Raw genomic sequence first — 60,948 nt, forward strand, 5'->3', positions numbered from 1 at the left:
ATGGATTGTCCCTGTCCTCAAAATAAATTCCAGGAAGTCTGTTTCAGTCTTGTGAATGTCCTCGGTAAGGAGGTCTGGTTTATTCTTAATGCCGGTGTCTCCACCCAAGGTATACCATTTCCATGTGAGCAGCTTTGGATCAATTTGGATACCTGTCAGTTCCCCAGGGCTCAGTTTTATCCTGTGAAGGAGAAGCATATGGCATCTAATTGTAATGTTGTTGTTGCCAGTCAGAGGCTCAGTGTTTTGAGGGTTTCATATGTAAGCCATATGTATTTTTGAAACGAGCTGTATTTGTTGTTAGAGTATGGGAATTTTGTTGTCCAAATCTGACCGGTAGAAAGGATATAGAATCTGGTTTCCTTGTCTGTAATGACTATGTTCCATATTCATCACTCATCAGAATTCCTGACTTAAGTAGTGAATCTGGAGATGGGTGATGCCATGTTTGGAATGTGGCGATGTAGTCTTTGAGAGTTTCAAGTGCTTGTGTCTGTTTGCTTCCCCATGTGAAGTCCCAGGATGTCCTGGTTATCTTATAATTGGTTTCAGGATGATGTTTAAGTAAGATGTACACTGCCTCCAGGACCCAAATAAACCTGTTCATCTTCGTGCTTCCTGTGTGTTGTTTGGCACCTTAAGGGCTTTTATTTTATTTTTGAGACAGGACCTGACTCTGTCGCCCAGGCTGGAGGGCAGTGGCGCGATCTCGGCTCACCTCCTCAACCTCTGCCTCCCGAGTTCAAGTGATTTTCCCACCTCAGCCTCCCAAGTAGCTGAGATTACAGACATGCACCTGCACAGCTGGCTAATTTTTTTGTGTTTTTTGTTTAGATGGGATTTGGCCATGTTGCCCAGACTGGTCTCAAACTCCTGGGCCCAAGCGACCTGCCCACTTTGACCTCCTAAAGTGTTAGGAATGCAGGTGTGAGCCATTGCACCCAGCTAAGGACTTTTATTTTATCTGTCACTGTGATCAGGATTTTTCTCCCTTCTGGTGACCACTGTGCTGCTAAAAAATTTGCAATTGGTGTCTGGGCCTATGGTTTTATCTGTATGAATAGTCTATCCCAGTGATCTTAAGTGTGTTATTACTTGGGAATTTTTTTGCTTAAGTTTTTCCTGGTCATTGTTTACCATTATAATGTCACCTATGTATGATATTTTTAGTGAAATATATTTTAATTGATGTCTGTGTGATGATGAAATGAAGTGAGCTATTACTGAACTATTTAATTATCTTTGCAGTAATCTTTTAAATTGGGTATTTTTTGCCTTCCCAAGTAAAGGAGCTATTTTCCTGACTTTTTTTGCTTATTGGTATGGCAAAGAACGTGTGTGACTGTTTATGGTTACACAGTATTTGCCACTGGAGTTAGTGATCTTATTAATGACATCTTCTACATCTGGAAATGCTTCAGGCATTTTGGGTGAGAATATATTTAAATTTCCATAATAAATAGTCTATAACTCCTGTTTTGTTTTAGGACAGACCATACTGGCCTATTAAAGTTATTTGAAATGCCAATTGTAATCACATCTTTCTTGTTTCCTTGAGGAATTCTAGAATCTTTGTTTTTGTTTGTTTGTTTGTCTTCGAGACTGAGTCTCGCTCTGTCGCCCAGGCTGGAGTGTGGTGGTGTGATCTCGACTCACTGCAACCTCCACCTCCCTGGTTCAAGTGATTCTCAGCCTCCTGAGTAGCTGTGAGCACTATGGTGCTTGCTCCATTATCCCACAGATAGAGCGGAGACAGTTTGCATCTGTGGTCTGTCTTTAACGAAAGAAATACACCTGTTTTCCTAACACTTTAGGAGATCAAAGTGGGCAAGTCGCTTGGGCCCAGGAGTTTGAGACCAGCCTGGGCAACATGGCCAAATCCCATCTCAACAAAAAATACAAAAAAATTAGCCGGATGTGGTGGTGTACGTCTGTAATCTCAGCTACTTGGGAGGCTGAGGTGGGAGAATCGCTTTGTCTGACTGTGAAGGACAGCTGCTAACTATGCTAATTGTTGCGAGCCGTGCAAGGTCAGACATAACCAGGTCCACACACATTTGTGCCTTTCCCAAGGTCAGACTTTTATTGATGCTTATTCAATCATAAAAGCCATGAGCTACAAGGAGTTCCCAAGGAGGCAATTCTTAGTATTACCCACTCACTCAGTAGTCAGAGCCACGGGCACATAGGTCCAAGCCAATCCACACGTCAGTCAATATTGCAAACCATCATAGCAGTATACGCAATTAGTATGTAAATATTATAGATTAAACATTTCACATCAAAAATTTAACACCAAGGGAAAGGGGATAGGAAAAGGGGTTAATGAATCATTCCAAGAAGAGTTGGACTGGTTCATTGATGTGAACATGGAGAGTGTTCTGGGCTGATCCTGACGGTCATCAGTGTCTTGCAAGGAAGAGTCCTTGATTTGGGTGGAGTCTTCAGTGGCAGATGCCGGGTGCCGACCATGAGTGACAGCAAGACAGTGTCTAGTGAGGTGTCTGAGTGGAACTGCTACAGTCCTGCTTTTTTTAAAAATTGTCCTTGAGTCTTCTGGTGAAAGCTGATAGTAAAAAGTGTGTGTGGCCATACCCTTGCTTGGTTGGGTGCAGTTTCTATTGATGAGGCAGACATCTTGTCCCTGTTGGCATGATGCCTTTTGAAATGTACGATGGAATCTTTCTAACATGCAGTTACTTATGACAAGGGCTCTGTATATAGGCAGTGAGGTAGTGAGAAGTGTATTCTAGATTCCGCATATTCTAGATCCATTCCAAAGTAAAAGCTGACAGGACTTGCTGATGGGTTAGAAGTGGGATGTGAGGCCGAGGACAGTGGCTCACACGTGTAATCCCAGCCCTTTGGGAGGCCGAGGTGGGTGGATCGCTTAAGCTCAGGAGTTTGATACCAGCCTGAGCCAACAAAGTGGGACACTGTCTCTTTCCAAAAAAATACGAAAATTAGCCGGGCGTGGCAGTGAGTGCCTGTGGTCCCAGCTACTTGGAAGGCTGAAGTGGAAGTATGACTTGAGCCTGGGAGGCAGAGGTTGCAGTGAGCCGAGATCGTGCCACTGCACTCCAACCTGGGTGACAGAGTCAGACCCTGTTTCAAAAAAAAAAGAAAAAAGTGGGATGTAAGAGAAAGAAGTCAAGGATGACTCCACGGTTCTTGGCCAAAGCACATGGATGGAAGAGCTGTGGGAAGAGCAGGTTTAGGGGTGGGGCCCCAGAGATGAAAGAACCCAGGGCTCTGTGGAAGGTCCAAGGCTGGTCCAGAACGTGGCAGCGTGTTGTGCATCCTGGCTCCCTGTTATCAGCTACTTGGGGAGCCCCTGAAAGAGGAAAGGGGCAGCAGTGCAGAGGCGTGGTAGAGGGACTGAGTCTCCCACCCCAGGCTGCTGGGATGCTCAGCATCCTCCCGTGGTCAGCAGGAGGGAGGCTTGGAAGGCATTGGAGATGAACCAGCAGAACTATGTTGGCTTTGGACACCCGGGTTCCAGCAAGGTTCTAAAGTGGCCAGATCCCGCCCCCTGGTGGCTGATACGGCTCCTTACAACCCTCACTGACCTGCTGGACAGCCCACAAGCTGGAACTGGAGGGGGCTCATCCCCAACTGTGAGCAAGGTCGGGGTTCATTTGAGGCTACGAGTTGGGGCAAACGGACTCCCCTGGGCATGAGGTTTTTGAGCCTGTCAAGTGCCTCCCTTATCGCAGAAGAGCAAACAGAGGTGCACGAAGGGGAAACAACTCTGGAGAAAGGGGTGGCTTGGGGACGCCATCCCCAGTTTTGCTTTCCACTGATTTTTCAGTCTTCTCCTATTTTCCTTTTCTTTAATTTTTTTGATTTAGATATTTTTGAGAAAAATACATGTGGAGGAAAAAAGCAATTCAAATCATAGGAAAAGAGCCTACATTGTGGAAAGTCAGTCTCCTCACCACTCCAGTTCCTCTCCCCAGAGGTGCCCGCTGTTACAGTTGGTGTTTCCTTCCAGGGACTCAACATGCATCCTGTCACCTGAATTTCTGAAGGGTTTACTATGTGCCATGCACACGTGGCATTTCTGACCTCCATGTTTCTTCCCAATCCAGCAGCCAGAGGTCACATCCTGTCCCTCCCCTACTCAGCACTTCCCACTTCCCCTGGCTCCCACCTCACTCACAGTAAAGGCCGAAGTCCGTTCGATGGCTGTGACCTCCCCTTACCCTTGAGCTCTCAGACCTGATTTCCCATAACTCTCTCCCTCACTTCCTCTGCTCCAGCCACACTGGCCTCATTACTGAGGAGAGCAAAGATCACCTGGTGGCCACAAAGCAGACCATCTAGAGGCGACACTCCTTATCTGAGGAATTCAGAAGTAATTCGACTTCCCTATGATCTAAAGCCGGCATCTAGTACCAGGCTTCCTTCCCCAAAATGTGTAAGAAACCAGAGTTTCTGTACATCTCCGAATACATGCATGTCAAAACTCATTGTGCAACCCTTGCTGACATCAAGGCACCAAAATATCTACAAGTGTAACTTTTTTTTTTTTTTTTGAGACACAGTTTTGCTCTTGTCGCCCAGGCTGGAGTGCAATGGTGCGATCTTGGCTCACTGCAACCTCTGCCTCCCAGGTTCAAGTGATTCTCCTGCCTCAGCCTCCATTTATTATGACTGATGTGGCTAATATGGTCCAAATTACCCTTAAGCTCCTGCTTTAAGGTCCATAAATGCCCCTAAGGAAAGTCCACTGTGGTTCGCACAGTCCTCTCTTGCTGAGGCGTTGGCCGCACTCTGATGCAGGGTTCTTTCTATCTCATAAAACTTTCCCTTTCAATCCTATACTGTTGTGGGCAAACTCTTCTTAACTACCTGAGAGCCAATCTCTTTCCATTCCCAGGGCTCTGACACCTCACCCAGCAATTACTTTGCTTATTGTGGTAAAACATACACAACACAGTATTTATCATTTTAATCATTTGTAAGTGCGCAATTCAGTGGCATTAAATACAGTCACAATGTTGTGTAACCAGCTCCACTATCTATTATGAAAACTTTTCATCATCCCTTATAAAAACTCTGTACCCTTTAAACAATGACTCTCCCTCCCCTCACCCCTGGTAGCCTTTATTTTATTGTCTGTCTCTATGAATTTGACTATTCTGGATATCTCACCATAAGTGGAATCGTATAGTGTTTGTCCTTTCGTGTCTGACTTATTTCACTAAATGTAATGAAAAAGACCATCCGTGTTGTATCAGATATCAAAATTAATTTCCTTTTTATGGTTGAATAATATTTTATTGTAAGTATAGACCATGTTTTGTTTATTCATTCATCTGTTTGGGAAAGAAAACCTTTTTCTGAGAAATGCTAACCCCTTTAAATTACCAGGCCCAGAAAAGCATTTAAAATGTAACAGCAGGCTGGGTGTGGTGGCTCACGCCTGTAATCCCAGCACTTTGGGAGGCTGAGGCGGACGGATCACTTGAGGTCAGGAGCTCAAGACCAGCCTGGCCAGTATGGTGAAACCCCGTCTCTACTAAAAATACAAAAATTAGTTGGGCATGGTGCTGCACACCTGTGATCCCAGCTACTCAGGAGACTGAGGCATGAGAATCACTTGAACCTGGGAGGTGGAGGTTGCAGTGAGCTGAGATTGTGCCACTGCACTCCAGCCTGGGCAACAGAGTGAGAGTCCGTCTCAAAAAAAAAAAAAAAAAAAAAAAAAAATTAAATGTAATAGCAGACTGGGTTCGGTGGCTCACGCCTGTAATCCTAGCACTTTGGGAGGCTGAGGTGGGCAGATTGCTTGAGTTCAGGAGTTCGAGACCAACAGGGCAACATGGTGAAACACCATCTCTACAAAAAATAGAAAAACTAGCCAGACATGGTGGCAGGCGCCTGTAGTCCCAGCTACTCGGGAGGCTGAGGTGGGAAGATCACCTGAGCCCAGGATGTTGAGGCTTCAGTGAACCATGATCATGCCACTGCACTCCAGCCTGGGCAACAGAGTGAGACCCTGTCTCAAATAAACAAATAAAAATTTAAAAATAAAATGTAGCAGCAGTCGCATCTCACTCTTCCTTAAGCTAAATAATTACCTCTTGAACCCACTTGCTGTGCCAACTCTGACACCAAGTAGCCATCAAATGCCCTACACCCTATAGTTCAACAATGTAGAGCCAATCATTAACCAATGTTATTTCTGTTAACCAATGATAATTCCTGATGAACAACTTCTGTAATTGCAAGCTCTCCAGATTTGTCCTTTTTTTCTCTCTCTCTTTTTTGAGACAGGATCTCAGTCTGTTGCCCAGGCTGGACTGAGGTAGCACGATCATAGCTCGCTGTAACCTCAAACACCTGGGCTTGGCCGGGTGCGGTGGTTCATGCCTGTAATCCCAACACTTTGGGAGGCTGAGATGGGAGGATCACCTGAGGTCGAGAGTTCAAGACCAACCTGACCAATATGGTGAAACCTCGTCTCTACTAAAAATACAAAAAATTAGCTGGGTGTGGTGGCACATGCATGTAATCCCACCTACTCAGGAGGCTGAGGCAGGAGAATTGCTTGAACCTGGGAGGCAGAGGTTGCAGTGAGCTGAGATCATGCCATTGCATTCCAGCCTGGGCAACAAGAGCGAAAACTCCGTCTCTAATAATAATAATAATAATAATAATAATAATAATAATAAACATTTGGGCTCAAGTGATCCTCCTCCCTCAGCCTCCAAAGTAGCTGGGACTACAGGTACACACCTCCATGCCCAGCTAATTTTCTTTTTTTTTTTTTTTTTGAGACAGAGTCTTGACTGTGTTGCCCAGGCTGGAGTGCAGTGGTGTGATCTCGGCTCACTGCAGCCTCTGCCTCCCAGGTTCAAACGAGTCTCCTGCCTCAGCCTCCCCAGTAGCTGGGATTACAGGCATGAGCCACCACGCCTGGCTAATTTTTATATGTTAGTAGAGACGGGGTTTCGCCATGTTGGCCAGGCTGGTCTCGAACTCCTGACCTCAGGTGATCCACCCATCTCAGCCTCCCAAAGTGCTGGGATTATAGCCATGAGCCACCATGCCGAGCCCCAGCTAATTTTCTAACTTAATTTTCTTATTTATTTATTTATTTATTTTTATTTTTTATTTATTATATTTTTTTGAGACGGAGTCTCACTCTGTCGCCCAGGCTGGAGTGCAATGGCCGGATCTTGGTTCACTGCAAGCTCTGCCTCCCGGGTTTACGCCATTCTCCTGCCTCAGCCTCCCCAGTAGCTGGGACTACAGGCACACGCCACCTCGCCCGGCTAGTTTTATTTTTTTTGTATTTTTTAGTAGAGACGGGGTTTCACCGGGTTAGCCAGGATGGTCTCGATCTCCTGACCTCATGATCTGCCCATCTCGGCCTCCCAAAGTGCTGGGATTACAGGCTTGAGCCACCGCACCCAGCCTTCTAACTTAATTTTCTTTCTTTTCCTTTTTTTTTTTTTTTTTTTTTTTTTAGAAATGGGGTTTCACTATGTTGCCAAGGCTGGTCTCAAACTCCTGGCCTCAAGCAATCTTTCTGCCTCAGTCTCCCAAGTAGTTGGGATTACAGGCATGAGCCACTGTGCCCAGCCTCATCCTTTTCCTCATTAAAATCTCGAGCCTCTTGTTTGTTCTCGAGAGCACTTTCCAAGACAGCTTGGAAGTGTGCAGTCCCAGGGTGCAGTCCTCAACCTTTGCATTTGAATAAATTCTCTTTAAACTACATTCTGAGCTAGTGACATAGCAAGACCCCACCTCTAAAACTTTTTCTTCATTAGCTAGGTGTAGAGGTGCATATCTGTAGTCCCAGCTACTCAGGAGGCTAAGGTGGGATGATTGCACCACTGTACTCTAGCCTGAGTGACAGAGTGAGACCCTGTCTCTAAAAACAAACAAACAAACAACAACAAAAAGACTGCATGCTGACTCTTTTGATTATTCTATGTTGACATGTTGATGGACATTTGAAGTGTCTCTATCTTTTGGCTATTGCGAATAAGATTGCTATGAACATGGGTGTTGGCCTCATTACTTTTTCTTCAACCTGCCCTGTGCACTTCCACATGAGGACTTCACAGTGGCTGTTCCCTCTGCCTGGAATGCTGTTCTCCAAGGGATCCACATGGCTCACTTTCTTCAAGTCTTTGCTCAAATGGTGCCTTCTCAATGAGGCCTACCCTGACCACACTATAAGTTCTGCAACCTGGCACTCCTTGTTCTCTTTACTCTGTTTTTTTCTACAGCACTTACTACTTTCTAATGTGCTATATAATATTATTTAGTATATTAATTGTTTAGGATCTGTGTCTCTCCATGAGAATGTCAACTCCCTGAGGGCAAGGATCAATGTCTATTTTGTTTATCTCAGGCACTCATGTAGGTAGGTGCTTAATACATAGTTTGTTGAATGAACCTAAAATCACAAGCCTAAGTCATTTGCTGAGTTATAGATTTTAAAGTGGAGTCATGAGATGAATGTGTTAGATGCTGTAACATGCCAAACTCTCTTAAATCCCTCAAATACTTAAAATACCATATACACACAGATTGTTTCAAATCTGGGTTAAAATTGAGCTTAACTTCTAAACTGGCTGAAAGTGCATATCTCTGAAGATGTAGGTCAGGGAATAAGATCTGAAGCTGCAGACAACCAGCGTGACTTTTTCTCATGACCTGAGGACCATGCTGTGCTCTTGATTCTCCTTCTCCCTGCACGTAGGGCCACCGTGCAGGTTGTGTGCAGCACAGTTGGGAGTGGGGTGGGGTGGGGGTAAGTGGATGCTGAAATCCAGTCTGTGCCCCACTTGCCAAATGCAGGGCTCGAGTGCCAGCACAGGGTTGTGTCCGTTGGAGAGAAGGGAGTGGCACCTCTTTCGCATTTGCCATAGGCCCCGATGGGCTGGGAGTGGTCCTGCTTTGTCAAAGAGGATGCCAGCCCACTATCTGCAAATTGGTTGGCTTTGCAGCTCACATCTCCCAAGTCAATTCCATGTTTCCTGATTTTCAGGTTTGTTGAGGCTGTTCCCCCACCCACTATTGGATTTAATGAATCCAGTTGCTATGTGATTCTATTCTGAGTTCTTTTTGTAGACATCCCATCTGGCAAGGCCATGACTCTCAAAGCTATTTCTATGACACCAGATTGGATCCTCATACCCTCATGCTATTGTCTGACTCAGTATGACACAACAGCCAAGGCATCTGAATCACACCGCTCTTCCTCTTTCTTTATTTAACAAACATTTACATAGTCCTTCCCCTGTGCCAGGCACTGTCCTAACACTTTCCAAATATTAAGCTATTTAACCTACCAATCTAAGAGGTGGGTACTATAATTATCTCATTTTACAGATGAGGAAACCAAAGCTCAGAGAATTTAAGTGACCCGCCCAGGGTTCACGTGGCCATAGGTGGCAGGGCTGGGATTCAAACCCAGGTCGACTTTTGCTCCATCTTGGCTTTTTTCTTGTCATTCTTTCCCTCCCTTTTCCTCTTCCTTTCTCCCTTCGTTTTCTCTTCCCTTTCTTCTTTCCTCATTCCCTGCTTCCTTCCTGATAGGGCCACAGCAACTGCCACCTGCTTCCCTCAGACACTGCCCAGCCCAGCACACCCTCCCCCCCATCCTCCAGGCAAGGCTCTGCCAGGCTGTCCGTCATCACCCTCATTTCCCTGTGCCAGCAGACAGGGTGTGCCAACCTCAACCCTGTCAACCCGCTGGCTCAGACCACAGCAGCTGGCAGAGGCCTGGGAGCTGGGGCCAGGCCAGCTTGGAGGGCATTTGGCGCTTCGGGAAGTTACACGATGTGCCCAGACCTTCCCCAATGACGTTTATGTTACCCATATCATAATTCATTTTCTTGCCCAGGGATTTTAATGTGGGCAAGATGGCTTGTGCTGCTTGGGATAAACTTAGACAAATAAGGGGCCAAAAGAAAGTGAGAAGTGAGATAGAGGGATAGAGAGACAGAAAGAAATAGAGAACCCTAAGGCAGGGGGCAAGCGTGAAGAGACCCAGGTGTCCAAGATTCTCTCACTAGAAGTGGCTGCCTACAGTTTTGGGAACAAGGAGGAGTGGCTTGATATTATCCCTCTATGTGTGAATGAACTTCTCTCTGAGTTTCTCAAAGGACTCATGTTCTTCTCCATAACTATGTCTTTGCATATGCAATTCCCCTGGCCTGGAAGGCCCTTCCTAATCGTTTCTACCCGAGGACCATGCTCACGTGCTGCCCGCTTATGGGGACCCTTTCCTGAATTCCTGCAGGGGACTCTGCTGGTCTCTCCTCTGACACCATAGCATCTGTGTGCACATGCACACTTCTGTTTTGAACTAATTGGCTTACATCCTCTCTCTCTGCCCAGTACAGGAGTGGTGGCTGGAGGAGGCTGAGGAGGTACAGGAAGTCTATCAGCACTTCACAGAGGAAGGAAAAGTGGGGATTATGAAAGCCTCAAGGCAAGGTGACTCTGGGCTCAAGGCTTACCAACTGGTGACCTTGGGCAAGTCACCTAACCTCTCTGTGCCTCAGCTTCCCTTCTATAAAATGGGAATAATACTACATTTTGTACAGTTTGTACATCATTGAGTTGTGTGAGAATGAAATAAGATATGGAAAGCACATAGAACAGTGTCTGGCGTGTACAAATCCCTCAGTAAATATTAGTCATTATTATTATCAAACTGGAAATAGTCATAGAGTTGCCTAAAGGATTAAAGAAAGTACTTTTGATGAAGTGTGAAGCATATAGGAAAGTCTTTGTGATTATCATTAACAATATCAAGAGCAGTGCTCAATTCATTGTGATTTCCAGAATTAACTTACAAGGTGAGCCCACATTGCTATTGCTTTTTTGAGCAAATGAAATGATGAATATGATGTTTTTTTCTTTTCTTTTCTTTATTTCTTTTTTTTTTTTTTTTTTTTTTGAGGCGGAGTTTCGCTTTGTCACCCAGGTTGGAGTGCAGTGGTATGATCTCAGCTCCCTGCAATCTCCGCCTCCCAGGTTCAAGCGATTCTCCTGCCTCAACCTCCTGAGTAGCTGGGATTACAGGCATGCGACACCATACCCGGCTAATGTTTTATATTTTCGGTAGAGACGGGGTTTCACCATGTTGGCCAGGCTGGTCTTGAACTCTTGACCTCAAGTTATCTGCCCACCTCGGCCTCCCAAAGTGCTGGGATTACAGGCGTGAGCCACCGTGCCCAACCAAATATGATGTTTTTCTGTAAATCATAAAATGACAAGCAAAAATCATGATGGTTTAATAAACGTTCATTGCCCGACCCAAAACGTAGTCCTGCCTGTAAGTGTGGCTCATTCTGGGACCTCTGTGGCCTCAGACTTTCAAAAGGGTGGTTTTACTCCCAAAGTCCTCGTTTTGGGGACCTAAGGCAGAAGCTAGTGATGGACACGGGAGTTGGGCATGTTGCTTTGCTTCTGTCAGGTTAGGAAACCTCTTCCTTGTCTGTATCAGTAAACAAAGGGAAGTCATTATTCACTTCTGCCGACATTGTAAGGTTAAAAAAAAAAAAATTGACCATCAGATTGAGAGAAAAGGCTAAGTTACTGGCGCCAATTTCTTCTGTACAGATGGGAGAACTCAGGCCAAGAAAGGGGAAAGGACCTGTTCAAAGCCACAAAGTAAGGTACAGCCAGGGCTAGAACCTAGATCTCTAGACCCCTAGTTCCCTGCCCTTTCACTGGTGATTACCTTCCAAAAACTCAAAGCTTTCCCAATCCGGAGCCCCATGTCCTTAAATGGAAGGTGATGAAGGCGCAGTGCTCCTGTCCAGAGACCAGGTGGGTAAGACTCTTTGGAGGCAGGGAAGGTGAGACGGGCAAAGCCAGTATGCAGGACACCCCCTACCGTGCAATTAACTCAATCTTCACAACCCTGTGAGGCGGAGACTATCATTATTATCCCCATTTTACTTCTGTAAAAGAGGGCCAGTAACACTGCAGGGATGTAAACGGAGGCCCAGGATCGTCCAATCGTCCCATCGTTCTCTGCAGCTCTTCCTCCTGGAGCCTGGCCATTGCTAAGGTCCAGAACGTGTACAGGGCACAAAGCAAATAGGTCTCCGGTACTGGGATGAGGTTTTGACTCTCTATACCCCATGGTACCTAGCACAGCGTAGGCACGGGGTAGGTCCTGGCTGATCAATCGTCCTGCCTTTTGAAAATGCCATCTTTTCCACAGGTTTGGCCATGCTGTAAACCCCCAGGATACACCTTCTCATACCAAGTCTCCAGTCTCATGTGGTTCTATTCTTGGACTTTCCATCGCCTCCACGTCCCCTGAATATTTTTTCTGTCTCCAGCTCTCAGGAACTTTGACTCCTTGGCTGCCTTTGTGCATATTGGTCAAGAGCCAAAGATCTACCGGCCTCAGCTTTCCCAGCTGTACAATGGGGTGCAGAGCCAGTGGCTGGCTTTAACGCGCTGCTAGATTGGAATCCGAGACATAAGAACCGCACAAAATTACCAAGTCCCACCTCCTCTCCCCGCACGTGTCCCCGCCCTCTTTCGGAAAGCGCCTGCGCAGAAGCGGCCAGACCGCCCTCCACGATTCGAATCCGTATCAGCCCTTTTTGCTGCCTCGAAGACTCGGCGCTCGACAGGCGTCTACTAGCCTGTCTTCCGGTTTCGTCGCCGCCGCAGGCGCTCCTGCTGAGTTCCGAGCGACCGATGGAGATGGCGGCCGCGGCTGTGTGAGGGACGGTGGAGGCCCGGGCCCGAGGACGGGACAGGCCTGCGTGTTCGCAGGAGCCCGGCCGGGTACAGAGGGTCAGGCCTAGTCTGGGGGACGGGGACATCACTCCTCCAGAACGGAGATGGGCGGGTCCTGTGGGTGTGGACCGCGTGTGGTTGTGGTGGGTGTGACGTGAGAGGTGGGAGATGCGGCTTTCAGGCCGTGCGTTTCGCTTGTGTGTGCTTGTGATGATTGGGCTCTGTGCGGTTACGCGGGGCGTATACACTTGGGTTTGGTTGTGCAGCTGTGGGGGGAGTGGGTGGGTGCTTGTCTCCCGAGCGGTTGTGTTTGATTCTCTGGTTGTGTAAAGCTGAAGCGTTTGTGTTCTGAGTTCGTGTAGAGATGTTTGGAGTGTTTTGTGTGGTGTCTGTACGATGTGTGACGTTGTCGTGTCTGCTCCACGGGGTTGAGTCGTTCGTGTTGTGTGTGGTCATGCGACATGTGTATAATCGTGTTAGTTACGTGGGTTGTGGTTGTGTGCGGTCGTGAGGGCGGGTTGAGTGCGGCTGTGGGATATGTCGTCGATGCGGCATGTGTCGGGGTGACATTAATGCTGGATGTACGGTTGCAGAACATGCAGTTTTTTTTTGTTTGTTTTTGATTTTTTACGTGATTTAAGAGTGCGAGGGGCTTGCGTATGTGTTCAGTTACGGTTGTGGGGTCCGATTCGGTGGTTTCTTTATGGTATATGCTTAGTTATATGATTTTGGAGTTCATTCATTTGTTTGTTCTTTAATGGAGCTTTATTGTGCTTCTTCATTGTGTGTGCCAGGTACTGTGCTAAACCTTGGGGAGACGGCGAAGGGGAAAACATATAGAGTTTGTGCCCTCCCAGATTTTTCAGTCTTACTTGGTCACTTCACTTATGTACCTGCGGTTATAAATTGAGATGAGTGCTGTGAAGGAGAAGTCCATTCTGATGCTCTGAGTACGAGGCATTTCTTTGAGGAAGTGAGGTTTGGGTTTGGGCTGAGGCGTGAAGGGTGGTTTTGTGGCATGGATGTGGTGGGCTTTGTGTTTGGTTTGTGGTCGTTTGGGGTGAGTGCATGGGAAGAAAGGGCGCTGTCAGAGTCAGCATCAGATGAACCACTGGCTGAGGAGGGAACAGACCAGACCTAGAGCTACTGTATTTCAGTGGAAAATGTATGAAGTCACTGGGTTTCTTAACTAGAGGGGAAAAATAGGGTCCTGGTGTCTCATTTGTTTATTTTCTGAGTTGCTGCCACCCTTCCGCTTTGAGGACCAGGCAGTCCCTCCTCAGTGGTCTTCTACAGTCCATCCAAAGCTGAGGGTCACACATTCCCCCCACTATATACTGTGGCTTGTAGCCCCAGGTTCTTGGGGAGAAATTTCTCTGCTTTTGTGGAATGGTTTTGTCTCAATTTCTCTTGTGACTGAGAGTCTTGATGAGGTGACATTGGAATTGACTTTGCCATGGGCCAGTAAGACAGAGAATGTAACTTCTTAAGCCCTGAAATGTTTAGGCACCAAAGCCTTTTATTTCTTTATTATTTATTTATTTATTTATTTACTTTTTTGAGACGGACTTTCGCTCTTGTTGCCCAGGCTGGAGTGCAATGGCGTGATGTCAGCTCACTGCAACTTCCGCCTCCTGGGTTCAAGCAATTTTCCTGCCTCAGTCCCCTCACTAGCTAGGATTGGGGCGCCTACTGGCTAATTTTTGTATTTTTAGTAGAGATGGGATTTCACCATGTTGGCCAGGCTGGTCTTGAACTCCTGACCTCAGGTGATCAGCCTGCCTTGGCCTCCCAAAGTGCTGGGATTACAGGCGTGAGCCACCATGCCTGGCCAGCCTTTTATTTTTGAAGCAGTGAGAACATCAGGTTTGCTACTTAACTGTCACTTACTGGCTTATAAGATCTATCGGGGTGCAGTGGCTCACGCCTGTAATCTCAGCAGTTTGGGAGGCTCAGGCAGGAGGATTGCTTGAAGCCAGGAGTTAGAGACCCGCCTGGGAAACACAGAAAGAACCTGTTTCTATAAATAATTTAAAAACTAGCTGGGTGTGATGGCACACTCCTGTTGTCCCAGCTTCTTGGGAGGCTGAGGCAGGAGGATCACTTGAATCCAAAAGTCAAGGCTGTTGTGAGCAATTGTAGCTCACTAGGTGACAGAGCAAGATGCTGTCTCTTAAAAAAAAAAAAAAAAATCTAGTAAGCCCATTAGAGATAAGTGCTCCACAAATATAAAATAATTTTTTTCTTTTTGACTAGTAGGTTTCTAATGTTTCTCTTTAATTGATGTTAGGAGTTCTGGTGTTTTGTATGTTTTTATGGGAGATACTATGTCTTCATCTTTGCATTTCTAACACAGGTGTCTTACAGATATCAAGAACTTAATATATGTGGTTGAATAAACAATCAAGGTAAACAGCATCAAGTAAAAACTTCTGCTTGTTGATAAGTACTTCAGACATTCCCCCAGTGGCTAAAGTGGCATATGAATTACGAAGGTAGGTCATTTGGAATTAATGTAAGAGAATTGCCAAGGTATTATTTGCTTATTTCAAGAATCTGTGTTTCCCACTTAATTGAGTTGTTGTTGTCCAGTGACGTTTTCATGTCTTAGGTTTTGCAGCTTGCTTGGTCTAAGGATTTGAGAAAGAGTTTGTTTTCTCATACTTGCACGGAACAAACATTAAGTACCCTGTTGAACTGTGAAAAGAATGAAGAAAATCCTCAATTGCTATCAGTTTGCCTGAACTGGCTTTTTTCCCTTCTTCTTTTCTTTCTTAGGCTCCTCCTACTCCAGAGAGGAAACCTCATCCAGGGCCATGAAGCTACTTCCTCACCGTCTGTGTGCTGCTTAAGCTAATGCTGCGGAAACCATGGTTCCTTGGGAGGAATCAATCTGACTCTTGGCATGAGATCCCTGCCTTCCTAGGGTTGAGAGCAGCACCGCCATGGCTTCTCTGGATGACCCAGGGGAAGTGAGGGAGGGCTTCCTCTGCCCTCTGTGCCTGAAGGATCTGCAGTCTTTCTATCAGCTTCACTCACATTACGAGGAAGAACACTCGGGCGAAGACCGTGATGTCAAAGGGCAAATTAAAAGTAAGAGGCGAGGACCTTGCCTATACCCTGCTCTCATTGAGAGCTTTAACTCACGGGATGGTTCTCATCAGCTTCAGTGTTGCCATGGGAATATGATAATAGTAGTAGCACACAAATGACAAGTGTTTGTCATGTGCCAGGCATTTTCAGAGTCTCCCTGTTTATTTATTTCATTTAATCCTCACAATAACTGTGTGGCTGTGAGCCACATTTTGCACCAGACACAGAGAGATTAGATAACTTATCTAAAGCCACTCAGTGAAACACAGTCTGACTTTGAATCTAGTAAATGTAATTGCTGTGATCTGGCTTGACTATTCTCTAACTACTAGCCTAACAGGATTTGGAGAGGAATTTCTTTCCTTTGCTATGATGATGGAGGCACATTATGCACCCATTTTACCTGTCACAAATTTAAGCCTACCCACCATCCTTCCTTCCCCAGCTGGTATCTTGCCCTCTGTAGCCCAGAAAAAGGAAGGTCATAGTTGAAAAACAAAAGAAACAATCTGAAAACCTTGGTTTTTGAGCTTCCAAGAGCTCAGATCTGAGAGAGTTGTGGAAAGAATTTTTCAAAGGTACTTTTGACTATACATATGTTGTATTTCCTGGACATCAAATTCTAACCTCCAGATAGGATGCTGCTCCTCTGGGCGGGCACAGTGGCTTATGCTTCTATTCCCAGCACTTTGGGAGGCCAATGTGGGTGGATCACTTGAGCTCAGGAGTTCAAGACCAGCCTGAGCAACATCGCGAAACCCACCTCACAAAAAAATTTAAAAAAAACTAGCCGGGCGTGATGGTGCACGCCTGTTGCCCCAGCTACTCAGGAGACTGAGGTAGGAGGATCGCTTGAGCCCAGGGTGGTCAAGGCTGTAGTGAGCGATGATCGTGCCACTGTACTCGTGCCTGGGCAACAGAGAGACCCTTTCTCTGTCTCACACACACACAGACACACACACACACACACACACACACAACAAAGATGCTGCTCCTCTGGAACTTATTTTTGTAGTTTTCAGCTAACTTGCTTCTCACAGCTGGCAGCATTTCTGAAGGCCATGAGATTAAAAAGTTCTGGATGCTGTATTCACAGTCTTTATTGGGAGGGAAAGAAAGGAATGACCATGTATTTCTAAGTGTACTTTGGCTTTCTGACAGGTGATTCATATGCACGTTGTAATCACATATTTGTACCTAGAGTTTTTTACTGAACTGTTCTGTTCAGTAAAAAAGAGTTTCTAAAAGGATAGACAGTTACAACTTCTATCCAAAAACAACAAAGGCAAACATTTCTGAAATCCTGAGGGCTATGGTGGATGAAGTAGCTTCTGGCTGTAGAGGCTGTAGAGCAGAGCCATAACTATTAGGAGGGGAAAAAAATGCTGTGCTTTATAGTTTTTAGAGTTTCTTTCACAGACATTATTTCATCTGACTCTCCTAACAACTCTGCAAGAAGGTGATTGGTCTCATTTTATAGATAGTAAGTGAAGTGAGGCTCAAGAGATGTTGAGTTACTTATCCACGGTCACACAGGAATTGGCAGAGCTAGGCGTGGAATGTAGGTCTTCTATCTCTATGTCCAGTGCTGCCGTTTGCATGTGACATCACTGAGGGTGAGAGGACCCGTGTTTCAATCACAGCATGCATTGCAGCTTCCTGGAGGAAATGAAGCAAAAACAAAACTGAAAAACCTGATTATGTAAGTTTCCTTTGGACAACCAAAGGAAGAGCCTCCATCATTTTCAACTAGCTTCCAGTCTTGGTGTCAGCTGAACTAAGTCATATACAATGCCATTGCTAAAACCGGTGATGCCAGTGGGTAGAGAGGTTAGAGAATGTTCCCCGATTCCTTCACTGACCCTTTTTTAAGAGGAAGAGTGTTTAAGGTTATTTAGAGAATATGGATACGGGAATCTATTTAAGGAATACTAAATAGAATGGAAATTTTGTGCCTTGTGAAAGAAACTTGAAAGGATCCTTGGCTGGGCACAGTGACTCACACCTGTAATCCCAGTGCTTTGGGAGGCCATGGTGGGAGGATCACTTCAGCTTAGGAGTTTGAGAACAGCCTGGGCAACACAGATCCTGTCTGTACCAAAAAAAAAAAAAAGAGAGAGAAAAAAAATTTTTTTTTTTAGTTAGCTGGGCATGATGACATGTACTTGTAGTCCTAGCCACTTGGGAAGCTGAAGCAGAAGGATCCCTTGAGCCCAGAAGGATGAAGCTGCAGTGAGCCATGATTATGCCACTGCACTCCAGCCTGGGCAGCAGAGTGAAACTTTGACTCAAAAACGAAAAACAAAATAAAGTTACTTCAGCCGGGTGCAGTGGCTCACACCTGTAATTCTTGTACTTTGGGAGGCCAAGGCAGGAGGATTGCTTGAGCCCAGGAGACCAGACTGGGCAACATAGCGAGACCACCTCTACAAAAAAATTATTTTAAAAAATTAGCCAGTCATAGTGGCACGCACTAGTAGTCCCAGTTACCCAGGAGGCTGAGGTGGGAGGATTGCTTCAGCTTGGGAGATCAAGGCTGTCACATTCTAGCCTGAGCAACAGAGTGAAACTGTCTCAAAAAAAAGAAAGAAAAGATCCTCTTGGTTTTTCCCTTTATCTCCCACACTGCCCTACCCCCCACATCTCTACCTCTAGTACTACTAATGATCATATCTTTAGTTAGAAAGGAATTCTTGATTATGTTGCAGTTTTCTGCATTTCAGAATCAGGAAAGTAAAGTTTTAAGGATTGACATGAAAGGTTTTTTGAAAAGCCCTTTAGAAAGCAGATTACCTTTCCATTTGGTCTTTTGATTCTTAGAAATGTTATGACATGGTTTCACTGTGTTAGCCAGGATGGTCTCGATCTCGTGACCTCGTGATCCACCTGTCTCGGCCTCCCAAAGTGCTGGGATTACAGGCTTGAGCCACTGAGCCTGGCCACTTTAGTGCATTTTAAAGGATGTCCTTTTGTTTTGATATTTTTCCAGTTTGGACAAAGCTGCCCCACAGTGACCAATAATCAGGAAGTTTGCTTATTGACTTGACTGTATTAAAGAAGACAAGTGTATTCTTATCAATCTCACCCTCTGCCTGCGAGCCTGGGCAATATCTCTACAAAAAAAATTTTTTTTTTTAATTACCTAGTCATGGTGGTGCACACCTGTAATCCCCAGCTACTTGGGAGACTGAGGCAAGAGGATCGCTTTAGCCCAGGAGATAAAGGCTGCAGTGAGCTATGATTGTGCCACTGTACTCCAGCCTGGGTGACAGAGCGAGACCCTGTCTCTAAAAAATAAATAAATAAAAGGTAAAAGTAATGATATCATTTTATATTCAGTCTGATATTTTCTACTAGATTCTGGTGGAAGAAAGGGATAGCATTCATCCAAGATTAAAGAACATTCATGAGAGAGCGACTTAGAACTGAGAGTTCTTTTTTTGTCCCCGCCAGCTGATTGTTCAGTTTAACAGGTAGTTCTCTTCACCAGCACAGGTGGCAGAACCCAAGTTCTGCAGAGGCATAGTTTGTGAATCAGCACTAGCTGGGGAGAGCTGGAGCTCTCATTTCAGACACATGAGGTGTCTACTTCCAGCCCTGCTGTTACCTGTAAGCTCTGTGATCTTGGGTGAAGCAAGTTCTTCCCCGTCTTTGATGTCGTTTCCTCATTTGTAAGTAGGGCTGTCACCTGCCTTATAACATTGTGAGCATGAACTGGCATGATGTATTTGCAAGCACTTACAAAGGCATTGTGCCTGGTACATACAAGGTCTAAATATAGGAAATGTTCATTTTCTCTTCTTACCAAATCTGGTTCTGTTTGTGTTATGTTGTAGATGTTATATCTGTTTCTTGAAGCTTTTTGCAAGTATTCTCACATACATTCAATAAGTGCGTGGGCAGTAGTGGGGAAGGAAGAACTTTGTGTCCAGTTAAGGCTATGGGGAACACCAGTCCAGGGATGGAGGTTTAGCTGAATCCCATCCTGGAGGTAAATGAGAAGAATTTACTAATGAGTCTGGGATAAATTAATTAGTACTATAGAACTTGGTTTTTAAAAATCTTTATTTTAATTGAGGTATAGTTTTTAAGTGTACACTTCTTTTTATTTTAATTATGTTATGTTGTGTTATGTTATGATATGTTATGTTATGTTATGTTATGTTATGTTATGTGAGACAGGATCTCATTCTGGTTGCCCAGGCTGGAGTGCAGTGGCACAATCTCAGCTCACTGCAGCCTCGACCTCCTGGGCTCAGGTGATTCTCCCACCTCAGCCTCCCAAGTAGCTGGGACTACAGGTGCATGCCACCACAGCTAGCTAGTTTTTTGTATTTTTAGTAGAGATGGGGTTTTGTCATGTTGCCCAAGCTGGCTTGAATTCCTGGACTCAAGTAATTCGCCTCCCTTGTGGGATTACAGGTGTGAGCCACTGCGCCTGGCCCAATTCAAAAAGTTTTAAAAAATGTATATACCCACTTCACCACCACTCCAATTAAGATGAAGAAGAAAACACTTCCATTACCCTGTTTTCCTCATCAAATTTGATTTTAGCACTTTTATTTAATTGTGCTCCTAAGTTTGGCAGTGAGCAGTAATTTAGCCCATATTTCGGCCACCTAAACCAATTTAATGCTAATACTGACTAACCAGTGTATTGCTCTGTGGTAGTTGTAGTATAGTGTTTGTGTGCTTGTTCCTGCATTTTACTTGGGATCTGAATATTTCTGGTGCATTTTTAAACAAATGATAATTATTTTGTTAACTCTTGTTTTTTGAGATTTCTTTTGACTCTTTACTGGGCGTTCTTCATATGGTTCATTTGTATTATTTGTTCCATTTTTCAAGGTCTTGTCCAGAAGGCTAAGAAAGCAAAGGACAGGTTGTTGAAACGAGAAGGGGATGATCGAGCAGAATCAGGGACCCAAGGATATGAGTCTTTCAGCTATGGAGGGGTTGATCCTTACATGTGGGAACCCCAGGAGCTTGGTAAGAAAATTCATTTATTCATTCAGCAAGTGGTTATTGAGCATCTGCTATGTTCTAGGTAAAGTTTTAAAAGTTGACTTGAGGAGGCATCAGTAAACCATAATGGTCTAAGCTTCTAATGGACCTTATGCCCTTGTTGGGAGGAGAAAATGGAAGAGAACCAGCTGAGCATCCACTTCGTGTTAGGCATTACATTAAATGCTTTATACCCGTGGTCTCATTAGATCTTCACTGCACCTCATGAGAACCTGCCCAGGGACAACAGTGAGTAAACTGCAGAAGTGGGGTATGAATCCACATCTCTCGGACGTCAGCCCAGGCACAGAGTCCATTAACGAATCTTTCCTCTCACGTAGGACATTACGTGCCCCGTGACAGGCACTGGGTTATGTAGCTTACTTTTTTGAATACTTATAGTACCATCTACCTACTTTCATGTTTCTGGGATGATAAAAATTCTCTAAAATTTATTGTGATGATTGTACAACTCTTAAAATCCTAAAAACCACTGAATTTGCTTTGAATGGTGTATGTATGTGAATTATATCTCAATAAACCTATTTATCATGCCACACACACTTAGTTGAACTGTCTAATCTTACATATCTGTGTTTTTGTTTTTTTGTGTGTGTTTTTTTGAGACAGAGTCTCACTGTGTCGCCCAGGCTGGAGTCCAGGGCTCCATCATGGCTCACTGCATTCCAGGCTCAAGTGATACTCTCACTTCAGCCTCCTCAGTAGCTGAGGCTACTGGTGCACACCATCACACCTGGCTAATTTTTGTATTTTTTGTAGAAACAGGGTCCTTTTTTGCCCAGGCTGGTCTTAAACTCCTGGGCTCAAGTGATCCTCCCATCTCAGCCTCCCAGAGTGATGGGATTACAGGCGTGAGCTACTATACTTGCCTACATGTCCTTTAACCATCTAATGATAGCAGTCATTAATATAATAAAATATTTTCTGTCCATGAAATGGGTAATTATTCCTTTATTTATTAATTATTCCCTTGTGATTTATTAAATGTTCATGTTTATGATCTTGTTCACCTTTCACAAAAGCCTTGTGAAGTAATGATCCTTTTTCCCATTTATAGATGAGGAAACTGGAGCTCTAAGAAGGAAAGCGAAATATACCCAGGCTTATCTACTATATCTTTTTAGTGCCGTTATAGAAGATGTCTCTTTGAATAAGGAAAGTCCCACAACTGTGCTGTCCATTCAGTAGCCACCAGTCATGGGCTACTTAGTTTTAATAAATTAAAATGAAATAAAATTAAAAGTCACTTCTGTACCACACACTAACCACATTTTAAGTGTTCTATGTCCACTTGTGGCTATTTGCTACTGTATTGGAGAATGGAGAAAATTGCTTTAAAAATAATACTATACAGCCGGGCGCGGTGGCTCACGCCTGTAATTCCCCAGCACTTTGGGAGGTTGAGGCAGGTGGATCACAAGGTCAGGAGTTCAAGACCAGCCTGGCCAAAATGGTGACACCCCGTATCTACTAAAAATACAAAAAAATTAGCTGGGCATGGTGGCACATGCCTGTAATCCCAGGTACTCAGGAGGCTGAGGCAGGAGAATTGCTTGAATCCAGGAGGCAGAGATTGCAGTGGGCCAAGATTATGCCACTGTACTCCAGCCTGGGTGACAGAGTGAGACTCTGTCTCAGAAAAAAAAAAATAATACTATACATATGTAATTATGAGATACATATGAAAGCCAATCCAAAACACGAAGGAGAAATTTTGGACACATGAATTCTTATTAGCTTTGTTTCATGATTGCCCATGTGAGACTACTGGGGTGATTTTCTGATTAAGTTGCCAGTTGCAGCAACTGAAGACAGTCACAAATTGTAGAAGGTCAAGTGAATGGCAAATTTTGTAAGTTAATATTTATTTACGATAGCTTGTTTGTGATACCTTGTTTCATGATTGCCAATGTGAGATTACTAGAGATTTTCTGATTAAGTTGCCAGTTGCAGTAACTGAAATTACAAATTGTAGGTTAAATGAATGGCAAATTTTAGTAGTTAATATTTATGGTCACCCCTAAAAATTCTAAATTAAAGTTTAATTGGATGTTAGAGTATGATTAGGAAAGAAAAGACATGTGGATGTTTAAGAGTATAGCATGTGTGGCCAGGTGCAGTGGCTCACCTGTAATCCCAGCACTTTGGGAGGCCAAGGCAGGTGGATCACATGAGGCCAGGAGTTTGAGACCAGTTTGGCCAATGTGGTGAAACTCTGTCTCTACTAAAAATACAAAAATTAGCCGGGCATGGTGGCACATGTGTGTAATCCAGGTTACTTGGGAGGCTGAGGCATGAGAATCGCTTGAACCTGGGAGGTGGAGATTGCAGTGAGCCAAGAGATTTTGCCACTGCACTCCCACCAGGATGACAGGGCGAGACTCTGTCTCAAAAATAAGTAAATAAAAAGAGTATAACGTGGAGATGCTGATCGAAGGACACAAAATTTCAGTCGGGAGGAATAAGTCAAGAGGTCTGTTATACAAGGTGGTGATTTATAGTTTTTTGTTTGTTTGTTTTTCTGAGATGGAGTCTTCCTCTGTCACTGAGGCTGGAGTGTGCTGCTGTGATCTTGGCTCACTGCAACCTTTGCCTCTGGGTTCAATTCTCGTGCCTCAGCAACCTGAGTAGCTGGGACTACAGGCGTGCACCACTATGCCTAGCTAATTTTTGTATTTTTGGTAGAGACAGGGTTTCACCATGTTGGTCAGACTGGTCTTGAACTCCTGGCCTCAAATGTTCCATGCTCCTCGGCCTTCCAAAGTGCTGGGATTACAGGCATGAGCCACCGCACCTGGCCTAATTATAGTTAATGAAAATATCTTGTATTCTTGGAAGTCAGTGAGAGTAGACTTTGTGTTGTCACCACAAAAAGTCATAAGTATATGAGGTAATGCATATGGTAATTAGCTAGTTTAGCCACTTCCCAATGTATAAGTATTTCAAAACATGTTGTACACGGTGAATATATGCAATTTTTATTTGGCAATTAAAATTTTTTTTTAAAAGCTTGGGATGTGACAAATTCTGTTACACTACAGTCTATAAATGAATAGGTGATCATTGGGAAGGAGACGTGCATTGAGTGCCGGGAGGGTTGAGGGCAATATGTTTCTGGAACAGGTGAGACTGAGCAGGGGATATTTCAGGTTACTCAGACAGTAAGCTATTTGTGTTGCAGACATTTGTCCTGCGTTTTGGCTGCTGGACTGAGGAAGGTACCAGCTTAACTAGCTTCCACAAGGGAATCTATTAGCATTTACATTTTTTTGGCCATTTTGAGAATTGTCTTTATCCTGAGGAAAAACCATATTGTATCAAATTTATAAAGTATGATACAATAAGATAATTCAAAAATTTTTAAATCGCCCATAATGTTACCACCCTGTTTATTTAACATTGGCATGAGAGTCAGTTAAGACTTTACAAATTTTAACTGTGGAGAATGGAGAGTTTTCCATTGCTTTCAGTCACTGCCCCTACCCATCCTTGCCTACCCCTGATTATTGCTAAAATGGGTAACTGACAATAAAGAGATCAGAAGTGGGTCATAAGAAGGGAGTTAGGTTCTAGATGCAAAACTAATACCCTGTCCCACTTGAAATTGCTTTTGTGATTTTGTGGAGTTGGGGATGACAGATGAGACTTGAGGAATCCAAATGTGCTAATTTAATCATCGTAACAACTCTGTGAAGTACATACCATGATTATTCCATTTGATAGTTGAGTACTCTTAAGAGTTACAGAGATGTTAAGTAATTTGTCCAAAGTTACACAGTGTGTGGCAGAATTAAAACTTGAGCACAGGCTGACTCCAGAGTCCATGCTCTTTATCTACGGTACTCTCAGGTCTCTCATATGGTACTTGGTGGCCTCCGAAGGTCACAGTTAACAATTCAGCAGATTTTCTTCCATTTGCTTTCCTGGTTTTTGAATTTTTGGTACAACTCTAAAATCCTAGAGTTTTTACTTGCTTTTGAAATTTTTTTTTTTTCTTTCTGAGATTGGTCTCACTCTGTTACCCAAGCTGGAGTACAGTGGTGGGATCATAACTCACTGAAGCCTCCAGCTCCTGAGCTCAAGCCATCTTCCTGCCTTGGCCTCCCAAGGAGCTGGGATTATAGGCCTACATGCCCATGCCTGGCTATTTTAATTTTTTTATTTTTTGGAGAGAGACGAGGTCTCGCTATGTTGACCAGCCTGCTTTTGAAATTCATTGGGATAAGTGGCAAGGTAGAGAGGCTCCCTCAGAGAAACTATAAGTCATTTGTCTCCCTACCTTCCTTCCCTCTAGGTGCTGTGAGAAGCCATCTTTCCGACTTCAAAAAACACCGAGCTGCTAGAATTGACCACTATGTTGTGGAAGTCAATAAATTAATAATCAGGTTAGAGAAGGTAAATTTTGTTGTCTTAAAACATTTTTTTCTGCAAATACACATTTGCTGGGAAAAAATAATCACATTTCTATCACATGTGTTGTGTATATCATATACAGCTTATGATGGCAGAGAAACGCCTTCTCTAGAGAGGTGCAGAGGATGTGGTGGACAGTTCTAGCCTGGGCCAGCATTCCTTAAGAGAATGGCCCAGGCTGACAAACTTGCCACATGCTCAGCTTCCCTTTTCCCACCTATGAATCCCACTCAGGTGCCAGAAAACCTTTCTTCCTTCAGATTCTTCTTTTGGGTGTCCCAGGCACAATCACCCAGTGAGGTGTAGTGTGTGATGGCAAACAAAGAAGCGGTAACCAGGTCTCACGGGTGTATTTTGATCCTTAATGTGCTTGTTGTGTGTAACCTGGATTGTGTGCTGGGCATAGTAGCAACCACAAGTACAGTTCTTTATGTGTACTTTGTAAGGCAGAAATATGTGGCCAGTTTTAGGGTCCAGGAGCACTGTGGAGAATGGAGAGTTTTCCATTGCTTTCAGTCACTGCCCCTACCCATCCTTGCCTACCCCTGATTATTGCTAAAATGGGTAACTGACAATAAAGAGATCAGAAGTGGGTCATAGGAAGGGAGTTAGGTTCTAGATGCAAAACTAATACCCTGTCCCACTTGAAATTGCTTTTGTGATTTTGTGGAGTTGGGGATGACAGATGAGACTTGAGGAATCCAAATGTGCTAATTTCCCGCTTGATGTATTGGAAAATGTGGAGCATGTATACATCACCTGGTTAATTTCATTTGGCAATATTTTCTCCCGGTCAGCTCACTGCGTTTGACAGAACAAATACTGAATCTGCAAAGATTCGAGGTAACTTTAAAACTTTGCCCACGTTCATCTTATTATCTTTTTTCCCTGACCAAAGCTCTCTTTAAAATGGCCTGCTTTCTTGTTGGTTTGCTCTTTCCAAAGCAATAGAAAAGTCTGTGGTGCCTTGGGTCAACGACCAGGATGTCCCTTTCTGTCCAGACTGTGGGAATAAGTTCAGCATCCGGAACCGCCGCCACCACTGCCGCCTCTGCGGGTCTATTATGTGCAAGAAGTGTATGGAGCTCATCAGCCTTCCCTTGGCAAGTAGGTGACTTGGAGGTGGGGCCCTGGACCCTCATCTTCTTTTGAGTCTAGCTTATTTGCTAATCACCACTGGGACCGTGGAACCTTTTTGTTACATTAATGGCTGATGGGAATCCTCATTCATTGAGTTGCTGATTCTATGAAACCCACTACAGGCTAGGTACTATGCTAGGGGTGGATACAGTGGTCTATAACAGGGGTTGGCAAACTTTGTAAGGATCAGATAGTAGATAAATTTAGGCTTTGTGGGCCACATATGGTTGCTGTGACATTTTTTCTTTCTTTAAACAACCTTTTAAAAATGTGAACACTAGACTGGGCACAGTGGCTCACGCCTGTAATCACAGCACTCTGGGAGGCCAAGGCAGGTGGATCACTTGAGGTCAGGAGTTCGAGACCAGCCTGGCCAACATGTTGAAACCCTGTCTCTATAAAAATACAAAAATTAGCCTGGTGTGGTGGCATGTGCCTATAGTCCCACCTATTCAGGAGGCTGAAGCAGGAGAATTGCTTGAACCTGGGAGGCGGAGGCTGCAGTGAGCTGAGATTGAGCCATTGCACTCCATCCTGGGTGACCAAGTGAGACTCACGTCTCAAAAAAATAAATAAATAAAATAAAATAGCAATGTGAAAATTATACTTAGTTTGAGAGCCATATAGAAACAGCCTGCAGGCTGGACTTGGCTTACAGGTCATCTTTTGCCCATTTCTGGCCTATAAGCCTATAAGGCATTGTTCATTCTCCCAAGGAGTCTAGCATCTAGCAGGGGACATAAACTCACAAATAAATAATTGCTTTCTAAAGAGAGATGTACAATGCAAGAGATTGTGTCAGGCACTCAGGAGAGGCTGACCAACTCTGTCTGCTCTGCTTGGAAGTGGCAAGTGTGATTTTGAGAAGAGGGTCTTGAATATAAACAGTGGGCTAGTCCCTTCCTGTGGGATAAGTCACACACAACTCACTGTCATACAGAAAAGACTAATACAATATGAGAGATGCTGAGTGCTGTGGGTTCAGGGACAGTGAGAGCATGGATGCTTAGGGCTGGGAGGTGATGTTCGAAAAGAGCCTTAAAAGATGAGTAGGATTGCAAAAGAGATGGAGAAAGGACATTTTAGGTAGAATGAACAGCAGGAGCAAAGGCATGGAATTCTGGAAAGCCCAGGGTAGGTTAATAGAGGAGCAAATAGAATAGTTGGGGGTGTGTGGAGGACAAAGTTTAGGTGGAACCCAATCTTCCAAGGACTTTGCAACCAAGCTGAGTAGATGTTGCTGAAGATTATCTCATTGGCTTCTGGGAAGTTTGGGATAAATTTACACTAGAGAGTTCTCCTGACTGACTGTGCATGCTGTTGGCCATGGGGTGTCTGGATAATGTGGGGACAAAAACAGATGATGCTTCTGTCCAACTCTCACATATACCAGGTTACTTTACCTTGATACTTTCTCCCTGAGACCAACTCCCTGTCTCATGTACATAAGACTATAAGCAGCCTTTTTGGGACACTATTCACCCTTCTTCTCTTGAGCTCTTTAGCCAGCATTTACTGGGCAGCTGCTGTGGGGTGGCCCTGCTGGATATGTAAAGGGTACAAGTGTGGGTAAGACACAGTTTGTACCCACAAAGAGTCATAGGTTCCTAGGGCAGCTCTGGGGTGTACATGTAACTGTACACAGGGAGAAGAGTGGAAAGTGCTCCGAAATGGGCAATGTGGTGGGAACTGATGGGAAGGATGGATAGTTTTTGCCTCAGGGAATTGGAAAAGGCTTTCCTGGAGGACCTGCCATTCAGAGAGGATAGGAGCCAGATGTTTGGGAATAGGGGGAAGGCTGTGGAGGAAAGTCTCCCAGGAGAATGTTTGTTGTGTTGGAGGCACAAGGCAAATGGAAGAGAGTGGCAGGTGGAAAGGCAAGGCTGTTTGGATTTGGAGAGGCAGCAGTGGAGTCCTTTCACACCAGAGTCTGACACCAGGAAGGCAGAGGGGCAGTACTTGCCCACAGCTGGAGCCTGATCTTATTACTCTCTGAATCAAACACCTGTGGACTGCCGCCTTGAGGTCGTGGGTATGGTAATTGGATGCTGTGGGGGTCATTGCTGCCTGTTGGTGTTGTGGTTACAGACAAGCTCACCAGTGCCAGCAAGGAGTCCCTGAGCACCCACACCAGCCCCAGCCAGTCACCCAACAGTGCCCATGGCTCCCGCCGAGGCAGCATCAGCAGCATGAGCAGTGTCAGCTCGGTCCTGGATGAGAAGGACGATGACCGGATCCGCTGCTGTACACACTGCAAGGACACGCTGCTCAAGAGAGAGCAGCAGATTGATGAGAAGGAGCACACACCCGACATCGTGAAGCTCTACGAGGTGATTCGCGCTGTCTGGTCTTGGGTCTAATTTCTTAGGCAGATTTTGGCTGTTTGTTACGTACACTCCTGCAGATTCTGGAGAATGCTTTGGGAAGTTGTTCGTTTGAATTATTTGTAGTTCCTGTTAAAGGCCCATGTTATGATTTCCCAGCTAGGGCTCTGTGTGAGTCAGAGTCATCCTGGGTGTGTTGCAGCAAACTTGTTTCAAGTGGCCTTCCTTGGCTACTTGAAAGCAGGAGGGTGGAGGCTTTGGTGGCCCAGAGGCAAGAGGAGGAAGGGCAGTTGCCACGTGGTGTAGACAGGTTCGGTGGGGAGAGCAGAAGCTAGAGATGTTCATAAACAGTGGGCCAGAAGAATCCTGGGAAACTCACTTGGGAGTGTTAGACTTTCCAAGTTTTAGAAAGTTTTCAGACTTTACCAGTTTACTGAGTGTCCCCTTCTAAGTTTGTCCAAATGCCTCAGCTGTTGTTACTATGAGCGATCCCACAGCCCCCCTACTAGATGCATACTCTGAGAGGAAATAGTGTGCAAAGACTATCTGGGAGTGAGACTGGCTTGGTCCCTTAATGGCCGGGTGAGACCTGTGAGCTGAGGAGGACTAGCCAGGTGGACTGGGTGGGCAGGCAGTAAGAGATGCAGGGAAGAGATCAGCCCAGGCAGAGGAAGCAGCTTGTGCAACATTCTGAATAGAGGAAGATATATTTTTGTCTGATGACCACTGAATAGTCATTGTTAGCAGTTCTGCAGGTCATAATGGCAGTGTTTCTGGAATCCCCATGTAAATACTCAGGCTACTAGAAATGGTGTTAATTAAGCCCCATGTTGGGTTGCAGATGTACCTACCATTCTCCATCCTTTGTGTGGAGTTCACGACCTGGTATCTCATTTCTGTGAATACCCACTGTGCTTGTGCCACTTCCTCTCTTGAAGTGAGCCCTGGCAATGCCTTGTGCTGGTTTCCTATTGTTGCCTGGCATCACTTGGCAGAGAAAGAAAGTAGCAGCTAATTCTTTTTGGTCTTGGTAGACACCTTGGCTTGTGCCCTGGAAGCCTTGCTCCTCTCAAAAACATCTGGCCGGGTGTGGTGGCTCAATCTTATAATCCCAGCACTTTGGGAGGCCAAGGTGGGCAGATCACTTGAGGCCAGGAGTTCGAGACCAGCCTGGCCAACATGGCAAAACCTTGTCTCTACTAAAAATATAAAAATTAGCCGGGCGTGGTGGTGGTGCACCTGTAATTCCAGCTACTCAGGAGGCCAAGGCATGAGAATCGCTTGAGTCCAGGAGGCAGAGGTTGCAGTGAGCGGAGATTATGCCATTGTACTCCAGCTTGGGTGACAGAACAAAACTCCTCAAAAAAAAAAACAAAACAAAACATCTGGTCAGAAGCTTCATTCTCACTTTCTTTCCTTCCTACAAAATTTTCTGCTTGGAAAGTAGGTCTATAAATCAGGAAATTGATAACAGCAATTAATATGTTGGAAAGGTGAACATTTATATATCTCCATTGATGGAGCCTAGCTTCTGGGTAGGCTTTTTTGTATCTTGAGCATACCACTTACCGCTTTGTTTTTGTTCTTAGAAATTACGACTTTGCATGGAGAAAGTTGACCAGAAAGCTCCAGAATACATCAGGATGGCAGCATCATTAAAGTAAGCTATTCATCTATGTTTTTCTAATCCAGTGGTGTCTGTTTTCTGGCATCTTAGGTCAGTTCTCCAGTAGCCAAAAATGAAAATCTTAACTTCAACTGTGCTTTTTTTCTGAGACCAGCTGAAGTTGGTTTTTTTCCACTTTTGGCTGTTATGAAGAGAATCACCTTCATGTCTGTCTTTTAGTGGGGTACATGTTACCATCACATGAGCTTGTAAAAAGACAGCCACATTCAGTTGACCTTGGCTATTCTGACTGAGCAGGTTTGGGAAGGGCCTCAGACAATAGGTACTGCTGCTGAGTGCAGCATCTGGACAGAGCAGAGGAAGGGCAGTGGGTCTCATGCTCATGCCTGGGTAGATGCCGCTTGAGTGTCACATTGAGGTGTCAGGGCTTAAAAGTAGGCATGTCCATTACAGCAGGGGCTGGCAGACTGCAGCCTATGGACCAAATGTATCCTGACATCTGCTTTTTTGTTTGTTTGTTTTTGAGACAGAGTTTCACTATTGACAGGCTGGAGTGCAGTGACATGATCTTGGCTCACTGCGACCTCCACCTCCCTGGTTCAAGTGATTCTCCTGCCTCAGTCTCCCAAGTAGCTGGGACTACAGGCACACACCACCACACCCAGCTTATATATATATATTTTTTGTTTTGGCAAGGGGAGGGATGGAGTCTTGCTCTGTCGCCCAGGCTGGAGTGCAGTGGCACAATCTCAGCTCACTGCAACCTCCACCTCCTGGATTCAAGTAATTCCCCTGCCTCAGCCTCCCGAGTAGCTGGGATTACAGGTGCATGCTAACATGCCCTGCTAATTTTTTTATATTTTTAGTAGAGACGGGGTTTCACCATGTTGGCCAGGATGGTCTTGATCTCTTGACCTCATGATCCACCCACCTCAGCTTCCCAAAGTGCTGGGATTACAGGCGTGAGCCACCGCCCCCGGCCAACATCTGCTTCTTTTTTAAAATCGAGATGTACTTCATACACCATAAACTTTACCCTTTTAAAGTGTACAGTTTGGTGGTTTTTAGTGTATTCACAAAATTATGCGAACGTTACCACTGTCTTCATTCTAAACATTTTCATCACCCCAATAGGAAACCCCATACATTAGCAGCCACTGCCCTGTCCCCATCTCAACTGGACACCACTAATTTATTTCCCATCTCTATGGATTTGTCTATTTTTGACATTTCATATAAATAGAATCATAAATATAAAATCTCTTTTGTCTGGCTTCTTTCACAAAGTGTGATGTTTTTAAGATTCATCCATGTTGTTGCATGTGTCAGTACTTCATTCCATCTGTATGAATGCGTTGTGTGGATACTTGTCACATTTTGTTGATCCATCAGTTGTTGAACATTTGGTATTTTTCCACTTTTGGCTGTTATAAATAATGTTCCTGTAATATTTGTGTACAAATTGTTATGGTTTTTGTGTAGACGTGTTTTCATTTCTCTCGGGTAGGTACCTAGGAGTGGAATTGCTGGATTTTATGCTAACTATGTATTACCATAGAGTAACATTCCATAGAGGAGTTGCTAAATCGTTTTCTAGAACGACTGCACTATTTTGCATTCCCACCAGCAGTGTATGAGGATTTCACTTTCTTTTTAGCCTTACCAATACTAGTTATTGCCACCTGTTTGCATAAAGTTTTATTGGAAGACAGCCATGCCCACGTTTGATTACTGTTTGTAGCTGCTTTTGCACCACCACGACAGAGTTGAATAGCAACAACAGAGACTGTGTGGCCTGCAAAGCTGAAAACATTTATGATTTGGCTCCTTATGGAAAAAATTTGCTGATCCCTGTTTAAGGGCATGGCTTTTTCTGAAGCTTAGTGTTTGTGACCTAGAAGTTGTAAGTGCTAACTACTAGAGTCAGATCCCAGCAGTGTTTTCCCAAACTATAGGAAAAGAATTAATTATGGTATCCAGTGTTATTAATTTCAGAGTTTTCTGACTTTGTCTTAAACCTGTGTTGCCTCTCTGCCACATTTAAAGCAATGCATGTAGCAGTAGATGTGCCTTGTTTAAAACAAAACTATGTATATGTGTGTGTGTGTGTGTATATATATATATATATTTTTTTTTCTTGAGACCAAGTTTTGTTCTGTCGCCTAGGCTGGAATGCAGTGTGCGACCTTGGCTCACTGCAACCTCCGCCTCCTGGTTCAAGCGATTCTCCTGCTTCAGCCTCCTGAGTAGCTGGGATTACAGGCACCACTACAATGCCTGACTAATTTTTGTATTTTTAGTAGAGATAGGGTTTCATCGTGTTGGCCAGGCTGGTCTTGAACCTCCTTGGGTACTTTTGAGCGAGAAAAGCCAAGTAGTTTTCTGCTTTTAATGTAGTGTAACCCACTGATTTAGTAAACCACTTCTTACATCTTGTTAGATGCAGTGGAATTGTTTAGAGAAAGTAGGCCAGAGTAAATTCAGCCGCATTTGTTTTGGTGATGAGCATAAGGGCTAGTCCTTGGAGGCGTCGACCTGAGTCTGTCCCTATTGCGTCTGCAAATCGAAATGTCACTTCCACTTGATTCATCATTCCAAGAGATGGACACTGCATTATATCCAAAAGTCTGAAATGCCACCTTTAGAGAATTACCTGCCTTTGTGAGGCCTTACACCTTTAGCGTCCTACACTATGCTGTCCAGTCTGCACTATGAAATTTAGGTCACGTGTCTCTGTGGTTTCTCCTTAGTGCTGGGGAGACAACCTACAGTCTGGAACATGCCAGTGACCTTCGAGTGGAAGTGCAGAAAGTGTATGAGCTGATAGACGCTTTAAGGTAAGGTCCATTAAGTGGTATCCTGCCTGCTGGTGGAATGGAGAAGATGCTGTTCTAACGAAATGGCGAAAGTAGACCTGCACTCACTCAGACTTCTGGTGATGGGGCAGTGGGTGAGGAGGAGGGCAAGGAAGGGGACAACTCTGGCACTTAATGCATCTCAGTGACTTTTGTTTCATTAAGGATTTCTAATGTTTGTTATTGTTAAAGAAAGAAGAGCTGGTTATTGACACCTACCATGTGCCAGTCACTGGCTGTTTTCTCTGGAATAGCTCATTTATTCTGAAGTTACCCTGTGAGGTAGGGATTAACATCCTGTGTCAAAGGTGAGGAATCATGTCACAGATAGCAAAAGTTGTGGAGCAAAGATAGAAACTCGGGTTCTTTCTTTGTGTCTGTGCTCAAATCCACAGCTGCTTTTTAACTGTGGACTGGCCATTGGGGTTAAATTAGCCCTTTGATTTATGGGAAGTACAGTGACTCAGAGGAAGAATGAGATGGGCGCTTTTGTCCATCCAGACATACAGCATGGGCTACGTAGATGCAGGGCCTCATACAAAATGAAAATGCATGTCCCCTGTTCAAAAATTATTAAGAATAAAGACACTAACAGCAGAGCATTAAACCAAGCATAGGGCTCTTTTAAGTGCCAGTCCTTTCCAGTTGCATAGGTTGCTCACCTGTGAAGCTGGCTCTGCATGTGTAGTCAGTCCCTCCATGACAGTGTTGTGTGCCCTGTGCTGAGGCCTGTGTACAGACAAAGGGTAAGAAATGGGCTTTGCCTTCAAGGAAACTTCGATGGAGTCACTTGCCCATCTTTACACACCTTCCTGGCATGAAAGCCTGGCAACTCCAGATGTTATACTTTTCACCCTTGTTTCTGAAGCTGGCAGTGTTCATTATATTCATGTGTTTGTTCCAATTCAGTAAGAAGATCTTAACCTTGGGCTTGAACCAGGACCCTCCACCACATCCAAGCAATTTGCGGCTGCAGAGAATGATCAGATACTCAGCTACACTTTTTGTGCAGGTAAAGCCATCCTGGGTTGGCATAAATGTCATGCTTGGCCTGTCCTGCTCTTTTGCTTCCCCAGAGGCAGATCCATGCCAATGACTTGTTTACTTCCTATTTATACATTGTATTATTTTTTGAAATTATGAATGCATGATGCCACACTTAGAGAAAAATCTGGATTTCAGAGAAAACTAAAACTACTTTTAATCCTATGTCCCCATTACAATCACTCATTATTCTGGTATGTTTTCTTTTTTCCCATTTGTATTTTTTATATACAGTAGTTATGCTAGTGCATATTGACTGTATATGCCATTCTTTAACCGTTTTCCTTTAGTTGAGCATTTGATAGACTAATTTTTTGCTGCTGTTAATTGTTGCCATGATAGTAATACTGGTACTTAGTATTTCTTCCTTAGCATAATCTCCTAAGAGACTCTTCCTGAGCCATCAGCTGGGAGGAAACAGCCGATTAAGGGCAGACTAACCTAAGTGGTTAGGTCTGAATTGTGTCCTTCTACCCGTGAAGGCCCCTTCTGAGAGAGTCACAGTTAACCACCCTTGGGGCTCCCTGACAAAGAGATCTTTTTTTTTTCTTTTTTTTTTTTTTTAATTAAAACAAAGTGTTTTTTTTTTTTTTTTTTATTAAGTAGGGCCAGGGTCTTACCATGTTGCCCAGGCTGGTCTCAAACTTTTGAGCTCAAGCAGTCTGCCCACCTCGGCCTCCAAAGTGCTGGGATTATAGGTGTGAGCCACACTGCCCCCAGCCAACAAAGAGATCTAATAGATGGAGTCCTGTTGGGTTAGTTTTCTGACTGTAGTACAGAGAAGTAGGCCCTTCCTCACTTTGATTAGTGATTCTATTCAGCAGTCATTTGTTGAGCGCCTCCTATATACCAGGTAGTGTTTTAGGTGCTGGATGTCCTATAGTGAACAAAAAAGACCAACGTTCCTGTTCTCATTAAGCTTGTGTTCTAAAGAAGGAGAGAGATCACAAACAACTAAAATATCTAGTATGTAAGATAGCAAAAGTGCTGTAGAGAAATTTACAGTAAGGAAGTGTGGGAGAGAGGACTGGGATTGAGGTTTGCTAATAGGATGGGCAGGGACAAGACCTCATAGAGAAGCTAACATTGGAGCCAGGTGAATAACTGGGATATCTGCTGTTGATCATTTCCTGAGGAAAATGCAGGCCCATTTGGAGTTGACTCTCTCACCCAATATAAGAGTGTGCTCCTTTCTGGCTGCTGTCAAATGATGTCAGTCTCGGAGAATAGAGTGGCTCAGCTTAAGCAAACTCTCATCATGGGGCTTAAGGGTCATTTTTTCTCTAAAAGGGTTTAAGTGTAAAATTGTCTGTCGCTCCCTGCAGGAAAAGTTGCTTGGTTTGATGTCACTGCCAACCAAAGAACAGTTTGAGGAACTGAAAAAGAAAAGGAAGGAGGAAATGGAGAGGAAGAGGGCCATGGAGAGACAAGTGAGTGAAGCCAGGGGTATGGGGCCCGCTTCCTCCTGTGGCTCTCAAGCACAGAGGCTGCTGTGGGCTCCCAGGTTGTGTGGAGTTGTAGTGAATCAGAACCTCTCTGTCAAATGTGCATATTTCTTCTGTTGTGTTTCAGCCTCACTTTCATCTATGGGAACTAGAATAATTGTTTTTCTCCCCAGGTCCTATTTTTCTTTCAGAGCTTCTGCTGATTCTCTCATGGCTAGAATATCACAGAGATTGACAGTTCTCCCTATGGCAGAAGTTGCAGAGGACCAAGACATTAGGAAGTTCCTTGTAGAACATATTGGTATATGCAATATTAAACAGAAAATTATATGTGTATTTAACACCGTGTGAGATTCCAGTGTAGATGAGGGGAACACATCTCAGAGGTTTAAGAAGAGTATATGGCCTGTGAATCTAAGATTGAGAAAATCTGATGCCCTAACTTATTCATTATATTTTAATTTTTTTTTTGAAAATCAGGGTCTCCCTTCCGCCCACATATACACAAAAACATGACTTGATTTTAGCAGTTGGATATCTTTGTCCTGAGGTGAGAAATTGGAGTGTCACTGGCACAGGGATAGAGGGACAACAGAGGGTGGGTGACAGTGTGGGCTGCTGCCAGCATGGTGACTATTTCTTCTCTCTGCTTTGCTCTCTCCCCAGGCTGTCCTGGAGTCCCAGCGAAGGCTTGAGGAAAGGCAGAGTAGCCTGGCTTCTCGAGCAGCCAACGGGGAGGTGGCATCTCTCCGCAGGGGCTCTGCCCCCTTGAGAAAGGCTGAGGGCTGGCTCCCGCTGTCAGGAGGTCAGGGGCAGAGTGAGGACTCAGACCCGCTCCTCCAGCAGATCCACAACATCACGTCATTCATCAGGCAGGCCAAGGCCGCGGGCCGCACGGATGAAGTGCGCACCCTGCAGGAGAACCTGAGGCAGCTGCAGGACGAGTATGACCAGCAGCAGACAGAGAAGGCCATTGAGCTGTCCCGGAGGCAGGCTGAGGAGGAGGACCTGCAGCGGGAACAGCTGCAGATGCTGCGTGAACGGGAGTTGGAACGAGAAAGGGAGCAGTTTCGGGTGGCATCCCTGCACACACGGACTCGGTCCCTGGACTTCCGAGAAATCGGCCCTTTTCAGCTGGAGCCCAGCAGAGAGCCTCGCACCCACCTTGCTTATGCTTTGGATCTAGGCTCTTCCCCAGTTCCAAGCAGCACAGCTCCCAAGACCCCTTCACCTAGCTCAACTCAACAGCCCACCAGAGTGTGGTCTGGGCCCCTAGCCCTTGGCCAGGAGCTCTTAACCCAGAGCAGCATGCCACAGCAACATGAGGGGCCCTCCTTAAACCCCTTTGATGAGGAAGACCTCTCCAGCCCCATGGAAGTGGGCATTACTAGTCCTCCTGCTGCAGGGGTTTCCTTCGACCCTTCAGCCCGCATGCTGAAAGAGTACAATCCTTTCGAGGAAGAGGACGAGGAGGAGGAGGCAGTGGCAGGGAATCCATTCATTCAGCCAGACAGCCTAGCTCCTAACCCCTTCAATGAGGAAGACGAACATCCCCAGCAGAGGCCCTCAAGCCCTCTGGTTCCTGGCAACCCCTTTGAGGAACCCACCTGTACCAACCCCTTTGAGATGGACAGTGACAGTGGGCCGGAGGCTGAGGAGCCCATAGAGGAAGAGCTCCTCCTGCAGCAGATCGATAACATCAAGGCATACATCTTTGATGCCAAGCAGTGTGGCCGCCTAGATGAGGTAGAGGTGCTGACAGAGAACCTGCGGGAGCTGAAGCACACCCTGGCCAAGCAGAAGGGGGGCACTGACTGACCGGCAGTGGAGAGGGCACCTTTGGGCCCAGGGGTCTGGCAGGAGCCAGTGGAGCAGGACAGAGGGCAGGCAGGGTGGATGAGGAAGGTGGCAGGGTGAGAAGTCAGATGCACACAGGTGAGGGGCAGGAATCTGCTGTTTTGTGTTGTGCACTTTGAGGTGTTTCCACTACAGTTGAATAATGGAATAGAAACTAGAACAGGGAGAATCAGCATTCATTTGCTATTTTTCCTGTTTATTATTACTATCTTTTGTAATTGGAGGTTTACCCCTTTTGAAGGGACTTTACATTTTTACTACCGAGATATAACTAAATGCAGCTCTGTTGGGCCCAGGGCAGAAATGGCTGCTGTGTACCTCTTGGGTCCATTTGCTACTGCCTAGTCTTGGTTCCTTTTGCAGTATTATAGGGCAGTCTTTATAGAGCCCTTCTTTAGCCAAGACAGAGAAGATAGATTCCACTGAGCTATATTCTGCTCTGACAGAAGTCCATCCCTAGTAGGCTGTGAGTTCCATTTCCCCTGGGGCCGCCTCTCCCCTGCTCTGCGCTTCCTGTCTGTACAATAGCAGGGGGAAGTGCTGCTATGAAGGGGAGAGTTTAGACCCGGGAGAGCCCAGCACCTCTTTTTAAGGTGGGGCGATGGGAACATTTCACCAGGGTCTATTTTCTCAGTTTAAGTTGTTTTTTTGTCTCTTTCAGGAAGTTAAGCTGCCAGTGCAGGGTATCAATGTGAATCTGGTCCTGAGCTTTTTAGAAAATAAGAGTGGTTAACTTTTTGGTTGATATTAGTATTACTTGTGAGAAGAGTTTTTCCACCCTTGTTCTGATGGAACAATTGTCTGTCACTGGAGAAATCTCCCTCCAGAGCTTTGGCAAAGTTACTCTGATCTGGGTCTGTTTAAAAGGCCTGGTCTCTAATTTAGGAATCGGTGATCTGGAAGCTTTTGCAAAACATCACCAGAAGAAGGGAAGCTTCCCAGAGTCAGAAGCTAAATTAAAGTAATTTCCAAGGCTATTTGATCAGCCTTCTTCCCTTTTGGTTCATTGTGTTCTGACCTGGGGCACTGATGAGATTTTTTTTTTTTTGAGACACAGTTTCACTTTGTTGCCCAGGCTGGAGTGCAGTGGCATGATCTCAGCTCACTGCAACCTCCGCCTCCCCCGTTCAAGTGATTCTTGTGTCTCAGCCACCTGAATAGCTGGGATTACAGGTGTGGACCACCATGCCTGGCTAATCTCTGTATTTTTAGTAGAGGTGGGGTTTCACCATTTTGACCAGGCTGGTTTCAAACTCCTGGCCTCAAGTGATCTGCCACCTTGGCCTCCCAAAGTGCTGGGAATACAGGCGTGAGCCACTTCGCCCGCCCTGATGAGATGTTTTATTACCAGTGTTAGTATTGAAGAAGCACAACCCAGGATCGTGCTGGTAGCACCACAGTACTTAACTATTAGTCAATTAAGACCAGAAAGGGAAATTGTTAATTTAGCTCTGGTGCTTTGGTTTACAGGCACATAACCCTTAACTGTCACTTTATGCCCTTTAACTAGCTCTAAGCCATACTTTCACTGGTTACTGGTGTGAGAGCTGAAATTAATTTTGTTACATTCTGGTGAAGACCCCTCTTGATAATGGGAATGTTTGAACTCTCTTGATGAAAAAATAATCTGTATTTCTGTTGATGTTCACATTTCTGTAGCACATTTCTTATCTTTTTGGTTGAATGAAAAGGTCTTGTATAGGGTGTGGAGACGGGGAGTGGGGACCCTTTGCATTTGGGATCTGTTCACAAACAGCCATATGAGTGGGTTAACGAATGTCAGCCAGTTACCAGCCCTGCTGGTGGTTATGGGTTGTTTTGAGAAGTTGGCAACCAGGCATCTAAGATGTTGCCTGGTACAGGCCTCTTTTCTTCCCTGAGGCCCATGACATTTCTCTGTTACTCCAGAGGGTTTCCCAGATGGCCAGTAGGCTCCTCCCTGCTTAGGCTCTCATTTCTCTGAAAAGAGGATGAACTGAAAAGCAGGTAGTTTCAGTAGCTAATTGCTGCTTTCCATCATAATTATTTTTCTTGTGAGAACATTTCTCTTTTAATTAGCTAGTGATTTTGATTAACACTAATTCACTAAACATACCCCTTCCCTCAAATCACCTCAGGTAACAATCTGTAAGTAACTAAAAGCATTGAGAAACACACAAGAAACATTTTTTAAACCTATTTTTAAAGGCCCGGCTGGGCGCAGTGGCTCATGCCTGTAATTCCAGCACTTTGGGAAGCCGAGGCGGGTGGATCACCTGAGGTCAGGAATTTGAGACCAGCATGGCCAACACGGTGAAAACTCGTCTCTACTAAAAATACAAAAATCAGCTAGGCGTGGTGGCAGACGCCTGTAATCCCAGCTACTCAGGGAGGCTGAGGCACGAGAATTGCTTGAACCTAGGAGGCGGAGGTTGCAGTGAGCCAAGATTGCACCACTGCACTCCAGCCTGGGTGACAAGAGCAAGACTCCATCTCACGAAAAACAAACAAAACTGACTCATTGAATATACTAAACCAAACTAAAATCATGTTCTTTTGATTAAGTTTATCCATAGCTGTATTCTTCTATGAATTCTTCCATTTAATTCTTCCATGATTATCTTCTCCTGTAAATATATACATCACAGGAGTTAGAATTCTCTACCCATCAGCTGTACCATGTCGCAGAATTCATGCAGGCACAAAGTTGGAGTTACAGAGATGGGTTGATAGCAGGGAAAACTTGGCCTATGTATTATAACCACAACTTCAAGTTCTTACCTCATGTGAATATTCACCCTTCCTTTAGTCTTCCAAGGCAAATAGCCCCATCTCATCACCAAATGAGCAAGGTCTTGATAAGGCATAGCAGATCTCCCTAAACACAGATCATGAGAAAAGATGGAAGAGACTTAGGGATTCAGGCATCAGATGAAGTTGGCTTTTCCCTTTTATGCCTTGTTTGTATTTCCCCCTGTCTAATACACTAAGGATACTTACTCATTGTACTTGCAGCTCAATATGTCTTTGCTGTTCAGATACTAAAATGTATCTCTGAGTCATTGTGAGCTGTGCAGTAGGTTGGACATCGTCATAGTTGGTGATGGGACTCAAAATGAAAAGGTGGTCTCTTTACCAGGTCACAGACTGTAGCAGATTGTGCTTGTTATCTGACAATGACTGTCACTTTGAGGGTTGTTGATTTGCATGCACTATTCTGGGGCCTTGTACTGGAGCCTTTTTTAAAAAAAAATAAAAATCTGAGATAGAGGTTGGGGGTGTGTGTGTCTGTGCACGTGTGTTACAAGTGAGAATCATCAGATGACATCTCTTCTCCTTGCTTGATGACAACCATCTGAGTATCAGAATAGTTCCAGCACCTGTGTTGTTTGTCTGGTTAAGGCCTCTGGAAAAAATGAAGGTCACTGGGCTCTGAACAGGGGATGGATACGGGTTCCAGTTCTGCCCTTATTCCCAGTTATTCCTGCAGTGCTGGTTAAATGAACAGTTTTACAGAAGTATAGTGTAGATCCCTTAATGATCCTATCATCCCTGTTTCACACTGGAAGAAACTGAGGCTCAGAGACTGAGGAACCTTGTGACTGCCATCTGTGCCAGTCACCACCCCTGCATGACCACATTTCCCTCCATCGGCACTACCAGCATGCCTGTGAGGTAGGTAGTTACTCAGCTGTTCATCTGACCCCAGATGCAGAAAAGTTAAGAGAGATTAGCCTGGCTTAGGCCACACAGCCAGTCAGTGGTGGAATGAGGGTTTAAATCCAGATCTGCCTGGCTTACTTTGCCTTCAGTAACAAGTAGCCGGGTCAGGTGGTAGTTTGGTGGTGGTGGGTGCTCAACCATTGTGTCAAGCTCAAAGAGGGCAGAAAAAGGCAATGGGGAATGAGGTTGGGTGCTGCTGAGCTGGTTTCTGATAGTGACTTTACTTGAGTCTGTGAAACAGATCTCCTTGGGGCCTATGTAGATTCTTAAACCAGGAGAGTATAATATGTAGTACTCACTATAGGCTAGACTGAGTGCTAAGTATTATGCATGGCTTATCTCAGTCTTCCCAATAACCCATTTACAGATGCAGAAATAAGTGAGTGGTGAAGTTAAGCTTGCTTAGGGTTGCACTGCTGGGTTTCCAGCCTAGGTCTGTCTGACTGCAAAACCCAAGCTGCCCTAGATTGTGTTGTATGTGGATACCCATGTTTCTAACGTGGAATGGGGTGTTTCATCCCTAGTAATTGCCTCCAGTGGACTTTTAAGATGAAAAACTTGTGCGTAACTCTTCAGGAAGCCTAGTGTAGTTGTAAAAGTACTTCAGAAAGCACTTCTGGTTTTGGCTCAGATACATAGAGTTTGAAAGTTACCCTATCCTTACCACAAGAAAAAGTTGGACAAACCAAATCAATGGCCTTTCTTGGTCCCATTAGAGAGCTGAGTGTGCAAGTCAAACTGCCATCCCAAAATCTGGAGAGAGGTGAGTCCAGAGAGTCAGCAAGATCTGATTGGAGCAGAAGCCATGGGAGCCATAGCTAGTAGGAAAACTTAAATGGTAATTTTGATGAACTGCTGGAGGTTGGGTGTGGACTAGCATGGGAGTGAGCAACTCTCCCTCACCCCCAACGCTTTCCTGGGTTTTACTCGACTTGATTCTCTTGGTGAAGAACTGAGAAAGACCCTCTGGTGGCTCTGGCGGGAAAGGGAGAATCATCTTTGTAACCAGAGCCTTCTCCATAACAAAGCTTATTCCCCAGAGGAAAGCACTTTTCACAGAGCCTTATCCCATCTGGAGGAGGGCATTTCTCCCATTCCAGCCCCCTTTAGCCTTCCTGGGTCATGTAAGGGGGTACAAAGGGGAATTAAGAAACACTTGTGGGCCAGTGTGGTGGCTGACAGCTGTAATTCCAGCACTTTGGGAGGCCGAGTTGGGCAGATTGCTTGAGCCCAGGAGTTGGAGACCAGTCTGGGCAATATAGCGAAACTTCATCTTTACAAAAAATACAAAAATTAACCAGGCATTGTGGCACGTGCCATAGTCCAAGCTACTCGGGACTGAGGTGGGAGAATTGCTTGAGCCTGGGAAGTAGAGGCTGCAGTGAGCTGTGATTGTACCACTGTACTGCACTCCAGCCTGGGTGATAGAACAAGACACTACCTCAAAAAAAACAAAAGAAAAAAAGAAAAGAAAAAACCTTGTGTAGGTCACAGCCCAAGGACACAAGCTCACTAAAATGCTGAGATTTAATCATAAGATTATAGAATGCTTCACCTCCCCCATGGTTTTCCACCATATCAACAGGACTCCAGGATAGTAACAGTGAGTTACAGCTGGAAGAGCTGCAAGACATGGACTCTCTCAGGAGGAATATCCAGGGAAGCCCAAAGGCAAGAGGAGATAAATACAAAGACACTAGAGGAACTGGAAGCTTCTGACACCTACAGCTATGGCAAACATTAAACACAGCTCTCAACTCTGAGTCAGATTAACATAAGTTCTCATTCTAGAGGCTTATTACCCCAGTTCTTATGGCCCAATAGAGTGGATATTCTACCTTCAACAAAAAGAATTATAAGCATGCTAAAAGGCAAGGAAAAAAAACCCCAACAATCAGATGAAACAAAGCAAACATCAGAACCACACTCACATGTTGGAATTATCAGACAAGAAATTTAAAATGTGGTCTGTTAAAGGGTCTAATGGTAAAAGTAAACAACATACAAGAAGAGATGGGTAATGTAAACAGAGATAAGAAAACTAAGAATCATGCCGGATGCAGTGGTTCACACCTATAATCCCAGCACTTTGGGAGACTGAGGCAGGCAGATCACTTGAGGTCAGGAGTTTGAGACCAGCCAGGCTAACATGGTGAAGCCCTGTCTCTACTAAAAATACAAAAATTAAGACTGGGCACAGTGGCTCACGCCTGTAATCACAGCACTTTGGAAGGCCAAGGCAGGTGGATCACCAGAGGTCAGGAGTTCAAGACCAGCCTGGCCAACATGGTAAAACCCCGTCTCTACTAGAAATACAAAAATTAGCTGGGTGTGTTGGTGGGCAGCTGTAGTCTGTTACTCAGGAGGCTGAGGCAGGAGAATCACTTGAGCCCAGGAGGCAGAGGTTGCAGTGAGCCAAGATGGAGCCATTACACTCCAGCCTGGGTGACAGCGAGACTTCATCTCAAAAAAAAAAAAAAAAAAAAAAAAAAAGGCCACGCATGGTGGTACACATCTAGAGTCCCAGCTAAGAGGCAGAGGTAGGAGAATTGCTTGAGCCCAGGAGGTGGAGGTTGCAGTGAGCAGAGATTGCGCCATTGCACTCCAGCCTGGGCAACAGAACGAGACTTTGTCTCAAAACAAACAAACAAACAAACAAACACCCTAAGAATCAAAAGGAAGTGCTAGAAGTTAAAACCTTAAATGAAAAATGCCTTAATGGGCTTATCAGTAGACTGTCCACAGCCAAAGATTCAATGAATTTGAAGATAGGTCAACAGAAATTTCCCCAGTAAACTGCAGAACATTCAAGAACTATGAGGCAATTTCAGAAGACATAAAATGCATTTAAGTTGAATACTAGAAAGAGAAAAGAGTGAAGAAAAAATACCTGAAGCAGTAAATGACTAAGAACTTTACAAAATTAATGACAGACACGAAATCACAGATCCAGGAAGCTCAAAGAACTACAAGCAGGACAAATACAAAACATCTACAGCTCTGCATTACCTTATTCTAACCCCGTAAACCAAACACCAAGAGAAAATTGTAAAAGAAGCTAAAGGAAAAAGCTATCATACCAATAAACATAATTACAGCTAATTACTTGTTTGAAACCATGCAAGCAAAAAAAGAGTGGAGTGAAGTATTTACATTGTTGAAAGAAAAACACCAGGATTGGGCATGGTGCCTCACACCAGTAATCCCAGCACTTTGGGAAGCTGAGACGGGTGAATCATCTGAGGTCAGCAGTTCGAGACCAGCCTGACCAACATGGAGAAACCCCGTCTCTACTGAAAATATAAAATTAGCTGGATGTAGTGGCGCATGCCTGTAATTCCAGCTACTCAGGAGGCTGAGGCAGGAGAATCGCTTGAACCTGGGAAGCGGAGGTTGTGGCGAGCCAAGATAGCACCATTGCACTCCAGCCAGGACGGAAGGGAGGGAGGGAAAGGAAAAGCACTAACCTAGAATTCTAAATCTGGCAAAATTACTCTTCAAAAGAGAAGGAGAAATAACTTTCAGATCAAGAGTACTTCAGAAATGCAGTTTTTTTTCTTTTTTGAGACGGAGTCTTGCTCTGCCGCCCAGGCTAGAGTGCAGTGGCACGATCTTGATTCACTGCAATCCCCGCTTCCCCGGTTCAAGCGATCCTCCCACCTCAGCCTTCTGAGTAGCTGGGACAACAGGGGCTGCCACCACACCCGGCTATTTTTTGTATTTTCGGTAAACATGGGGTTTCGCCGTATTGGGCAGGCTAGTCTCGAATTCCTGACCTCAAGCGCTCCTCCCGCCTTGGCCTCCCCAAAGGCTGGGTTTACAGGCGGGAGCTACCTCGCCTGGCCCTAGAAATGCATGTCACCCATAGTTTGTTTATGAGAAAATTGAGGTCCTGAGTTGTTAAGTGGCTGAACTTAGGAAGCAATTGATCCCAAACCATTTTTTTTTCTTTTGCTAAGAAGTTTAAGTCAATGTCAGAAAGTGCAGTTTGAACTCTTCATGTTAAAGCTGGAGATGTTTAGGGAGAAAAATGGACTTTAGATTCAATAGAATGTTATCAGCTGATTTGGTATCCAAACTCAGTTTTCCTGATTATTTCTTATTGCAATGTCTGAAATTTAGCCTATGTAAAAACATTTTCCCGTGATTGGATGGGGAAATTACTAATTTACAGGACGCGAAAACCTAAATCTTCCAAGCGGAAGGAGTCCTAAAGCGAAGATGCACACACCGGTTTTCGCCGCGCCGGGTCGAAGGCCGCCTACGAGTCCCAGGGTGCTCCGCGGCGTGCGCTGCCCTCCGGGAAACCTCTCCTGTGCGTCTGCGCGGGAAGTGGAACCTGGCTCTGGGGAGAAGCGGCGTGAGATCCGTGCCGGGTGCTAGCTAGTCCTTCTCGTCGCTGTTCGGCTCGCGCAGTGGGGTCGGCCCCGCCACCGTCGCCGCCATGCCCATGAAGGGCCGCTTCCCCATCCGCCGCACCCTGCAATATCTGAGCCAGGGGAACGTGGTGTTCAAGGAGTCCGTGAAGGTCATGACAGTGAATTACAACACGCACGGGGAGCTGGGCGAGGGCGCCAGGTCAGTCGCAGCCCCGGCAGCCGTAACCTGCTACTCGTGCCAGCTTGCTGGTAACGTGAGGTCCCTAGTCGCGCTGGGCGCCCGCTTAGCCCCGGGGCGGGCCCCCCAGGTCGGCGCTGTTACCCCCATTTTACAGAGGTCGAGACTGAGGCGGACGGCGGGGCCCCGGCCAGGCCGGCTGCAGTCGTGACGAGGTTTGCGGGGCGGAGGACAGGAACCCCCCTCCTAGATCTCCTTCCTCCGGCGCGGTGGGCGAGGCTGACCCGAGGGAGGCCACCAGTTCCCTTGGCCCCTGTGGCCAGCAAGGCAAGCGCTGGGGAGGGGCAGCCGCAGAGCCTTTCGGGGTGACGGGAATGACACCCCTGCCCCAGGACGAATCTGAGAATAAAATGAGAGAAATAACAGCGGCGAACACTGATCATGTCTCGCACAGTTCTGAATGCTTCTCGCGCTTTCTCTCTTCTGATGCCTACAGAAACCCCAGCTTATCCCCACTCTAAGGCTGGGGAAGCGCACAGAGAGGTTAAATAACTTGCGGCTCCCCGAGACACCATGGCAGCCAGTGAGCGGTGAGCCGGGCTGTGTGGCCAGGAGTAAGTGAAAGCACTTCCTTCGGGACTCAAGGTTTGGAAGGAAGGAAGGAATTATGTCAGCTGTGCAGCAGCAGGCCCTACCCCGACTAGAGGGGACTCTAGGGGACGCCTAGAATGTCTTTCAGCTTGGAACAGAGTAGGGACTCGTTGAATGGCAGTCGGCAAGTGAAAGGTTTGGATTGACCCTGAGGCCGCCCTAAGCAGTGCCTTGGGCTCTGCAGGTATGAAGTCCACATTTATTGAGTACTCTCAGAGTGCTAGGCTGTGTGCGGTGTGCTGGGAGTTCAGCAGTGATGGAGGAGACGGCCTTAGCCCGCAGAAACTTTGAGACTGGGTGTATGTTGGATCAAAATGAGGCGTGGAGCAACTCCTTGTGGGGCATGGTCCCCTCGGTGACGGACCTTCACTGCCTGGCCCTTCAGGAGAGCCGGAAGCCACTTCCTAGCCATTTGCTCTGCGCAGGTGAATCTGAGAACTTGGACTTGCTTGCCTGGAATCAGCTGGCTTGATGGCTTCCTGGAAGACTTGGTCTTGGTCTTAGGGTGAATGGGCACCCAGACACTCCTTCATAACCTACTGCACAACTGTGCACACCTCTGTCCCAGGGCAACTGCCAGGCAGATAATGGGAAGGGGTGGGGTCTCGGTGCGGCCCGCAGCGAGCTGGAGAGCACTTGCCCTATCCAGAGGGCCCTTCACTGTTTGGCACTGTGGGCTCCGTGGAGAATTTATGATTTGTCAAGAAGCTGAAATCCAGATTTTTATGTAAATCTCTGGCTTTTAAATGGTCAGCCAATCAAAATAAGCCTGTGAGCCTCTTACATTCTCAAATATTTTAATATTCTCTAGGTAAATGGGATATAAAGAACCATTTACTGTTTCTTTGTTCCTGGTGGTAGAGACTGGCCTGTGCCACCTGTGCCCTCTGTGATCTTGTGCCCGTGGGTTGGAGTCTGTCTGCCTTGCTCTGGCTGGCCGCACTCCTCCCCCAGTCCCCAGCCCTTGTTTGTTCACGTGCCCTCAGCACTTCAGCTGCCCCACTGGAACCTACCTCCATCCCAAGTGCCTGCGACCGGTACAGCCAGTCTTTGGGTACCTGCTGGGGGCAGTGGGAAGGTGCCTTATTTAGTATCTGAGGGCCAAGCCCCTACTCACCCCTGCCAGGTGTTCTACCCTTAAGAAGTGGCCCCAAGCCTCAGGGTGAATTTGATGGTGACAGAACAGTGTGATGGAAGGCCAGACTAACAGCCCAGTTAGACCTGGGGCAGTTTACTTAACTTCTGACCTCAGTTTCCTTACTAATTGTAAAATCCCACCTTCTGGGGTTGGAGAGTCAGGTGCCTAGCAAAGTGTCTGGCATATACAGCAGGTGCCCAACTGAAGGTTCCTGCCATTATTAACTTTCCTCCTGTGTTTCAGCAAGAACCATTTTAAGATCTCTGTTGCATTTCTGTCCTAGTAGTTTAAAGTATGGGACGGTCTCACCTGGCTGTGTCCTGGTTTATTTGTAAAAAGTTCTGTGACGCTGGGATACTCTGCAGTGGGGCGGAAACTGATCAGAGGCTTCCTATGCCCCGGAAGGTGAATTCAGCCTTTGAGCTCCCAGGCCTGTGTGCTGTGGGGGTCTCCAAGGCCTCCATTCCTCCACTAGAGGCAGCAGTTTTCAAGGCTTAACTATTTAATTTGAGTCTTATACCCATATAGTTAATAACATCCTCAGAGAGCCACTTTTTTGTTTGTTTATTTGAGATAGGACCTTACTCTGTCGCCTAGGCTGGAATGTGGTGCAATCACAGCTCACTGGCTCACTGCAACCTCAAACTCCTAGGCTTAAGCAATCCTCCTGCATCAGCCTCCCAAGTAGCTGGGACCACCAGCGTGTACCATTATGCCCAGCTAATTTTTTAGTATTTTTTTTTTTATAGAGACAGGGTCTCCCTATGTTGCCCAGGCTGGTCTCAAACTCCTGAGCTCAAGCAGTCTTCCTGCCTGGGCTTCCCAAAGTGCTGGGATTACAGGTGTGAGCCACTGCACCTGGCTGAGAGCTACTTGTTGATTTTTTGCTTTAGGCCTTATCTGTGGACTTGTCACTATGGAACATCTCTCGCCACCATTGCTACTTCTCACCCCCAAAACCTCCATACTCTTCCACCCACTCCTCCCGGTATCATTATTCCAAATTTTGTATAGGATGATATTCAGCGTTCAGATTAATATTACTTTGTAAATGCTATACACAGTTGAGCCTATTATAGAATACTATGATTATGCATTTTTTTTTGCAAGGCCTTTTGTTTTCTCTGGAGTACAAATCTATGTTTAAATTTTCTAAGTTTAAAGGTGTTCCTCCACTCCTAAATTGTAAAACTGTTCCCCCGTGTGTAAATACATTGGTCTCATTATTGAAAAATTGTGGTATAACGTAGATACAGTGCACACCTGGAAGCATGCTACAGCTCCATGAACTGCCACTCATGTTTATACCATGTCTTCACACAAATCACGACGTAGTGCCTTTCCTGGTTTCATTTTCAGTGGTGCTTTGGCATTGGTGTTAGGTTAGCTTGCAATGCAGGTTGGGATACAGATTTCTTTGCCCTCAAATGCCTGCCCAGGGGTCCCCATGCCATTCAGGGAATCTTCTAAGAGGATCCCTGCGAGTTGTTTTTTGCAGCCTTTTTGGGTCCTCTGAGAATCTGATGAAAACACTGGACTTTCTCCCTAGAAAAATACCCATGCATAAAATTTTAGGCTAAAAACTGTTTCATAGGTTTCATTTCTTCCCTTTTGCAGGAAATTTGTGTTTTTCAACATACCTCAGATTCAATACAAAAACCCTTGGGTGCAGATCATGATGTTTAAGAACATGACGCCATCACCCTTCCTGCGATTCTACTTAGGTGAGTGGGGCCCTCACCATGGTCCAGGGGCTGTCCAGACATTCCTGGAGAGATTGCATCCTTCCTGCGGGAGCGTCAGGACGAGCTGCAGCGCGTGCTGTCATGGTGTGTCTGTGCCTCCTGGCACCTTTGGCTTCCCCATACCTAGGCACTCAGCAGCCACTGAGGTCTGGACTCCTTTCCCTCTCCAGCCTCATCTCTTATCCTCTGCCTCACACCATGGGGGTAATTTTTCCACAGTCCCTTGTCACACCAGGCTGTGATGCCTTTGCCCAAGCTTGTTTCTGGCCTGAAATCCCCTTTCTGCCTGCATTTGCTTATTTAACTAAAAAAAAAAAAAAAAAATTCCTTCAGGGCTCAGTATGGGCACTACTTCTAGGAAGTCTTCCCTGCATCCTATAGTGACCTCCCATATGCCCCCAGAAGCCCTCTATCTTAGTGCTGTGTGTGTCCTCTCAGGACTGTGTGCACTTACATGATGCTGTTCATGTTTGGACCAGCTGTTCATGTTTGGACTAAGTAATGTTTATTCCATTAAGTTTGGCTCCATGCTGGAAAACCAGGAGGGCAGCTGTTCTGGCCCAGCTCTCAGACACTTTGATCCTGAGCAAGTAATAGACCCATTTTAAAATTTGTCAGCTGGAGGCAAAATATCTGCCATACATGGCTATGAGAATCAAATGAAGTGTAGGTTGGGAAATGCTTCAGGAAACAAAATGACCATGTTTTTTCATTCATTCCACAAATATATAACACATGTTCCCCAGGACCAGGTGCTGGTCGGGAGGCTGGGATTATATCCAGCAGAGGGAGACAGAGAATGAACAAGTAATTTTAACAAAAGATTAGGGCCAAGCGTGGTGGCTCACGCCTATAATCCCAGCACTTTGGGAGGCCAAGGAGGGTGGATCACGAGGTCAGGAGATTGAGACCATCCTGGCTAACACGGTGAAACCCTGTCTCTACTAAAAATACAAAACAATTAGCCAGGCGAGGTGGTGGGCACCTGTAGTCCCAGCTACTCGGGAGGCTGAGACAGGAGAACGGCGTGAACCTGGGAGGCGGAGCTTGCAGTGAGCTGAGATCGTGCCACTGCACTCCAGCCTGGGCAGCAGAGCGAGACTCTGTCTCAAAAAAAAAAAATTAGTGCTGTGGACCTGGCGGTGCAGTGGCTCACCCCTGCAATTCCAGCACTTTGGGAGGCTAAAGCAGATGGATCTCTTGAGCTCAGGAGTTCGAGACCAATATGGGCCACATGGTGAAACCCCATCTCTACAAAAAAATATTTAGCTGGTGTGGTGGCATATGCCTGTGGTCCCAGCTACCTGGGGGGCTGAGGCAGGAGGATTGCTTGAGCCTGGGAGGCAGAGGTTGCAGTGAGCCAAGATTGCACCACTGCCACCAGCCTGGGCAACAGAGTGAGACCCTGGCTTAAAAAAAAAAAAAAAAAGATTAGTGCTGTGAGAAACAGGACAACAGGCAAGGTTAGAAGGGTGGCCCTGTGGCAGTTTGTGCACGTGAGCTTTGCTTCTGTTTTTAAAACCAACTTTATTGAGGTGTAATTTACCTCAGTGTGCTGGTAATGGCACACCCAAGTAGCACATGCAGCTGGACGGGTACTGGCCGTTGTTATATACCTGTACACTTATGTACATGCCCCAAGATGCAGAATGCCCCAGGACTGCAGGAAGTTCCTTAGTGCCACTTTCTAGTTAATTTCCCTTCCACCAGAGGCAACCCGTTATCCCTTCTTTCACTATAGATGCATTTTGTTTTAGAATGTCATGTAACTAGAATCTCACAGTATGTGTTCCCTTGTACCTGGTGTCTTTTACTCATGTTTTGAGATTCACCCATGTTACATGTTTCGTGGTTTTTCCTGTTTCTGGCTGGGTGGTATTCCATTCAGTGAATGTACCGCAGTGTGTCCGCTCGCCTGTTGATGACTCTTTAGGTTTTTGTAAGATGCTGAGAGAGTTAGAAGTATGACATTTATGAGAGAGAAGACCTTGAAAGAAACCGGGAGAGTGAGGAGGCCGGGCAGGGAAGGTCGCCAGAACCACAGATGAGGATGCAGCTGTGGGAGTGTTGGCCAGCGCAGCGGGACATTCTAGCCTTGTGTTGGGTACTGAAGGCCAGACACTAGGCCCTGGCCAGGGAGAGTACGGGCTGCCCCAGTGCTGCGCAGATCCCAGCAGTACTCCATAGGGCTGTCAGCTCAGCGGCTCCTCCTGGGAGGTCCTTACTTGAAGGGAGGTTTGAGCGGCGGCCTCCTGGCTACCAAGAAGAAAGCTACAGTAAAGGTGTGTGTAGGCTGCGCAGGTCTCTGTGGACAGAGGCATTCAGGCTTCCCGGGGGTATACCTGAGTGCAACTGCCGGGTCACAGAGCAGCTGTGTATTGAAGGTTCTCAGGCACCGCCTTTCCAAAGCAATTGTGCCGTGTTGCACTCCAGTCACGGGGTGGAGTTCCAGCAGCTGCATGTCCTTGCTCACGCTAGTATTGTTGTATTAATGTCCCAGGGCTGCTTAACAATTAACCACCAACTTGGTGGCTTCACACAAACGTATGATCTTGCAGATCTGTGGGTTAGAAGTTCAGCATGGGCTGGAACCAGTGTCAGCAGAGCCTTCCTTTCTGGAGGCTTGAGGTGAACCCACGTCCTTGAGTTTCTTAGACTCCAGTGCCTGTCCACATTCTTTGGCTTGTGGCCTCATTCTACCATCTTCAAAGCCAGCAACCTTGCATATGCAGCCGTCCCTCCATCCTTCCATCTCCCTCTGACCACAGTCAGGTCAGGTGCTGCAGTTGTAAGGACACATGGGGTTAACCTGGGCCCGTTGGATGATCCAGGATCCTCTCCCCAACTCAAGGCCCTTAACTTGAATCACATCTGCAGAGCCCCTTTTGCTGTGTAAGGTTCTGGGAGTTAGGACGTGGACATCTCTGGGGACCATTATTCTGCCCATCAAATTGTCTTTTCAAGTTTAGCCATTCCGTTGGGTGTATATCATTGGAGTTTTAATTTGCATTTCCCCCAAGTTTCTTTTCCTGTGCTTATTGACCATTCAGATATTTATTTTGTAAAGAGTCTGTTTGAATCTTTTTTCCATTAAAAAAAAAAACGGGGCCTGGCGCGGTGGCTCAAGCCTGTAATCCCAGCACTTTGGGAGGCTGAGACGGGCGGATCACGAGGTCAGGAGATCGAGACCATCCTGGCTAACCTGGTGAAACCCCGTCTCTACTAAAAAAAATACAAAAAACTAGCCGGGCGAGGTGGCGGGCGCCTGTAGTCCCAGCTACTGGGGAGGCTGAGGCAGGAGAATGGCGTAAACCCAGGAGGCGGAGCTTGCAGTGAGCTGAGATCCGGCCACTGCACTCCAGCCTGGGCGACAGGGCGAGACTCCGCCTCAAAAAAAAAAAAAAAAAAAAAAAAAAACACGGGCCGCTTTCTTATCAAGTTCTTTATGTGTTCTGGGGTGCATTTCCTTTGTCGGAGATAATGTCTCATGACTGTTTTCTCTGTTCGTGGCCTGCTTTTCATTTTCTTAGTGGTGTCTTTTGAAGAGCAGAAATTTTAATTTTGATGAATTCAGTTTATCATTAAAAAAAATTTTTTTAAAAGACGGAGTCTCAGTGTTGCCGAGGTTGAGTGCAGGTGTGTTCTATCCTAAATTCACTTTTTTTCCAGTAGTTTTTATTTTCTAGATTCCTTAGGATTTTCTACATGCACTGTAATAATGTCATCTGCAAATAAAGACAGTTATACTTCTTTTCCAATCTTTTTTATTTTGTCTTCACTCACTGGCTAAAGTGGCAGTAATGTTTTGCATTTCTGTTCGCAACGTATGAGAGTTCCAGTTACTCTGCATCCTCACTAGCACTTGATATTGTCTGTGCTTTTACAATTTTAGCCATTTGCATATCTTGTTGTGGTTTTAATTTGCATTTTCCTAGTGACTAATTGAGATCTCATCATTTCGTGTGCTTATTGTTAGCCCTTTAAAAATTTTTAGTTACATGTTTTTCAGCGATGTGGTTTGGATCTGTGTCCCCACCCAAATCTCATGTTCAGTTATAATTCCCAATATTGAGGTAGGGTGTGATGGGCCTGGTCCGGTCACCATGGGGGTGGTTTCTCATGAATGGTTTAGCACCATCCCCTTTGGTACTGTGGTTGTGATAGTGAGTTCTCTTGAGATCTGGCTGTTTAAAAGTGTGTGGCACCTCCCCCTTCTCTCTCTTGCTCCTGCTCCCACCATGTGAGACTCTTGCTCCCCCTTTGCCTTCTGCCATGATTGGAAGCTTCCTGAGGCCTCCCCAGAAGAAGAAGCTGCTGTGCTTCCTGTACATCCTGCAGAACCATGAGCCAATTAAGCCTCTTTTCTCTATAAACTGCTCAGTCTCAGGCATTTCTTTATAGCAATGTGAGAGAATGAACTAATACATTAAGATATTTCACCCATTTTATTAGTTGGATTGTCTTACTGAGTTGTAAGGTTTTTTTTTCATATATTCTGGATTTAGGTCCTTTATCAGATATACACATATTTTCTCCCAGACTGTGGGTTATGGTGTCTTCTGAACTGTAACTTTTTTAATTTTGATTTTTCAATTTATAGAGTTTTTTTTTCTTTTATGGATTATGTTTTTTAATGTCATCTCCAAAATATATTTGCCTAGGTAAGGTCATGACAATTTTCTCCTGTGTTCTCTTCTAGAAGTTTTATAAACGTTTGAGCGCTTACATTTAGGTCTCAAATCCATTTTGAGTTTTAATTTTTTTTTTGAGGTGGAGTCTCGCTCTGTTGCCCAGGCTGGAGTGCAGTGGCACAATCTCAGCTCACTGCAACCTCTGCCTCCAGGGTTCAAGCGATTCTCCTGCCTCAGCCTCCTGGAGTTTTACTTTTTAAAATTTTAATGTGGGTAAAAGTCTAAATTCACTTATTAGCATATAGATAGCCAGTTGTCCCAGTGCCATTTGTTGAAAAGATTATCTTTCTTCATTGAATTATCTTGGTATCTTTGATGAAAATCAATTGACCTTATAAATAAGGGTTTATTTCTGGACTCAGTTTTGTTCCATTACAGCATATGTCTATTTTTTTTTTTTTTTTTTCCGAGACAGAGTCTCGCACTGTCACCCAGGCTGGAGTGCAGTGGTGCGATCTCCGCTCAGTGCAACCTCCACCTCCTGGGTTCAAGCAATTCTCCTGCCTCCCGCTAATTTTTTTGTATTTGTAGTAGAGACGGGGTTTCACTACGTTGGTCAGGCTGGTCTTGAACTCCTGACCTCATGATCTGCCCGCCCCAGCCTTCCAAAGTGCTGGAATTACAGGCTTGAACCACCGCGCCCAGCCATATTCTTACATTAGTACCACGCTGTCTCGATTATAGTAATTTCAATTTATTGTAAATTTGAAATTGGAAAGTAAACGTTCTCCTATTTTCTCGTTTTTCAGAATTGTTTTGGCTCTTTTGGGTCCTTTGCATTTCTATATGAATTTTAGGCTTAACTTCTCAGTTTCTACAAAAACACCTCTTGGGATTTTGATAGGGATTGATTGAATCTATGTACATCAGTTTGGGGAGAATTGCCGTCTTAAGAATATTGGGTCTTTCTATCCATAAACATGGAATGTCTTTCTATTAAAATAGCATGCTTTTTTACGTATCTAAAGTTTATGCTTGCTCGGGTCTAAAGAAAAATGGAAAAAGGAAGGGTAGTATTATGTATTATGTAAACAAATATATCTATTTTATTATTAAAATGTTTCTGCCACTAAAAGCAAGTCCCAAATTACAACTTTCTGAGGCTGAGTGTGCTGTGCGTTCTGTTTTTCTTCTGCCCTGTGCTTTCTGTTTCCAGATTCTGGGGAGCAGGTCCTGGTGGATGTGGAGACCAAGAGCAATAAGGAGATCATGGAGCACATCAGAAAAATCTTGGGGAAGAATGAGTGAGTTTTTGGTTTGACCTGGAAGGAGCGAACTTCTCAGCCCAGAGAATTTGAGGAAGAAAGGGGTGTGTGGGAAGGGTGTTGAGAGGTAAGATTCTCTGACAGTGAACCCCAGACACTAACAAGAGCTGGGGCTGTAGAATCAGTTCTTTCTGATGTTGCTGTTCACCAAATCACTAAACCTCTGTAAGCTTTATCTCCCTTGGCTGTACAGTGTTGAGAAGTACCTCTCCCTTTTGCAGGGGACGGGGAGCTGAAATGCAGCTGACTTGTGGTGTGGCCCTGTGCAGCTGCTAACCCTTCTCTCCTGGGAATCTCAGCTTGGAGCTAGTAGATATCTAGCCCCAGAGCTCCTGGTGACAGGTCTTTCTTTCCATGAATGAGGAGACAGAAAGGGAGGGAAGCCGACGAAGTCTGTCTTTGAGAAACCGCACAGAGGTCTTTTCAGGCTCCTTTATCCTGTGATTGTCAGCGCTGTGGGCCCCACCTGTGGCAGCAGATAGGCTGACCACACTGCGTAGGCTTGCTCCTGTGGTCTGAGGGGACAACAGCAGGCCTTCCTGCAGTCCTCTCCTCAGGGGCCAGCAGGGAGAGAGGGATAGGGTTTGGCATTGAGGATCAGGTTAGAAGGCAGGAGATCCAGGTGTCCCTGGTGGATGGTGGGGCTGTCTTGGCTGAGAAACTGCCCTGTGCCTGCCACTCAGTCGCCAATGCTTGGTTGCCATCTGTGCTGTTTGGCAGGGAAACCCTCAGGGAAGAGGAGGAGAAGAAAAAGGAGCTCTCTCACCCAGCCAACTTCGGCCCTCGAAAGTACTGCCTGCGGGAGTGCATCTGTGAAGTGGAAGGGCAGGTGCCCTGCCCCAGCCTGGTACCATTACCCAAGGAGATGAGGGGGAAGTACAAAGCCATTCTGAAAGCCAGTGCCCAGGACTAAGGCCCACGGTCACTGTGGGCTGGGGTGATGGTGTCTGACCGGTGGGAATATTGGAATGGGATTACTCTGGCCCAGGGAAGCCCCTGGTTCTGTCCCTGGAGACTCTGGAAATCCTTCTGCATTAAAAGGACTTTACTTACCTGTGTAAAAGGACGTGGGAGAGGAGGGTCTGAAGCTGAGCTGCTAAACGAGTATCCCTGCTCCGCTGGTCAATAAAACGCTTCCTAACAGCAGCTTGGTGTATATCTGGTCCTATCAAGAGGAAGGCCTGTGTAGTAGAAAGGCTTTGGGCCTGGGAGGTTAAGGCCACAGCCTGTTGACACCTGTTTTGGTCCTGTGACGCTTTACTGGTCTCCAATGGCTTTGAATCTTCCCCTGGGCCCTACTCTGGAGAACATAAGGGTTGCTATGGTTGAGTCTGGCTAGCACTGTCTGTGGTTGGCAGTGTGGACACCCCTCCATTCAGTTCCTTGGGCATTTTTCAGAAATCCAAAGGCAACCCTTTGTGCACCGCTCACTTTTGTAAGTATAATTGATGACCCTTGCCTGCTGGGGAGCCTAGCCATGGGCCAGAGATGGAAGAGCCCCAGTGGCTGACAGGCCAGCCTCACCCAGGCACGTACCTGCTGACTGCCAGCCTGTGGCCCAGCCACTGTGTGCATTAGCAGGGAGGTTTGTAGGCCTTGGAGGAAAGGAAGAGACACCACCTGGTGGCCACGTCGGGGCCTTCCGGGGGGATGGTGTCTATAACTGGTCACCTGGCTCTGCTGGCTCCCTCAGGCCCTGCTTACCAAGCTCTGGAGGCGGGAGTGCTGCATTACTGAGCACCTTCCTTGTTCTTTCCTCATAGGACACTGATGTTACTGTCACTGTAGTTATGCTAAAGTGGATGTTTCAGCCTCCAGAAGACAGCAGAGCCCTCTAGGGTCACCTTAACAATAGGTTTAGCAAGGCTGGGTGTGGTGGCTCATGCCTGTAATCCCAGCACTTTGGGAGGCTGATGTGCGTAGATCAGCTGAGCCCAGGAGTTCGAGACCAGCCTGGGCAACATGGCAAGACCTTGTCTCTACAAAAAATACAAAAATTAGCTGGGTGCGGTGTTAACGCGTCTATAGTCCCAGCTATTTGGGAAGCTGCGGTGGGAGGCTCTCTTGAGCTTGGAAGGTCAAGGCTTCAGTGAATCATGATCATGTGCTACTGCACTCCAGCCTGGGCCACAGAGCAAGACTGTCTCAAGAAAAACAATTTTTAAAATAGGTTTAATTATAAAGTGAAGGACCAGTTGGACCATGGCCCCCTAGAAGCTCAGCCAAGGAGACTTGACTTGTATCTGATACAAGGTGGCAGTGGTTAAAAGAATTAAAAAAGGACGGTGGTGCTTGGAAGAGCAGAACCGAAGTTTTCATTCCTCTACCTACTAGGGCCTTGACCAAGTCTTAAAGCTTTCTGGGTCTGTAACTGGTTTTGTCTGTAAAATGGGGAAAAGGCTACCTTTTCTGCCACATGAACTAGCCGCCTGGTGAAATGATGTCATACTACAATGTGTTTCATTAACTGTTGGAGATTATCACATTAAATTGAGCAGATTTGGGTCTTTTACATGTGATGCTCGTTTGATTCTGTACCAGACCTGTGTTCGGGGTGACGGCTTGTCAGGGGTGGGAGGGGAAGGTGGGCAGAGACTGATGTATAACGGACAGGTGTTCCTTGAGTGACCACAGACTTACAAAGGGAGTGTTTAATTGCAATCTCTGCCATCAGCATTTTGGCTGGGTGGAAAAAGCTCTCCTCCACGGAGAGCCCTCCCATGTCTGCTGGTTTCAGTTCCCCACCCAACTGACTGAAGTCTTGACCTTGCCACTAGCTGCCTGGGCATTCTACTTGGCTGCAAGGGCTCTTTAGAAAGCACCTAGTTCCTTTTGGCTTTCATCTGCAGTTTAGGTCTCCACAGCTAGTGACACAGAAAGCCTTATGAGAGTATTCCTTCCCTCTAGGGCCCAAAGAGGCTACTCACCAGCAGGAATGTCCTAAACCAAAGGAGTGGTGACCCTTCTTTAGACAGAATAAATGTCTGGTCCCTAATGGGACAGAAAACTAGGGTTTGAGTTCAGGCTTGACACAGGCGTGATGGGCAGTAAGGTAGACAACCCAGACCCAGCAGGGACATGTGTGGAGACAGCAGCATTCCTGTGGTGCAGTTACTGCTTGTGTGGCCAGCTTCACAGGCAGCACATAATTTGTGGAAATAATAACATTATTTTCTCTTTTTGTCCCCTGTAGGCTACTTGATGCTGCATAGTTTCTCCTTAAACCTTTGTCTTTCCCTATTTTGTTTAGTAGTGATGAAAGATGGGTTTAAAATATACAGAAATGGGAGAAAATTAGAGAAAATATGAAGATTTTATAATTGATACATGTTCTTAATTTTATTTGCACAAGCAGTGTTCACAGCCTTATTTTTCTGAAGTGACCACTTTTATTCTCTTTGAGGCACTAACTGGCAGCACCATCTAAACCTGTATCTGCTGTGGTCCCAGTTACTCAGGAGGCTGAGGCAGGAGGATCGCTTGAGTCCAGGAGGTTGAGGCTGCGGTAAGCCATGACTGTACCACTGCACTCCAGCCTGGGTGAAGTGAGGCCCTATCTGGCTGCCAGTGAGTTCTGTTGTGCATCAGACTTTGGACCTCAGAATTTTCACCTGGAACATGAGAGGTCAGATGACATAATGAGTATGTTCTAACTTTTGAAACTTCTGGAGCTTATGTTTACTCTTGATAGCACGTATCCTTAAAGAACAAGCTTGTCAGTTTAAGGCCTGTCTGTAATGGCATCTCGTGGTCCAGCAGCCTAACTGTGCTCTGCTCCAGAAACATCTGTGTGGCTTCCCTACCTCCACACCAAGGAGCTGCCCTGCTGGGTGGATGTAAAGACTGTTCTGCCAGGGTTTCCCACTAAAGGTATTAACAAGTCACGTGGACCACAGAGGGCCCAATCCCCCTTGGCCGCTAAGGCTAAGGTAGGAGCCGGAGAGCTGTAGGGACAGGACCACCAGGATGCTTCATCTCCACAAAGGAGAGTGCCGTACTGTCTGGGGGCCGGGCGTCACTACTATCATGAAGAAAAATGAGGAGCAGGATGCATGTTAGTCTTTAATTCACTTTTAATAGTATAAACCTCATTTAGGTAGTAGTATTAAGCCACAACAATAATGCCACATTGAAACAGCATTTAATAAAATGCATAAAGCTAATTCATGCACTGCAATACTCTATATACAAACACAACAATGCAAATTCTTCTTCAAGACTGAAGACATTGATTAGATATAAAATTCAGTTTAAAAAGAACATGCTATTTTTTAAATGCCATCACATAAACAAAGTGATTTCACAGGGAGAAAAAAGCTGTATAAAGCTACAGCTTTCAACAGGTTTTAAACCTGGCATTAAAATGTAATGGCAAAACCAATATTTTCTATATTGTGAAGGGCAAAGGTTACAGAAACGGTCCCAAGAAAATCTAACACCCAAATTTTCCTTTGATAGATAAGATGCCTTTAAAAGGGCTGGTAATGCAGTTGCATTCTAACAGAGAAGTCCAAACTACAGGTAAAAACTACAGCTTGTACTGTGAAAAATGTGCAGCTTTTCAGTTATAAAACTAGTTAAACACTGGTTTATAAGATAATCCGTAGAACAGAGAGACTGTAGAAAAATATTCCAGCACTTGAGTTGTGTGTGGCAGCAGCATTTGAGTCCATGAATGCTATGGTCGTTAAAATAACTGATTATACTTTCCTAAAGAAAAGCCATTTTTAAATGTAAAGTCTACTGCTTCCAAATGTTATTCCAAACATTAAATTTTAACAGTCTATCAATCAATAAATGTTGAACATTTTTTTCTATTTTGCTTGTATAAATATCAAGATGCCAAAATTATTTATAGCCGGGCATTAAAAAATCTGACATTTTTCTCCCCCCAAAGATACTTTTCTTAAGCTCACACTTTGTTTTTAGACTGCTGTTAAGATAAATAGCCCCAAAGGAAACTTTTTATTTTAATTCATTTAGAGACTGTCAAGTTTCCAATTGCATTTTAACTAGAAAGCCACTTTCAATAGCGTGATTGTCACGACAGGCTATAACAGGGAAAGGTCGCACAATCTTGTGGGATGAGGCCAGTTAAATAGAAGCTTTCTCTACATCAAAAACAGGGAAGCTGAAGGCTAAATGACCCACCGTCTCACAAAAGGCACTGAGTACTATGGTCTCATAAAGTGTTTTTAAAACATTTTGATAACTTATTTTAAAAAGAAAGAGAGTAACCTGTGGATTATGTGAGTTTTTGCAGCGATCCAGTGATTCTTTCCAGCAGGCCCCTGCTTCCCAGTTCCATGAGCAACTACTGCTGGCCCAGGCCCTGGCTCTCGAGGGCTGAGTTTCAGTTTAAGGCCAGATTAAGGGGGAAAATTCATCCGAATAGACCTGGACAAGGAAAATTTGGTATCTGTAGCTTTTAAGGGCACATACATCCATAATAAAATGCAATTCTTCTCTGAAAATTTAAAATCATAATTTATAGAAAGGAGTTAAAGTCTGTGGATTTCATTTACATGCTTACTCTTAAGAGAAGTAACTTGCTATTTGTAGCTTATATGCCGCAAAAGTTAGCCATCAACATCCATGCTTAGTTTTAAAGAATAATACTTGGTAGGCTGTTTACTTTTAA

General features: G+C 45.4%; 2 protein-coding genes across 9 annotated transcripts; both read left to right on the forward strand.

Annotated features, from left to right (window-relative positions):
• Positions 1-12,599: 12,599 nt before the first annotated feature.
• On the forward strand, positions 12,600-40,811 carry RBSN (rabenosyn, RAB effector). 8 transcript variants are annotated; one of them, XM_023216068.2, is made up of 14 exons: positions 12,600-12,783; positions 13,530-13,685; positions 15,092-15,230; positions 15,514-15,828; positions 20,677-20,817; positions 25,148-25,248; positions 26,064-26,109; positions 26,212-26,373; positions 28,495-28,736; positions 30,320-30,390; positions 33,108-33,194; positions 34,122-34,224; positions 35,582-35,686; positions 36,368-40,811. In XM_023216068.2, exons 4-14 carry the CDS (start codon positions 15,681-15,683, stop codon positions 37,517-37,519), a joined length of 2,358 nt encoding a protein of 785 aa, XP_023071836.2. In that variant the 5' UTR covers positions 12,600-12,783; positions 13,530-13,685; positions 15,092-15,230; positions 15,514-15,680; the 3' UTR covers positions 37,520-40,811. The 8 variants fall into 8 exon arrangements, with proteins under 8 accessions (XP_023071836.2, XP_023071792.2, XP_023071799.2 ...); XM_023216024.2 differs by having other exon boundaries at positions 12,600-13,708; positions 15,103-15,230; XM_023216031.2 differs by having other exon boundaries at positions 12,600-13,685.
• Positions 40,812-45,563: 4,752 nt separating this feature from the next.
• On the forward strand, positions 45,564-60,101 carry MRPS25 (mitochondrial ribosomal protein S25). Its single transcript, XM_023216080.2, has 4 exons — positions 45,564-45,838; positions 49,224-49,330; positions 55,199-55,286; positions 56,028-60,101. The coding sequence occupies exons 1-4, from the start codon at positions 45,705-45,707 to the stop codon at positions 56,218-56,220; spliced, it is 522 nt and encodes a 173-aa protein (XP_023071848.1). The 5' UTR covers positions 45,564-45,704; the 3' UTR covers positions 56,221-60,101.
• Positions 60,102-60,948: the final 847 nt, after the last annotated feature.

Source organism: Piliocolobus tephrosceles, chromosome 2 (assembly GCF_002776525.5).
Source record: "Piliocolobus tephrosceles isolate RC106 chromosome 2, ASM277652v3, whole genome shotgun sequence".
NCBI lineage: Eukaryota > Metazoa > Chordata > Mammalia > Primates > Cercopithecidae > Piliocolobus > Piliocolobus tephrosceles.

Coding starts and splice junctions, on each gene's coding strand:
- RBSN (XM_023216024.2), top strand. CDS start 15,681: ATGGCTTCTCTGGATGACCCAGGGGAAGTGAGGGAGGGCTTCCTCTGC. Junction 28,737..30,319: donor ACATCGTGAAGCTCTACGAG/GTGATTCGCGCT, acceptor TTTTGTTCTTAG/AAATTACGACTTTGCATGGA. Junction 35,687..36,367: donor AGAGGGCCATGGAGAGACAA/GTGAGTGAAGCC, acceptor CTCTCTCCCCAG/GCTGTCCTGGAGTCCCAGCG.
- MRPS25 (XM_023216080.2), top strand. CDS start 45,705: ATGCCCATGAAGGGCCGCTTCCCCATCCGCCGCACCCTGCAATATCTG. Junction 45,839..49,223: donor GAGCTGGGCGAGGGCGCCAG/GTCAGTCGCAGC, acceptor TCCCTTTTGCAG/GAAATTTGTGTTTTTCAACA. Junction 49,331..55,198: donor CTTCCTGCGATTCTACTTAG/GTGAGTGGGGCC, acceptor TTCTGTTTCCAG/ATTCTGGGGAGCAGGTCCTG.